This window comes from Cricetulus griseus, unplaced genomic scaffold (genome assembly GCF_003668045.3).
Source record: "Cricetulus griseus strain 17A/GY unplaced genomic scaffold, alternate assembly CriGri-PICRH-1.0 unplaced_scaffold_2, whole genome shotgun sequence".
NCBI classification, from domain to species: domain Eukaryota; kingdom Metazoa; phylum Chordata; class Mammalia; order Rodentia; family Cricetidae; genus Cricetulus; species Cricetulus griseus.
Window position 1 is genome coordinate 1,155,787 of NW_023276919.1, and position 72,089 is coordinate 1,227,875.

The window sequence follows — 72,089 nt, forward strand, 5'->3', positions numbered from 1 at the left end:
TTACTATGAGGCAATGTCTGTATTTGGAGTTGAGGTGTGTTTCTTTTATGAAGAGGAAGGATGGATTCTGTCTTTTTATCCAATCTGATAGCCTGTCACTTTTTATAGTCGAGTTAAGACCATTGATATTGACAGATATTAGTGATCATGATTGCTGATTCTTGTTTATTATTTATTTGTGTTTGTTGGTGGAATTGTGTGTGGATTTCCATTTTTTGGCTTTTGGTAATGTGCTATTACATATTGTCTTTGTATTTGGGAGTGTAGTTAACTTCCTTGGGTTGGAGTTTTCCTTCCAGTACTTTCTGTTGGGTTGGACATGTTGATGTCTACTGTTTAAATCTAGTTTTGTTATGTAATATCTTGTTTTCCATCAGTAGTGATTGAAGGCTTTGATGGGTACAGTATTCTCAGGTGGCATCAATGGTCTCTTAATATTTGTAAAATATCTATCCAGGACCTTCTGGCATTCAAAGCATCCATTAACTTGTCAGGTGTAATTCTGATAGGTCTGCATTTACATGTTACTTGGGATTTTACTTTGCTGCCCTTAGTAATCTTTCTGTATTTTGGAAGTTTGTTGTTTTGATTTTTACATGGAAGGCAGACTGCTTTTGTACATAATATTTGTTGTTCTATAGGCTTCTTGCACTTTCACAGGCATGTCCTTCTTTTGGTTGGGAAAGTTTCTTTTATGATTTTCTTGAATATGATTTCTGTACCTATGAGCTGGGCTTCTTTACCTTCTTCTATTCCTACTATTATTCTGTTTGGTGTTTTTGTGGTGTCCCATATTTCCAGTATATTTTTTATTAAGGATATTTTGGACATAGGATTTTCTTTGGTTGATGAACTATTTCCTCTAGTTTATCTTCAGAACCCAGGATCTCTCTTCCTTCTCTTTTATTTTGTTTATTATGCTTGCATCTGTAGTTCCTGTTCATTTACCCAGATTTTTTTTATTTCTGGCATTCCTCAGTTTGTGTTTTCTGTATTGTGTCTTTTTCTCTTTTCATGTTTTCAAGTGGTTGAATTTTCCCTAACCTCTTTGTTTATTTATTTGCTTTACTTGCTTCCTTTAATTGATTCCTTATATTTTTGTTTCATATTTTCTTTGATTTCTCAAATATTTTTCTTCCCTTTCTTTAGGGATTTTTCTCATTTACTCTTTGAGTGCCTCTACCTTCTTCATTAAGGTTTTTAAGGCCCTTCTATTCTGCTTTATCTAGGTTGGGATGTTCAGGTCTTGCTGGTGTAAAATCTCTAACCTCTGTTAGTGTTATGCTAGTCATTTTTGCCTGAAAGTGATCTTACACTGTCATCTGTCCATCCCTTCTTCCAGTGTGTGCATGTGGGGTCTCTCCCTCTCTTGTTGGTCCAAGGCTCCATCTTAGTGGATATAGATAGGTCCAAGACTCTAATGGCAGCAGACGCTAAGTGAATTGATGTGCCTCCAGGTCTCTCTGTAGTCTCATAAATTGTATGTATTCATCTGTGGAATATTTACTTATTAATATTTTCTAAGAGGGTATTCTTTTAACTCAAGGGCCAATATACTGCTGTATTTTAATGCTGAATGTCTGTCAGATGAGATTTGTCTGACAAAAGCTTTTATATGTCATCTGATTCGGGGTCATCAGTTTGTCCCTACCTAAACTAGAGATACCAGTCATTCCATTCACCACAATTGACATCCTGACCACTCTACCATAATGTACTGGGGCTCAGGATTATCAAGTAGAGCACAGAGCTGAATTTCTTTGCATTATGGTGGAAACTGTTGTGGACCTCGTTCTTCAGACATCTTTCTAAACATCTGAATAAACTTAAGGAAGTGATCCATCTTTCACTGGAGTCTGTGAGATTTTTCTATATTCTAACCAGGCATGAACGATTGTTGAATTCTCTATGAATTCTCATGATATTTCTTCTGTGATTTTTGGTTCCCAAGACCTCCCTCACGGAACGTGAGATATATTGAACTACTACATATGGGAATTCCATTCTGCCTCCTCCAATCAAATAATCATCTTCAGTCTAATTGGCCCCCATATGACAACCTTAGGCCAAGAGTCTTAGATCTCTCTCACAGAATGGTCTCTACCCTCAATCTATATCCAGGTTGACCTCTGTTTTCTTCTCATCAAGGAGATCTCAGACCTTTTTCTCAGTCTGCTGTGACCAATGGAGACTGAGACATTCTACTTCCCTTCAATATAGCATTGTTTTGCTCTAATTTGTGCCACCAGAACCTAATATGACCGCCTAGGGTCTGGATCCCAAATCTAAAGCTTTCAATCATGAATGATGACTGACATGCAACTTTGGACTTTGTTCTCTGCATGTTTCAAACTTCAGGAAAGACTTAATATTTGTAAAACTTAGTAATATTGGATTGATGATATATTTATGTCTTCTCCCAGCAGGACTGCTTCTAAGCTTCCCAAGGAAACTCCAGAGCATGCTACCTCTCCTTCTTTCAGGGAGATATCATTATCTACTTGAAGGTCTCCCTGAAACAATGGAGGTTGTGACACATAAAGATGCCAGAGGTAAATTTCTGTCACTCTGACATATTCTTAAAATATCTGCCCCTGTACTTACCTCAGGAACAAGATGATCATAACAATGTAATCTCAAAAAAGTAAACAATATTTGGTTGGCTAGAAAGGTTGGCCACATGTCAGATTAGAAGTCTCTTCCTACTATAAACTCAGGAAAATATTTTGCATATGCAGCAACAAAGTTAGATTAGCTGAAGATACATCTGTCTTATATTGATGGGGAAATAATTGTATGGAAGAATGATAAAAGAAGATGTCAGAATCTCCCTTTCTTAGAAAAGTTAGTGCATACAGAGCCACTGTGGTATCATATGATCAAGGAGCAAAATAATAACAGAAATAGCCATATCAACAAATTCAATAAAGATAAAAATATTATTATCCCAAAATTTAATTAATAATTTCAAAAGCTTTGGTCTGAGGATTTTCTTGGAAACTCTGACCATTAAGAGTTAACAGTACACTGCCTGAGACAGGGTAAACTGCCTTGGATGTTGAGGAGGGTTTTTTTTTCTGCTTGGCATCATTTAAACATAAGAACTGCCAGCCTGAGAGCAAGATGTCATATGCCTTTATAGTATTAAAGAAATGGGATATACGGTTGATTAGTGAAAATGTTTGGAAAAGATTACTCTGTTGACTTAACTTGCATGAAAATGGTTGCAAAAGTTAACTTGGTTTTGTCACTGTTTATCAATGATTACTAAACTTATGACCCCAGATGTGCAAGAAACATGTCTTTAAGAAACACATGTCGCCAAAAATCTTCTATGATTTATGTTTTGGAATGATATGAATCTATTACTGCTAACTGAATTCTTTATATGTAAAGAAGAATTCTTATTGCTACTTAGTCAATTTGCAGCCAACACCACGTTCTGGGCCACTCTTTCTCTCAACTGCTCTTTGTCCCCATGTGGAACCTGATAAAAAATCTTCAGTAGCACTGGGTAGTTAGGTAAGCTTTTATCACTCTAGCTCTATAAATTATCTTGTACACTAAAATGGCAATAGCTCAACATTTAACTTTAAGCTCAAAATTGCTCTTAGTATTCAGAAATATTGCTGGTAGCACATGAAAATAAGGATGTTTTTCTATTTCTATAAATAATATTTTTCTCGATTGCATAGTATCATTAAGTTGCTTATTGTATGGTGTTTATTTCCCAAATATGAATTCTACCAGTATAGGTTTAATGTCTTTCCTCTTTGTAGGAATTTTTCTTAAAATTTTCCCCTGAGATTAGAGTTTACTTTCTTCTTGGTTATATTTATGCTTATACATTTTCTCTGTTGTGTTATTCTGATTATATCTTTCTCAGTTGGTTTGTTGTTTGCTTATAAAAAGGATGTTGATTTTTATAAGGTGACTTTTGTCATTTTCCTGAAATTGTTGCCTGTACGTCATGTGTCCTGGTATAATATGGGGATGTCCTATGTATAATACCATTTTATCTGAAAATAGGAATTAATTAAATTTGTCTATTCATATTTGCGTGCTTTAAATTTGTTTCACTTCATATATTAGTGCCATTCCTCTGTTACAACACTGTAAAGGAGTAGGAATAGTGGGTATCTAGGCTTCTTCAAGATTGTCTTAAGTTCTCTTGTAGTTTTTCTACACATAGTATTGCTTTGACCATATTTTTTTTGTGAGAGACAGAAGTTAGTATTTTGAAATAATATTCCTCCATTCCTACTTTCTGTGTGAATTTTACCTTGAAGACATGGTGTATTTTTTCACAGGCTTTGTCTTGATCAATTGAGTTTATCATCTGCTTTGTGAATTTAATTACATGTTATGAATTTTATATTCATATAATAGAGTTTGTTGAACAATTCCTGTACCCCTGACCTAAAGCCACCTTAATTACAATGTTGATTATCTTCAAATGGGCATGTATTCATTTTATGTTATATTGTTAAATACCTGTTGCCTCTAAGATTGTGATGTTCCTTTTGTGAATGCCGTTCTTTAGAACTTCCATGGCATCAGAATACTTAGCAGCTTAGATAGCAAAGTTTGATAATAAAATAAGTAGTCCTATAAGTTTTGCCTCTACAATTGTACCATTTCTAAGTAATTGAAGACTGAGAGCCATTACTAAACATGAATACATTTTAGAAACACTAAAATAATGCAGTTGGGCTTTGTATTTCTCTCTCTATCTCCTCTCACTCAATACACAAAGAAACACATACAGACACAATCACTTACAAATTCCAATAAATCTATGAAGTCATATTTGCAGGGCTTCTTAGGTATACAATATCGTTTTCATGAATTGATTCTATTCTATTCTTCAAAGATGAATGATTCTTATGTTTAAAATTTAAAAATATCCTGATTCGTTTGATAATCTCAGATGAACTTTTGCAAACAGATGTCTGCCTGTCTCTTAAATAATATGGAACATGGAGGCAGAATCAAAGAGTTGGTTATCCAGAAGCTGTTAGTGTGTTAGAACTATTAACCACAAAAAAATGTAAAGAGGAAAGTAAATTTGAAGCACAACCTAAAATTCTTTTCTGTTGTGCACTTATCAATGGATCTCCACTATTCCTAACTTTTTCAGTTATTACATTAAGTTTGTGTTAAAACATAAATCATTTGTTTCATGAGTCAGTGATGTTTCTAATTCTCTTAGTGAATATCTGTGTGCTTTTAAATGAGTTCCATTTCAAGAGGTCTTTATTGCATCTTGAATCAATTTATTTAATCATTAAAAATGGAAGTGTGGCTCATAGATAATAAGAAGTGGAAGAAAATGCAAGCCAGAAAATTGAGGTCTAGTATCTTGACATTTCAGGAGTGAGGAAAATACATTTATACAGAAAAGATGGATTACAGGCAATACTGATTCCATGGTCAAGAGGATATGGTGCATATTTCTCAATCTGTTGTTAACTGTGCAAACAGGAAAGAGAAAAATTTACACATGTTTGAGCTGACAGGAAAGATTTCGCCATTTGGTGTATATGAATACAAAATTAAATGTAGTGATAAATTGTATAGAGAAGTGATTGTGCAAAAACAGTTCCTTTCCTAGAAATAACAATTTCTTATACTTTGCATTCTACAAGAAATAATGACATTGTGTGCCCCTACATGAATAATTAGATTGAGATGTCTCAAAGTATACATAGAAAATAACTAAATGCTTATATCATATTTGTGACAAGCAATGCTCTTCAACCAGAAGAGGTAAAGCAAAAATTTCAAAACATGCGACACATTTTCTTAATGAAATAATTTGCAATATAAAATTAATAGCAATTCTGAATGACATGAAAGTCCTCCATACTGCATTATAAATAAAAATATTCTGTCTTTCATTTTGTCACTGTAAGATTTTCAGCTTTAAAGACAAATAATATTTTTGCTTAAAATTGCCTAATTTTAAGCTCATTAATTCTTTATCACATAATTGTTTTTATGTAATTTGCACAAATCCAGTCCCATATCAAGATGGATGGGCATGGCTTCTGTTTTTACTTACTGACAGTAGTAGGTCATAGGACAAATATCTGTAAAAGAACATGAATGAGATGGATAAGAAGAGATAGATTTGTTATGAGAATATAAGAACAGGCCTGCAATGTTTATTGCTAGAAATAACTGAAACATAAAATATGAATAGACATAATCATCTACTCGAGGACCTTATTGTATATCAATTGAGATATGGACACACACACACACACACACACACACACACACACACAACACACACACACATATATATATTATATATATATATATATATATATATATATGCTATAGCTCAAAAATATCATTGAGGTTACCTGTAGCCACAACTTCTCGAATGTTTTCTGGAGGAATTTTCTGTTGTTTAGCAAGTTCTTCAAGTTTTATATATTGTTCATTTGTCAATGTGTGACCTTTTCCTACAGTGCATGAATGACAATGGCAGGGACATGTTCATTAGAATTTTTCATATTTTATATTGATTCCTTAGTGTCTTACCCTGATACACAATGAAAAATACCAAATTCTCCAAATTGGTTTTTCAATACTGTCAATAATTATTTTCACCAAGATCCATGAACACATTTAATGAAGTCTAAATAGTGGTATGCCATTACTTTCCAGTGTTTCATGGTGAATCAGAATACAAGAATTCTTTCTAGAGAATTTACTCATCTGCGTCCTATCCACTTTCATAAACAGAACACTGTATGAATGCTTGTCAATGTAACTTTCCCATTTCTCTTGATTGTATACTCTAGAATTTATGTTTCAGTTTTCTACATATGTGATCATATGACATTCAAACTGGTCTGAACATTGAAAAAATTATATTTAATCCTTTATTGCAGTAATGAAACATGACCATGGATATTTTTAATATCCTCTACCATCACTTTCAGTTTTCAAAGTCTGTGCTACTTAATTTACAATGCAATATAAGAGTTTGTCTATACAACCAACAATTGGATTGTCAGCTAATGGACAGCAGTGTGTAAATCCAATGATACAGTATTTGGAGTTGAATCTGGTCTAATCATCATTTTCAGAGTGATAATTTCATTACTATTTTAGAGAAATCACTATCATACTTACCAAGAGAAAAAAGCAAGTGTGTTTCCATTCCATCTCTATCCACATTCTTACTGCTAAATACGAGGAAATCTTTGGTTATAATCACAGCTTTAAATATATTGTCTCCTTCATCTGTAATAATAAAGGAAATATTTCAAAACTCGGTGTCATTCATATTTCACTTTGTTTAAGAGCTGCTTGCTAAATATTAATATTGTCCCTGCCTCTAGAAGTCTTCTCTTTTAAACTATGATATGAGATATATGTGCGAAGATATTCCTGTACACATAAGTTTAACCCTTCAAATATGATTATGAATACTAAGTATAGATATTTCCCTTTTATCAGAATTCTTTTTAGTCAAGACTTGTGGGAGCACTCTGTGGGACATTCCTCCTCTTTTCAACTAGATCCAAATTCTACTTGTCATTTCCAAAAAACATAAAACTTTCATATCATACCATGGTGATATTTGGTGTGTAATTGTATACGTGTGCAAAAAATAGTCCATACCAATTAGTATTATGCATGAGCATTATCATCTTGTGATATTCAATATAGAAAAAGAGGTTATGATGAATAATTTCAATTTACAAAACATTCATCATGTCTCTGTGAGTCTCTCTCTGTGTATTTCTGTTTATCTCAGTGCGTGTACATATGTGTGTGCTTGTGTGTGTGCATTTGTGACATATTTACACTTACTGCCATTTATTGAATAATACATTTGGTCACAGCAAATAAACAGATTTAAGGATATGGTCACATTCGATTACTGGACTTTTTTAATGTAATGTTAAGCAAGAATAAGAATTACCAGAAGACTGTCCCCAGTTCACTTAATATCAAACTAAATGTCAAACTGTACATAATTTAGTTGAATAGTGTGGCAATTATTCTAGAAATTCTCACAAAATTGAAGTAGTCAATCTCACATTCTTAAACACATTTTTCCACTTACTGCTTTTCAAAATTGATATTTATCATTCAAAAGTCTAAATATTATGATCTCTAGTAACTATGAGGAAAGGAAACACTGAAATAACACAGATAATTTGTATTTTGCATGAAACAAGGATGACAGATAATGTCTGTAATATTAGTACTTTATACCCTGAGGCATGAAATTTGCAAATATGATTGAGGCCACTGAGACCTATTAGAAAGTCGCAGTCCTGTCCAGTAACAAACAGACACTATATAAAATATAACTAAATATTAAGTAGAAATAAATTTGCATACAGGAAATTTTTGGAGACTTTTTGTTAGAATTATTCACATCTTTACATAATAGTGTTCTTTTCTATGTAAACTTCAGAAGACCTACAATGTACTTTGCCCTGGTCTTGTACTTACGTTGGGTCCTGTAGCTGCCATCTTCTTGCTTGTACCCAATAACTGTTGTCTCTGAGCATTGTCCATTTAAACTAAAAATAAGAGACATGATGGTTTATTCTTTATAACCTCAAAATTCATATTAAAGATCTCCAAATGTTATAGTGAAGTGGGGAGTAATACAGTCAATGAACTGTTCATAGAGCTAGGGCCTAATTCCTAGGCCTACCTTACTTTTTGTAATTTTTCTTTAGAATATATCATCATGTTCATAATCACAAACATGACTTTCTTAATTTGTTTTAATTTTTCCAAGTGCCATGAATACTCTTATTCCTTCCTTATTCAAATGCCATTATTAACTGATTATGATTTGCTACATGATAATTCTCACTTTAGTCTAGTGATAATATACACACAGTTTTATATGCATGTGTTTTGTATGCTTTTGTTTGTAAACTTCAGTTTATTATTGTTGCTGAAAGATCAAAATGCTCTAATCACTTTTCTTCATATGGTGTTATGCCCTATTTCCTTAAACATTTTCATCCCAATGTCAAAGGGAATCTGAGAAAGGAGTTAGCAAACTGCATTTATCTGACCTGTTTGTGGAATCTTTGTGATCACACCACAGATTGAATAATACAACATGTATGGTTTTGACTCAAATGCTCATATATTCCTTCCGGCTTACTAGAAATGATATATGTAGTGTCTCCTGAATCTAATATCAGAGCATAAAATTCAAACATGGGCTTCCAATTACAAAGATTTCTAAGAAACACCCATGGAATTGGAGACAGTGACTAACCTATGTGTGGTGTTTAAAAGTAACCATATCATGAAATAATATAATCACATTCCTAAAGATGAGGCCTTAAAGATTTTGATCAGAAACAGAACATTTTCCTGTAAATTTCTAATCATAAATACTGAGAAATGCAAATATTCTGCTCAGGTTACATGGTTGACAATTTGCTTACTTTACATAAAATGTGATTTCCAATTTATCACATTCCTCATGACAAGTAAGTTGACGAGCATAAATTCTCATAGTTCCCTGGTTCTCTATCTACTCAACATTGTCAGCAGCTATGGCAATGCTAACCCAGTCTCCTTGATGCTGTAAATCAACAAAGACAAAGAGAAGATAAGCGCAGGCATTGGGATGGGAAGTGGTATTTGCTTCTCTGATCCCAGTCCTTGGAAATAAGTAAAATTACTGGAAATATGAGTCAATAATATTTTCATCAGTGCATGATTATAATTTTAGGTAAGTAGAATAACACAGGGTACTATGATGACTCAATTAACAAAGCATTTTAGACCTGGGACCTTGGGGAATTGCTCATGGTTTGGCCTCATTTGCTATTGACGAACCTCAGACATGCTAGACCAAATTTATTTATCTCATTAAGAGCTTGAGCCAGACCAACTGCCAAAGCCAAAAGCAGTATCTTTGCCATGGTGGTGCCTGCCTTGATCTTCTGCAGAAAGTAAAATCAGGTTATTAGTTTTGAAGGAACTGAATTGACACACTGTTTTATAAAGCTAATTATAGGGAGTGTCTTGGAATCAACCAATTGTTTTGCATTACATGAACTTACATCTTTCGATTATTTTTTATTTGTCCCTGCTGAATGCTGTATGATCTCCTACCCTAAACAAATAAGCTTATTCTTAAGGTCAGGTTATTTTGGAATGATGGAATATTCCTTCAAAAGGAAAGGATTTCCCAGATAGAGATCATTTGTAAGTAATAATTTTGCATCCAGGAGTATACCACTATTTAAAGGTCACACAATGTATATGCATATGTAATATATGATTCACTAACAAATGGGACATGCATGTTGAAACCAGTTTCAAGCCTCAGCATAATATAAGTGCAGTTAAAGGAATTTAAATCTGTGCAATGAATAATCATTCTCTTGGAAGATAAGACGTTAAAACTTAAGATTTCCTATAAGGATGTGGATATGTCTTCACATATTTTTAAACCTTTCCATTTATTGACTACATTATTCTTCCAGTACCTTGAATTTACTATCAATGTCACAGACATATAAGAGATATCATTAAAAATAACTGTATACGTAATAGAAAATGCTATTAGTTGTCCACTGGTAATACATACAGATACCATTGACTAAAAAATCAAATGAAACACTCTATAAAATACTGATGGTCAGAAATACTGTGCACTTGTACAAATGAGATCTATATTCAAGCTGTAAGTAATCCTTTACTTTTCATAGAACAAGGACTATCCTTGCCTTAATGACTTCTTCACAAGTAAAACCCAGGTATATGTTGTTCGTAGACATAGGAACTTGTCATAGAGTTTTGGGAAAAAACAAGGTTAATATCAGGGCTCTGCAGTACTTGTTTATTCTATGGTTCTTTCTAATTTAACATGTGGAATAACCAACACATAGCACTGTTGTATTTTTTTTTGGTTGGCGGATCCTTAGTTTTATTGTCCTCACCTGACTCCTTGCCAGTATTTACTTGGGGCCCAGCTCTTAGAAGCAGCCCTGCACTCGCCTCCACTGATCCTGGAACCAGCACATTGGCAAGTGTGATGGCTACTGAGCAGGGGGAGCCTGTGCTGGAATGCGGAGCCAGTGTAGGCCCTGGCTCTCTATGGTCATCATCCACTTAAATCTCCTAGGCCTGTATCCTTTGCACACAACCCAGGCACACTACCAGGAAGGGGGTTCTCCTATTTGGGGTGCTCTGCAGTGGGAGCTGTCCTGAACCCTGCCTTTCATGGAGATGACAGTGCTTCATGTCCATCAAAACTGGCAAGGACCCTGACTGTAACTGCCCCAGTTTAGCACTGTAGTCTCACAGCTCAAATGCCTATATTCCTGGAGCAGCCTCCAAGTCCCCAGGCTGCTGGGAAGAGGGTTGTCTCTGAGCCACTTGGAGGCAGTCAGATATGGGATTCTCCTGATTGGAAAGACAATATCTCACCACCTGCCCCTTTCTCCAGAGGTTCCAGTATGTGGAAATCCCAGGCAATGTACGTCTTCATTAACATCCACCACCTTGTGGCGGGAATTGTCAGCCTCTTCCTCAAGAGCTAACCCAGGACTGCTTCGAGGCTGTAGCTCTGGCCTTCGAGCTTGTTCACAGTTCCTATCCAGCACCCTCAGCCCACTAAATGTGGGGTGGGTCTCACTGGTATCGAACACCATGAGAGGTAGCAGAGACTTCTGTGGCAGAGCTAGGGGCATGGGGATATGTTTCTGACCTTTAATATCTGACTTCAAGAAGGGGACAGGGGAGCTCATGGAGATGGGGGAGCAGGACTGGGAAAGGGTCTGGAGCTGCTCCTGGTACCAGCCTGTGTGGCAATAAAATCGTCTCCCATCTTCACTGCATTGCAAAAATGACTCTGTTGTGGGCAGGGGCTTCATAGAGGGCAAAGGGTGGGAGCAGACAGTCAGGTTTCCCAGTTGTCTTTACAGGCTGGAGAAGGAAAAGCCAGCTCTCTGAAGGCCACATCCTCCTATGGCCTTGCACTTTCAGCCAGTGGGTACAGAGATGGAGCTGGAGACAGAGCAGCAGCTTCTTGGCCTGGTGTCTGCTTCCCAAATCACAGTCCCTGAGGGAGCAGTCCTGTTGGTCCTGTGTTTTCAAAGCCTGCTCTCCAGGGACCAGAACAGCTCAGTAGGTTCGGAATTTGCATTGGGCACGCATCAGTTCAATCCTCTACTTGTCCTCCTCAAACTTCTTGTGCAGCTGTGCCAGATGCTCCATCTTGGTCTCTCGGTGCTGCCAGGCATAGAAGTTGAGCAGCTCCTTGCTTGCACGTTTCCTTTTCTCCCTCTTGAGAACACGCAGGCTGGCTGCTTCTGTTTGAGGGAGCACAGGCCTGTGGCCCCTGCGGGTCACCTTCACCCAGCCCTCCTCATCAGGACACCTTCCTCCTTGGCCTTGGTCTCCTCCTCAGCTATCTTTTTGTCCTAAGCCTCCATGAATGTGTCTACATCGACCCTCAGGGCCTATGGGTCTAATACCGACTCTTCATACTCACTGATCCACTTATGAATCCCGCTCCTCACAGAGTGGTTCTCCGTAGAAACCAGCAATGGGCCCTTCAGATTCAAGGCAGCTGACACTCCACTTGGCTTCTGGAATATCACATAAGCTACCTGAAAGCCGGGAATGGGCTTCGGGTGAAAAATCTCTGGCTTTGCCTCTTTAGCGCTCTCAGCATGGTCAGGCTTCTCTTTCAAGTCGACTGTGTTGAAGGTGCCACAGGAGGACAGGAGTCGGGACAGGCACTCCTCTGTGCAGTACGGGGTCACATTTAGCACAAAAATGGGAGGCCACGTGGACTGAGTGTCTCCTCGAACTCTGTGCTGTCTCAAATACAGGTAATGGGAAGCCTGCTGCTGTTTGCTGAACTTGACAGGAATAGCTGAATAACTCGGTGGGCTGGGTGTGCTCCCCTCGTGGCCGCAAGCTCCAGCTTTCCTCTTGCTCGCCACCAACTTGTGGACCCATGCGCAGGCTGTTGTATGTTTTTAAAACCCATGGTTAATAACTGCACAATTGTAAAGCATTAGTCTGTCCTTCATGACAATTTTTACAAGTTTTATCTAATTATTGTGTCTATTTTTATATATAACATAATTGCATTATTCCCCACATCTATTTCTTCCCTCTTAACCCTCCAATATTCACCCCCTTCATTTTGTTGAATTTTGTATGTTCATTATGTTTACTGTTGTTAAGTGCATATGAGTTATAAGCTTTCAAGTGAGTCCTAAACTTTCATCTGAATATTCAGAGCTAGGAATATCAGAAGAGATATATCATGTCACATTTGTCTTTTTGATCCTTAAGGGCTTGGTTATAATACTCAGTTGGATCTTCTAATAGTGCCTTTCATTTACCTGCAAATATCATGACTTCATTTTTCTTTACCATATAATAACATTTTATAGATTTCCTACTATCTTAGTATTCATTAAAAAGGCATAGAATATTAATATTTTGCCTTTCCCAGCTTTTGTGAATAGAGCATCAAGGAACATGGAAGACAAAATATCTATGAAATAGTATATTAAATCATTAAGGCATATTCCAAGGAGCTGTTTAGAGTCGCAATATACATATATAATTTTCAAAATTAAGAAATCTCAACAGGCTTTTCCAGAATTGCAATCAAATTCAGTGATTCCCAGAAAAAGATGTCTCTGCACTTCTTGTTCAATCTTCATGTGTCTTTCTCTGTCTCTGGTTTTGCCTCTGCTGCTGTCTCTATGTCTCTGTCTCTGCCTCTTTCTCAGTGTGTGTGTGTGTGTGTGTGTGTGTGTGTGTGTGTGTGTGTGTGTGTTATTTTCAAGTGACGCACTACGCACTTCAGGCACCAGAGCAATTTTGAATCGACTGTGTTTTTCCAATACCTTGTGTTTTAAAAATCTTAAGTTTCTTTGGATAGTTATTCACAAGTAGCATATTTTCTTGTACTGGCATAAAGTAACAACTTTGTTTCTGCTGGATGTTACTGAAGAGCATGTTTCTCATGAGATTGTACACTTCATTTATGAACTAGAGACTACTGATGGGTTAGGGGTAGGAATAACATAGGTCAGCCCTATTCTTTCTACAGGTGGGTTCAACAGGGCCTAATAATAAGTTCAAAAGCTAAAGGCACACAAATAGGGCCACAAGTAAAAATTAAAATAAATGATGCATGAAAGGAACTTGTTTGTGTGGATGGAGGTTGACAACATTGTGATGAAGAATTTAGTAATCACAGAAGAATTACCCAAATATTTTCTCTATGTGGGAAATTGAATGCTAACATTACTTTTTTAAAAAGGCATGTTACTGGACACAATAGTGACAAACTACCTTTTTGAAAAATGAAAAATAAAATTGCAAAGGGCCATGGGCCCAAAACTCTACGGATTAAAGCACACCTTTTGTAAGCCTTTTTATGACCTTTAAGTTTGCAGCTTAAAGCCAGCTCTGTGAGCCTCCTGTAACCTGTAATTAGATGGTTTGGCCAAGCGGACCTGCTAACTGCTTCTGTTCTGAGAAAGGGCCGTGGAGCTTTCCTGTTTGGTATTCCGGAGAAGACCACAAGATGTTCTGGCTGATAAGAAGAATGCTCCGGCCCCAGCATACACCAGATGTTCCTTCCTGTTATTCCCCCCCCTTCTGCTTATCCACTTTCCTTGTTGCAGGGCTATATAAGCCCACTCTATAGCCCCAATAAACGGAGGCCTTGACACTGCACAGATGGACTCTGGTCCTTTTCTTGCGCTGCTTGATCTTCTTCCCTTCTCTCACCCATGACTCTTTCAGGTACCCTGAATAACTGGACCCACGGGATGGGTCATAAAATATTTGTGGAGTCTGGAATAAAATTTTAAATACTGAAGCATGCTGTGCATTCAGGGTGACAGAGCTGAGTCCACAAGATACATATATTCTTTCTTCCATGAAATCCCTTCACCTTGTCCCAAGACCCAATCTAGTTCTTTGTGATGTCTGTGTGCTATTACAAATTGTATGATTTTTAAAATAACAGTCTAAGCTACACTAGCTTTTATTCTTCTTTCATGTGATTTTGTTTTCTGCTAACTGTAAGTAACAATGAGTGGAGAATCAACTTTATAATCCAATAACAGATTGATGATATGCCTCTTTGTTCATTGACCTTTTGGAACAAAGTGGAGTATTCACTGACTTCTGTTTATCAAGAACTAAACTGCTGTATTTTTGGCTTGATGCTCAGGACTAGTATGAATAGAGGCAGGCTTCAGAATGATTTCACAGTTCCCTAACTCCTGTGTGAGAATTTAATTGCCTCCACCATTTTGTGAATACTCAGTCATTGAACACAGACAAATTGTAATATATTTGTTATGCTTTTCAGTGAGAGTTTTATTTGTATTATCCAAAGGAATAAAGTGACATGTTACTTCATTACTCCATTACATTATTTTCTATAGACCACTCTTCAAGTCCTTATTCATTTATGTTAGTTGTGTTCATTTTCATTAATAAATTAGAGACTTCTTTATACATTCTCAATTCTTGTGATGTTAAATGAGTTTATTTCAATGTCTTGCCAATAAATGAAATTTCTGTAAACAATGTCTCAGTATCTCAAAACCTCAAATATCTAAATTTTAATAAAGTTCACCTCTGTCCTTCTGCATCTTTCTATAATTAATAGTAAAATATAGAAATTCAATGGTGATTTACATAAAAGAGTTCTCCTCTATTCTATATCTATAATTTAAATGTTTAAAATGATAAGTTGTCCGAACTATTTTCAAGATTGCCTCTTAAATATATGGATGTCACATTTTCCTTGATGTATCTAAATGTACTGTGGAAAATGATTCAGGATGTTTTAATTGAACATGTTCATTTTTCTGAAGTGTAAATCATGTAAGTTATAAGTAAATATACTCAAATAATAACCAGAATCCTTCATCATGTAATATCTACCAGAAATATACTGCTTGACATTTTCAATAATAAGATAGTTTTTTTTTTTTTTTTTACTGTTCCCAAATTTATACCTATGTTTGGAACCTGGCACATAATAAAAGTGCTTGTTTTTGTTTACTACACATTATGATTCTAATATCACATGAAGAAAGTCACCAAATTAATTTATAAAGTCAATACACTTCAAGAATTACATGAGTGGCAACTCATCTCCAAATCCCCAACAGTGCCTTTGGCTTAGGATTTATGTAACATCAAATTGAATTTTCACAATTCATTCCAGATGATGTTAGTTGCAAGAGTTTATTTTATTATTTTCTCTTCCCACACTATTGCCTTTTCTGTATGGCTGGAAAATGCACTGGTTATTCCCACTGTCCTTTCAGGGCTAAAACCGTATACATTCTTCTTTTTTGCTACTTCACTACTTGTTCTCATTTTCCCAAATATATAAAGGTTAACAAAGTTTACCTCTCTTCTCCATTTCTTTGTATATCCCACAATAAGTTGTTCATCCATTGATGTTTTCCATAAAGGAATTCCTATGTCCAATATCCAAGCTGTTAGATTTTAACATGATATAATTAATTCAAAATAAAATTTAAAAATAAATATAAATATAATCCTTGATTCTTAATCAAGTGATTATTTATTTCCTGAACCAGGGTTCCATTATTGTATTAAACTATCATCCTCAACCCCACTTGGAACCTTAGCTCTATGATTTTGATTACATCTTCATAGCAGCATTATCATGCACTAATCTCCCAATCCTCAGCTCCATACTACACATTTTCTGATATATATGTTCACTGAGGATCATCAACTCAGAACTGAGGAGGGAGTAACTACATATAAGAAATAAAATTGATGCTTTATATCATGGTCTGGATTAACTACTTCATATCATTTACTTGAAAACTTCAAGATTTCATTTTTAATTAGATCTGTATTGTGTTGCACAGTTGACAGGGAACCCATTATTATTATCGATTCCTGAATTGAAGACTTTTTAGGTGGTTACCATTTCCTAGCTATTGTGAATGTAACATCTACAAATATGACTGAGAAAGTATCCATGTTATAGGAAGTCAAGAACTTTGGACATATGACATATGTTGGTGTAGTTGTTTCACATGGTAGATTTAATATCAACCTCTTGGCAAATTTCCACATAAGCTTCATAGTTGTAAAAACCAGGAGTGATTGGGTGCTACATTTTATCTGAACCCCCTCTGAGGATTGTTATTTTTTGTTATTTTGATCATTGTCCTTCTGCTTGGGTAAGCAGAAATCTTGACAGTGCTATGATTTTCATTTCCCAAAAGACTAGTGCTCATTGACATTTTATGAGATGCTTTTAGGCAATTTCTCTCTTTAAATAATACTCTTCTCATGGAAAAGGACCATTTTGTGTGGAATATTTATTTTCTGATTCTGGTTTTTAGTCTTTGATGTATTCTCAATGTTAATGCTGTCAGAAGTAGAGCTGGCAAATATTCCCTTTAATTCTGTGGGTTTACTCTTCAACCTGATTATTGTTCTTTTACCTATACAATTTTCTTTTTTGTGAAGTGCTACTTGTAAATTGTTTTATTTTAATTCATGTCTTAGATGTGTCTCTGCACCGAGCCTGTACTAGACTTTTTCTATATGTTGGGAGTTCTGGATGAGGAGCAGATTTATGTGATTTTAAAATTTGTTTTGAACTATGGGCCATTGACATATTTTTCTACATTGAGAGACATTGCCTTCACTATTGAGCCTATTGTTGAAAACAATGAAGTTACACCGTTTTTTCAAAGCTATTAGTATTCACATTGATGATACACTTAAAGATTGAGAAAAGAAAATTAAATAGAAAATTTGGATCCCTAAATGGGATATATTGGCTGTTTAATCAGTGATAAGGTTGGTATGGAGATGTGAGAATTGTGAGAGCAAACAGAATCAAACTGTTCTTTGTCAGTTTGTGAGTATGTGTGTCTGTGTGTGGATGAAATTGTCAAAAACAATTTTATTTAATTCAATAAATATTAGCTGGGGATAAACCAGACAAAACTCCTATTTTATTAAATAAGAAATAATTGTTGGTTTCTAAGTGAAATATGCAGCATTGAGACATTATATGATTTGAGATTCATGGAAATGGCACATTACCGACATAGAGTCCATGAAATCCCTCCATCCTGCCTGAAAAACATACTTAGGTTTGTGACACTCTTGCTATCTGTGTCTCTCAAATTGTACAGTTCTTATTGGAAGAGGGATTGATTACAATCTTCATCATGTAGAATAATTTTTTGCATTTTTCTCTGATGGTCTTTAAATGGCTGATTTCCTTTATTGAATGAGTAATAATGAGAGATTCAGCTACCAGTTTAACATTAGATTTATATTTGATTGAAGTATTTTTAAGTTTATTGACCTTTTCAAAGTCACTGGAAGAATGTATCACTCTTTGTTCTCCAGAACTGTGTGAATGTATTTTTTGTCTTGATACTGTCATAAGAGGGCAGCCTTAATGCATTAAGTCAATATGTTAATTCATCAGTATTTTCCTTTTCTACACTTTTTAAATTCTTAGAGTCTAATGTTACCAGTTCCAGTAAAGATTTTCCAGATTTATTCTTAAATATTCAGGTCTATGCCATGCCTCTAGTCGGGGAAGTGCCTTTTCTTACAAGTTTTAATTAATCAGAAAAAAACACCCCTAAAAAAACTGCTTTTGTAAATGTAATGTTTTTGAGCACATACATAGCAAAAATCATTTTTTTCATAGAAGATCCACTACAACATAATTTCTTAGATTTCCATTAAAGCAAAGTACTTTTATTATTCACAGATATATATCTATACTTTGAGCACTGTAATATTTTCATGGAGAAATGAAGTCTGTTTTACAAAAATGAGGATTAAACAAGTCAAGATTGTAAGTACACTTTTACTTCATTTGAGTGACATTTATCACTCAGCGTCTCCAAATTTCATCTGTGCCTTTGACTTTGCTTTTCTACTGTCCAATGCAAATTGTTTAATCCATTTGATTGAAGTTCAATCAGAACAGAATTATTTGGTCATTCCCTTCATCCTCTTCTTATATCTCCTGAATGACAGAAGCCCATCATGTTTGTGGGCTGCACCAAGCAACTGGACCAGGAATAGTTTGAGATATATGACACACAATGCTGTGTTTAAGGAAAGGTTGCATGCTCATAAACTCCTTTTACTATGATGACTGATCTTAAATTAAAACTTGGCAAGATGAAGAAAGCCTAGGCTAGCATATTACAAGGGAAATATGAGTTATATAAAAGAAGAAACTATGATAATGCCCCTAGTTAGCATGGGTTGAGGTTAGATTTGCAAGTTCCATACTTTACTCAAGATGCTTCTCAATATCTACTTCTATTTATGCCTGGCTATGTGTTTCTCTTTTATTTTATGTATTTAAATTAGACGCAAGCTTCTTTTACATGTCAAGACTCGTTTCCTCTCCCTACCCTCCTCCTCTGCAACCATTAACACCCTTTCCCATTCGTTTCTGACCCCAGGGAGGTTGAGGCCTTCTATGGGGTATCTTTAAAGTCTGTCATATCATTTGGGTCCTGGCCTAGGCCTTCCCCAGGGGGTCATGGCTGAAAGAATACCCCTCTATGTGAAATAGGTTACAAAGTCCATTCTTTTGCTAGCGATAAATACTGATCTACTAACAGAGGCCCCATAGACATCCTTGTTGACACCCATGTTAAGGGATTCTGGATCAGTACTATGCTTGTTTCCCAGATAACAGTTTGGGGTACATGATCTCCTACTTTTTCCGTTCACCTGTTTCTGTGTGTCTCTCCAGCATAGTCTTGACCCCTTTGCTCATCATTCCTCCCGCTCTTAAACTGGATTCCAGGTGATCAGTTGAGTGTTTTGCTGAGGATGTCTTCGCTTCCATCAGCTACTAGGTGAAAGTTCCAGGGTGGCATATAAGGTAGTCATCAATCTCATTATCGAGGAAGGGCAGTTAAGGTAGCCTCTCGACTATTACTTAGATTGTTTGTTGGTGTCATGCTTGTAGACGTCTGAAAATTTCCCTAGTTACAGATTTTTCTGCAAACCTATATTGGCTCCACCTTTGATGGTAACTTTTATATTGCTCTCCTCTATTATGCTCTTGACTCAATCTTCTTGCTCACTCATGTCCTCTCCCTTCCTCTTCTTCCCTTCTCTTTCTCCTAGCTTGTGCTCCCCTCTTCCCTTGCTGTCAATGTGCTCAGGAGACCTTGTTCCTTTTCCCTTCAATGGGAGAACATGTATGTCTCTCTTGTTTCCTAGCTTCTAGAGCAGTTTGGATTGTAGGCTGATAATACTTTGAGGTATGTCTAAAATCCATATGTGAGTGTTCACAAACCATGTTTGTCTGTTTTAGACTGGGTTACCTCACACAGGATGATTTTTTCTTGTTCAATTCATTGGGTTGCAAATTTCAAGATTCCATTTTTTTTCTCACTGAATAGTACACCATTCAGTAAATATACCTTTGTTTCACAGATACTTCCAATTTTCTCTTCTAAGAGCTTCAGTATGGCTGGATTTATGTTGAGGTCTTTGATCCATTTGGACATAAATTTTATGCAGGTTGATAGATATGGATCTATCTGCAATCATCTACTCACCACCAACCAGTTGTTCCCCCAACATTTGTTGAATATTCTTTCTTTATTGCATCGTAAAATTGTTGCTTTTTTTAAAAAAATCAGGTGTTCATAGATGTGTGGGTTAATATCAGAGTTTTCAATTCGATTCCATTGGTCTTCCTGTCTATTTTGTGCCAATATGAAGCTGTTATCAGGACTATAGGTCTATAATAGAGCTTGAAGTCAGGAGTGTTGAAGCCTCCAGAAGTTCCTTTATTGTACAGGGTTGTTTTGCCTGGGTCTATTGATTATCCACATAAAGTTGAGAATTGTTCTTCTATGGTTTGTGTAGAATTGTGCTGGGAATATGATTGCGAATGCATTCAATCTGTAGAGTGCTTTTGGCAAGATTGCCATTTTTACTATGTTGATCTTACTTTTCCAAGAGCATGGGATATCTTTCCATTTTCTGGTATTTTCTTTAATTTCTTTCTTAAAAGACTAAAATTTCTTCTATGCAGGATTTCACTTTTTTGTTTAGCATTACTCCAAGTTATTTTATGTTGTTTTTGACTATTATAAAGGAATATGTTTCTCTGATTTCTTTCTCAGCCCATTTATCATAAGTGTATAATAGAACTATTAATTTTTTGAGTTAATCTTGTATCCTGCCATTTCTTGAAGGTGTGCATCAGCTGTGCGAAATCCCTTGGTAGAGTTTTTTTGGGTGACTTATGTAAACTACAATATCATCTGCAAATAATGAAAGTTTAAATGTCGTCATTTAAAATTTTGTATTCCCTTGATCTCCTGTTGTCTTATTGGTCTAGCTAGAAATTCAAGTACAATATTGAAGAGATATGTAGAGAGTGCACAGCCATATCTTTTTCCTGATTTTAGAGAAATCTTGTTTACTTTCTCTCCATTTAGTTTGATGTTGGAGGTTGGTTTATTCTTTTTTGTTTTGTTTTGTTTTTCTCTTTGTTTTTTTTAAATATTTTCCAACTTTTTTATTTGAATTAGAAACAGGATTGTTTTACATGACAATCCCAGTTCCCTTCTCCCATACATCCTCCCCTACTACTCCCATAACTAAAACCCTATGTGTCACATAGCCTTTCTGCTCCCCTTGGATGGTGAGGCCTTCCATAGGGTGTCATCAGTGTCTATTGTATCCTTTGGGATAAGGCCTAGAACCACCCTGTGTGTCTTCCCTCAGGGAGTATTCCTCTATATGAAATTGGCTCCCAAAGTCCACACTTATGCTAAGGATAAGCACTGGACTTCTACAGGAGGTCCCAAAGATTTCTGAGGTTTCCTAACAGAAACCCATGTTCCTGGAGTCTGGATCAGTCCCATGCTCATATTCCAGCTATCAGTCTGGGAAGCAAGAGTTCCCGGATGTTTAGGTCAGCTGTTTCTGTGGGTTTCATCAGCCTGGTCTGGACCTCTGTGCTCTTCACTGGTCCTTCTCTGCATCTGAGTTCCAATTCAGTTCAGTGATTAGTTATGGGTGTATGCTTCAATTTCCACCAGCTGCTGGATGAAGGCTGTAGGATGGCATATGTCAGTCATCAATTTCATAATCAGGGGAAGGCATTTAAGGTAGCCTCTCCTCCATTGCTTAGATTGTTAGCTGGTGTCATCTTTGTGGATCTCCAAACATTTCCCTAGTGCCTGATTTCTCTGTAAACCAGAAATGTCTGCCTCTATTATATCTCCATTCTTCTTATCTATTCTTCCCGTGACTCAAACTTTCTGCTCTCTCATGTCCTCTGCATCACTCTTCTTCTCCCATTCTCATTCTCCTAGCTCCCTCCCCCCTCTTCCTCTGCTCCCAATTAGATCAGCAGATCTTGACCCTCTCTCTTCTTTAGGAGACCATGTATGTTTCTCTTAGGGTCCTCCTTGTTTCTTAGCTTCTTGGGCAGTGTGGATTGTAGGCTGGTAATCACTACTCTATGTCTAAAATCCACATACCATGTTTGTCTTTTTGCGATTAGGTCACCTCGCTCAGAATGGTTTCTTCTAGATTCATCCATTTTCCAGCAAAGTTCAAGATTCCATTGTGTAAATATAGCACATTTTCTCTATCCATTCTTCAGTTGAGCAGCATCTAGGCTACTTCCACTTTCTGGCTATTACAAATAGTGCTGCTATGAACATCGAGGAACTGATGTACTTGTTGTATGAATGTGCTTCTTTTGGGTATATGCCTAAGAGTGGAATTGCTGCATCTTGTGGTAGACTGATTCCCATTTTTTGAGGAGTCGCCATACTGATTTCCAAAGTGGCTGTACAAGTTGGCACTCCCACCAACAGTGGAGAAGTGATCCCCTTTCACCACATCCTCTCCAACATGAACTGTCATTGGTGTTTTTCATTTTGGCCATTCTGACAGGAGTAAGATGGTACCTCAGAGTTGTTTTGATTTGAATTTCCCAGATGGCTAAGGATGTTGAACACTTTCTTATGTGTCTTTTACCCAATTTAGATTCCTCTAATGAGAACTGTCTATTTAGTTCTGTACCCCACTTTTTAATTGCATTGTTTGGTGTTTTGGAGATCAGCTTCTTGAGTTCGTTGTATATTTTGGAGATATGCCCTCTGTAAGATGTGGAGTTGGTTAAAATTTTTTCCAGTCTGTGGGCTACCGATTTGTATTGCTGACTGTCTACTTTGCCTTACAGAAGCTTCTCAGTTTCAGGAGGTCCCATTTATCAATTGTTGACCTCAGTGTCTTTGCTACTGGTGTAATGTTCAGGAAGCAGTCTCCTGTACCAATTAATTCAAGGGTATTTCCCACTTTGTATTATAATAGTTTCAGTGTAGCTAGATTTATGTTGAGATTTGTGATCCATTTTGACTTCAGTTTTGTGCAAGGCGATAGACTTGGGTCTAACTAAATCTTCTACATCTTTGCAACCAGTTATGCCAGCACCATTTGTTGAAGATGTTCTCTTTGTTCCATTTTATAAATTGGGATTGTTTATCAAAAATTAGGTGTTCATAGGTGTGTGGATTAATATCAGTGTTTTCAACTCTATTCCATTGGTCTACCTGTCTTTTTGTGACAATACGATGCTGTTTTCAAGACTATAGCTCTGTAATAGAGCTTGAAGTCATGGTGATGACTCCAGAACTTCCTTTATTGTTCAGGGATGTTTTGGCTATCTGGGGTCTTTTTTTCTACATATAATGTTGATAATTGTTCTTTCATGTTCTGTGAAGAATTGTGTTGGGATTTTGATGGGAATTGCATTAAATCTCTAGATTGCTTTTGGCAAGATTTCCATTTTAACCATGTTGATCCTACCTCTATAAGAGCATGGGAGCTCTTTCCATTTTCTGTTATCTACTTCAATTTCTTTCTTTAGAGACTCAATATTCTTATGGTACAGGAGTTTCACGTTTTTGATTAGTTACCCCAAGGTATTTTATGTTGATTGTGGCAATTGTAAAAGGTGATGTTTCTTTGATTTCTTTCTCCAACAATGTGTCATTGGTATATAGTAGGGCTATGGATATTTTTGAGTTAATCATGTATCCTGACACTTTGCTGAAGGTGTGAATCAATTGTAGGGGTCCCCTGGTAGAGTTTTTCAGGTCACTAATGGAGACCTTCATATCGTCTGCAAATAATGAGAGTTTGACTTCTTCCTTTCCGATTTCTCTTCCCTTAATCTGTTTTTGTTGTCTTTTTGCTCTAGCTAGAACTTCAAGGACAATATAGAACAGGTAAGGAGAGAGTGGACAGCCTTGTCTTGTTCCTGATTTTAGAGGAATTGAATCGAGATTCTCTCCTTTTAATTTGATGTTGGCTGTTGGCTTGCTGTATATTGCTTTTATTATGTTGAGGTATGTTCCTGTTATCACTGATTTCTCCAAACCATTATCATGAAGGGGTGTTGGATTTTTCAAATGCTTTTTCAGCATCTAGTGAGGTGATCTTGTGTTGTTTTTCCTCAGTTGGTTTGTATGGTGGATTACATTGATGGATTTTTTTATGTTGAACCACTCTTGCATCCCTGGGATGAAGCCTACTTTATCATGGTGGATGATTTCTCTGATGTGTTCCTGTATTCCATTTGCCAGTATTTTATTGTGAATTTTTGCATCAATGTTCATGAGGGATATTGGTCTGTAGTTCTCTGTGTCTCTGTGTGGCTTGGGTATAAAGGTATTTGTAGCCTTGTAAAAAGTGTTTGACATTCTTTTATTATGTTCAGGTTTGTTCCTGTTTTCCCTGATTCATCTAGAACATTTATCATGAAGCAGTGCTGTATTTTTTTAAAGGCATATTCAGCATCTCCTCAGATGATCATGTGCTTTTTCTTTGTCAGTTTGTATATATGTTGTTTTACATTAACGCATAATACATTATGTTGAACCATCCCTTCATCCCTTGGCTTAAGCCTAGTTGACCATGGTGCATGACATCTCTGATTTGTTCTTGCATTCGATTTGCCATTAGTTTATTGAGTATTTTTGCAACAGTGATCATGAAGATTATTGGTCTGTGGTTCCCTTGCTTAGATGTGACTTTATGTGGCTTGGTACCCAGGTAATTGTAGCCTCAGAAAAAGATTTTGGCAATGGCAGTTCTACTTCTATTTTTGTGGAACATTTTTGGGAGTATTGGTATTAGCTCTTCTTTGAATTTCTGGTAGAATTCTACAGTGAAGAAATTTGGCCCTGGGCTTCATTCTGGTTGGGAGATATTGTATGAATGCTTTTATTTCATTAGGCGCTATAGGTCTATTTTAATTGCTTATCTGTTATTGATTTAATTTTGATAAGTGATATCTATCCCAGAAATTGTCCATTTCTTTCAAATTTTCGATTCTGGGAAGTGCAGCTTTTCCATGTATGACCTTATGATTCTCTGTGTTTGCTCAGTGTCCATTTTATGTCCCCATTTTCATTTTTGATTATTTTAATTGGCAGATTCCCTCTCTACCTTTTGGTTATTTTGGATAAAGGTTTGTCTATCTTATTGATTTTCTCAGAACCAACTCTTTGTTACACTGATTCTTTGAATTGTTTTCTTTGTTTCTACTTTATTGATTTTATGACTCAATTTGATTATTTACTGCCATCCTGTGTGACTTTGATTCCTTTTGTTCCAGAGATTTCTGCTGTGGTGTTAATTCTCTTGTGTGACTGTTCTCCTGTTTCTTCATGTGAGCACCTATTGTTGTGAACTTTCCTCTCAACATTGCTTTCAAAGTGACCCATATGTTTGGTTATGTTGTATCTTCTTTCTCTTTGAATTCTAGGAATTCTTTAATTTTTTAAAACTTCTTCCTTGAACAGTGCAATTGCACATTTTTCTATATACATGTGTTTGTATGGTTTCTGCAATTTGTGTTTTTGAATTATAACTTTATGCCATGGTGATCCGATTGGATATGGAGAATTATTCCAATTATTTTCTATCTATGGAGGTTTACTTGTTGTCAACTATGTGGCCAATTTTAGAGAAGGTTCCATGTGGCGCTGAGATGACGGCATATTCTTTGTGTTTGGATGGAATGTTCTGTAGATGTCTGTTAATAAAAATTGGGCCATAACATCTGTTAATTCTTTGTTATTTGTTAAGTTTCTGTCTGGTGGTCATATCTAGTGGTGAGTGGGGGTTGAAGTCGCCTACTACAAGTGTGTGAGTTTTTATGTTTGATTTGAGGTTTAAAAATATTTTGGGAATAAATGTTCAGAATTGATACTTCATATTGATGGACTTCCCCTGTGTTGAATATGAAATTAACTTCTTCATCTCTTTTGATTGATTTTTAGGCAAAAATCTAATTTGTTAGACATTAGGATTGGAACACCAGCTTATTTCTTGTTTCTATTGGATTATCCCTTCCTTTTCCCAACACCTACAATATATGTTCATTCTATGTACTCACATATACGACCTGATCTCAAGTGTTTATCCTCTATTTATTTGAATATTATTGCCACGAGATACAACACATGGGTGTATGTGTTTCTATAAATATATGTGAAAACATAACAACAAACTGAGAGAACTTTTGCTCTGTATGTGTGTATGGATCCTAGCCTTAACTTTCTTTGACAACAAATCATTTGCTCATATTAGGGAGAGACTATTTCTTTATTTCCTAGCCTCTTTAGTTGACTGTTTTATACCTAGGAATGGGAAGCTCAACATTTCCCTTTTCCATGTTAATTTGTCCATTTTTATTGTCATTGTTCAAGCCTTTATTATGAAGCTGTCTTAGGAGACATTGTTTCATGAACATCATCCTCATTTTCTAGTTCTAAGAAACTTTCTGTACCCCTCTTCTGCTGTGTTCTTTGAAACATTGGTACAGGTGTTGTAGCATAGTTGAATCCATTGAAGCTTGTCAAGGACTGCCTAAGTATCTTCAATGATGAAATAGTGACACTTTTAGTAGTTGATGATGAACAACAATCTTTTGAATTTCTATGTCCCAATTGCCGATAGGAAATATTTTCTGATCATTTACACATAGCCAGCTTCCAATGGCTTGAAGAGGGTCTTCATGGACATTAATATGATGTCTCCTATTCTTAAAGCAATAAAAACCATCAGTAATTCCTTAATCGATATTTTCAGGGGAGGTTTGGATAGTGGGGTAATTTGGAAGAACTCTCTCAATGGCCTGCATTGACCGAGTATCCATAAGATTGTTTTCAAATTTAATTTTGTCAGCAAAAACATAATATATGACATTTTAATTTATCAGACAATGAGTTTTAGAGAAGCAAAGATAATTGAAATTGTTGTCTCTTCTTTTTCCTATGACCTACACGTTGTTTTTCCGTGTCAATTTTGTGTTTGTGTGGCATAAATTTGCAATTTCTCTAAAATCGGGGACAAAACAAGGCTGTCCATTCTCAACATAACTCTTCATATTTTCCTTGAAGTTATAGCTAGAGAAATAAGACAAAAAAGGAGATCAAGAGAATACAAATCAGAAAGGAAGAAGTCAAACACTCACTATTTGCAGATGATATGATTGTCTACATAAGTGACCAAAAAAAATCTACCAGGGAACACTTATAGAAGATAAACAGCTTCAGCAAAGTGGCTGGATAAAAGATTAACTCAAAAATTCTGTAGCTCTACTGTAAACCGATGACAAATTGGTGGAAAAATAAATCAGAGAAATATCATCCTTTACAATTGCCAAAAACCATAAAAAAATACCTTTGGGTAACACTAACTGAAAAGCTGAAAGATATGTACTATAAGAATTTTGAGTCTCTAAAGAAAGAAATTAAATAAGATACCAGAAAATGGAAAGATCTCCCATGTTCTTGGATAGGTAGGCTCAACATAGTTAAAATGTAATCTTGCCAAAAGCAATCTACAGAGTCAATGCAATCCCCATCAAAATCCCAACATACTTCTTCACAAAAAACTAGAAAGAACAATTTTCAACTTTATATGGAGAAAGAAAAGACCCAGGATACCCAAAACATCCCTGTACAATAATGGAACTTTTGGAGGCATCACCATCCCTGATTTCAACCTCTATTCCAGAGCTATAATCCAGAAAACAGCTTGGTATTGGCACAAAAATAGAAAGGTAGACCAATGGAATCAAATTGAAAACCCTTATATTAACCCACACAACTACGAACACCTGATTTTTTGATAAATAATCCAAATGTATACGATGGAACAAAAAGAACATCTTCAACAAATGGTGCTGGCATAACTGGATGCAGAAATGTAGAATACTGCAGATAGAACCAAGCCTATCGCCATATAAAAAACATAAGTCAAAATGGATCAAAGACCTCAACATATACCCAGCCACACTGAACTTATTAGAAGACAAAGTGGGAAATGCCCTTGAATTAATTGGTACAGGAGACCTCTTACTGAACATCACACCAGTAGCAAAGACACTGAAGTCAACAATTGATAAATGGGACCTCCTGCAACTGAGAAGCTTCTGTAAGGCAAAGGAGATGGTCTGAAAGACAAAATGGCAGCCCACAGACTGGGAAAAAATACTCACCAACCCCACATCTGACAGAGGGCTTATCTCCAAAATATACAAAGAACTCAAGAAGCTAGTCTCCAAAACACCAAACAATCCAATTAAAATGTGGGGTACAAAACTAAATAGACAATTCTCAATAGAGGAATCTAAAATGGATGAAAGACACATAAGAAAGTCTTCATCATCCTTAGCCATCAGGGAAATGCAAATCAAAACAACACTGAGATACAAACTTATTCTTTTCAGAATGGCGAAAATAAAAAACACCAATGACAGTTTATGCTGGAGAGGATGTGGAGAAAGAGGAACACTTCTCCACTGCTGGTATGAGTGCCAACTTGTACAGTCACTTTGGAAATCATTATGGCGACTCCTCAAAAAATAGCAATCAGTCTACCACAAGATCTAGCAATTCCAATCTTAGGCATATTTCCAAAAGAAGCACATTCATACAAGTACATCTCTTCAACAATGTTCATAGCAGCACTATTTTTAATAGCCAAAACCTGGAAGCAACCTAGGTGCCCCTCAACTGAAAACTGCATAGAGAAAATGTTGTACATTTGCACACTGGAGAACTATTCAGTGGGACAAACAATGGAATATTGAAATTTCCCAAAAAATTGATGGAACTAGAAGAAACATTTCTGAGCAAGGTAACCCAATCGCAAAAAGAGAAACATGGTATGTACTCACACATATGCAGATTTTAGACATAGAGTAAGGGTTACCAGCCTAGAAACCACACTGCCAGAGAAGCTAGTAAACAAGGAGGACTCTAAGAGAGACATACATGCTAGCCTGGAGAAGGGTAAAGCATTACGACCCCCTTAGCTAATTTGGAGCCTATAACGAGGGGGGAGGGAGCTAGGAGATTGAAAAGGGGAGAAGAGGAAGGATGCAGAGGACATGAGGGAGCTGAAAGTTTGTGTCAGGTGGAGAATAGAAGATAACAAGAATGGAGACACCATAATAGAGGGAGACATTTTAGGTTTAAATAGAAACCAGGCATTAAGGAAATGTCTGGAGATCTACAAAGATGACACTAGCTAACAATCTAAGCAACAGAGGAGAGGCTACCTTAAATGTCCTCTCCTGAAAATGAGATTCATGACTGAATTTAATGCCACCCAATAGCCCACATCCAGCAGCTGGTGGAAGTAGAAGCAGACACCCACAACTAATCACTGAAGTGTACTATAATCCTGATGCAGAGAAGGATGAGTGAAGAGCAAATGAGTCCAGATCAGACTGGTGAAACCCACAGAAATTGCTGACATCAACATTGGGGAACTCTTGCTCCCTAGATTGATAGCTAGGATATCAGCATGTGACTGATCTAGAACCCAGGAATATTGGTTTCAGTGAGGAAACCTCATAAATCTACTACTACCTCCTGTAGTAGTCCAGTACTTATCCCTAGCATAGGTGTGGACTTTGGGAGCCCATTCCACATACAGGAATGCTACCTGAGCCAAGATAGATACATGGGTCTGGGCCTAGCCCCTATCCTTAAAAATATTGTGGACTCTGGTGACACACTATGGATGGCCTCACCCTCCCTGGGAAGCAGAAAGGATATGTGATATATACGTTTTTTAGTTGGGGGTGGTAGGGGAGGATGGGAGGGAGAAGGGAACTGGGATTGTCATGTAAAACAAACTTGTTTCTAATTCAAATTATAAAAAGTCTGAGAAAAAAAAGAAAGAGGAATAACATTAAGTCTGTTGAAAAGCCATGGGGTAATATATGGTTTTATAGGCCTACTTTAAGATACGTAGAATATGTGTGTTTAAAAATAAACTTAACTCTCTGATGTTGGCAACAAAAGAAAAATACACACAACTTTAGGGTCTCCACATCTTCTTTTCTCATCTCTATTTCTCTTCTTACCTCTGTCCAGAAATATCCCTTCTGTACTTCTCTTGTTGTCTTCCTTCCAAATTTCACTCTACATTTTCCTAGTGTTTCCCTTCTCCGGTGTCTTTATTTTTTCCTAATGTTTTATATACACCAGGAAATTATTTCAAGCAATATAAAAATTACAATGTGGTTATATACTATTTTAAGTCAATACAAGTAAAATAAATGTTTTCCATTTCCCTCACATGATTAAATATTGTAAATATTATAGGTGAAAGCCAAATCATTCCCATTTTACAGAGAGGGATATTCTTTCAGCCTAGACACGTGGGCGAGGGCCTAGGCCCTATCCCAAAAGATATGACAGACTTTGAAGATCCCCCATGGATTTCCTCCCCTCTCTGTGGAGCGGAAGGGATGGATAGGGTTTCGGTGTGGGACACTGGAGGAAGGGAGGGATAGGGAACTAGAATTGACATGTAAAACAAGCTTCTTTCTAATTTAAATAAACAAAGAAAAAAAAACATCATCCGAAGAACCTACATACTTCTATATCACGTCCAAGCTACTTGATATAAATTAAGTGAGTATAAGCAAATAAAGTATTTTTCCCATTTGGGTATTTTTTTCTGGCAGGTTGCATTTTTCACTTAAAGCAAGGATCACTTTGTTATTTATCTCAAAGGGATAATCTTCTAAAAATTCTTAAAATAATCACATTCTAAACATGTATATATGAAAACCAATCAGTAAGCTCTTATTTCAATCTTCAGGGTTCATACACATACATCAACAGTTTTGTTTTTCAGAAAGCTGAGGGCAGACATGGGTACAAGGAATTAATAATCATCCTTAAGCATCAATGCAACCTAGAAGGAAGGTACATCAGCCAGCAATTAGCCAGGCCACCATTGTTCCTGCTACTTGACCTCAGTGAGTTCCTTGATAAACAATTAAAGTCTCTACAAATTTTACATGGTTCTCCAATGTTTTCTACTTCAAATGCATTAATAAAAACACTTTAGCTAACATTAAGTTATTATTTAAAGCTATTAATTAGCTACGATGAACACTGACACATATGAAAACATCTTTCAATGCTCGGATTAAAAAACTTGAGATATCTTCGATCCTCGGACTCAATTCTTTTTCTGAATCGTTTTTCTTAATCAAACCTAAGCCACAGTCTACAGGGTTCCTCAATAGAAACAAATATGCACTAGCTGTGTGACACTTTCTTATTCTTAATTTCTATCATCATCAAGCCAGGGTCATAGGCAACACCCTATCCTATTTTTACTCATGTTTATTTTCCCACTAAACCAACCTCTATCATAATCTCATAGTGTAACTATTAATAACCCACATTTATCAAAATTCTACTAAAGCTAACAATATTTTTGTACAAATTTATTGTTTTGGTTGAACAGTAAACCTAAAGATAATATCATATTCCTAATTATTCACAGGTAAAAATGCCTAGTAGTACAGGTTATTTCCACGAAATAATCAAGCTACATTAAAAGCATTGGGGATCACTCATTCAGTAACACCATGCAAGATACTAGAGAAAAATGGCAAACACAAGCTTTCTTAGTATTCAAGCACCTATACTGACTTGTCTTTGGTGTTGGGACAGAACACGTCATCAGTTGCAGCCCCTAAGAGCATCACCTCCACATATTTACAGTGGTCCCTTTTAAATGGTCCTGCCAACCTCTCACCCTCCTTTTGCTCTCTGTCTGTTTGTTTCCCGCCTCCCTGTTTCCTTTCTCCTATTGCTCCTGTCCATGGAGGCTCATCCCCCCCCCTTTCCTGTCCCATTTTCATGAGACCTTTCCATAACAAAATGTTCTCTGCATGAATTCTATCACCTGTCAATGATTTTCTTAACTTTCAACAAACATGCAAAGACATAGCATTATCAATGGACATTCTGGAGCCAATTCCTTTGGTCCTTATTTAACTGAGATTCATCCATCAGTTCCCAGGCTGGTGAGCTGAGTTTTGGAATTCAATTGTCAACTGATACTCCTCTAATATGGCCACCTGACGCAAGCAACCTGCTTAGAAGACCAGTTCGGTGGCGGGTTCCAAACTCCAAACACCCAGAGGCAGCCCAGCCCCCATCTGCTGGTCCAGGTAGTCTAGGAACTGTTACCGGTTCCAATTTGTTGTCACTGCTCACAGTCACCTGACCCCAGTGAAATGTGTACCAGACAAGTTTGACGGGTTCTGAACTCCTAACACCCAGGGGCAGCCCACCCTATCTGCCGGCCCAAGACCTTGCTCGCCCAAACACTGCCAACACCCGTGGAACAGTGACAGCTCCATTTATGAGAAGAGGACTGACATCAGAGTAATGGATATGATTGCATCTACCAGAAGAGGACCTTGGTACCACACCCATCAGGAGAACAAGAAACTCTTGCTACACTCACCAGAAGAAAGGATGAGAAGGGGACAATGTAAAAACACAACCAACAAAAGAAAACCGGAGACTAGGAACCATACACCAGTAAGACCTGAACATCACAATGCAGATGAAACAGAAGAGACTGTCCTTAAAAACATCTTCAGGAAAATGATAAAGGATCTCAAAGAGGACATGAGAAAATCCCTTAAAGAAATGGAAGAAAAAACTAACCAAAAAATACAAGATATCAATCTTAAAGTCAATCAATATCAATCTCTCAAGGAAACAGTTCAAGACCCTAAATCTGAAATAGAGACAATAAAGAAAGCACAGTCTGAGGGAATGCTGGAAATAGAAAAGCTGGGTAAACAATCAGGAACTACAGATGTAAGCATAACCAACAGAATACAAGAGATGGAAGAGGGAAACTCAGGGGTTGAAGACACACTAGCAGAAATAGATTCATCAACCAAAAAAGACTTAAGTCCAACAAATCCCTATCACAAAATATCCAGGAAATATGGGATACTGTGAAAAGACCAAACCTAAAAATAATAGGTATAGAAGAAGGTGAAGAAACCCAACTCAAAGGTGCAGAAAGCATATTCAACAAAATCATACAAGAAAACTTTCACAACCTAAAGAAAGACATACCAATGAAAATACAAGAAGCCTACAGAACACCAAATAGACTGAACCAAAAAAAAAGGTCACCTCGCCACATAATAATCAAAACACCAAACATACACAACAAAGAGAAAATATTAAGAGCAGCAAAGGGAAAAGGTCAAGTAACATATAAAGACAAACCTATCAGAATAACACCTGACTTTTCCTTTGAAACTCTGAAAGCCAGAAGGTCCTGGATAGATATTCTACCTACACCAAGAGACCATGGATGCCAGTCCAGACTACTATATCCAGCAAAGCTTTCAATCATTATAGATGGAAAAAGAAGATATTCCATGAGAAAATAAGATTCAAATAATGCATATCCACCAATCTAGTCCTACACAAAGTATTGGAAAGAAAACTCCAACCCAGGGAAGGTAACTACAACCAGAAAAACATAGGCAATAGGTAATCCCAAATTACCAACAACCAAAAGGAATAAGGGACAGAATCTCACACATAATCTCACCACCATCACCATATCAAAAAGAAACAATAATGAGCAATAATCAATGGTCATTAGTATCCATCAATATTAATGGTCTCAATTACCCTATAAAAAGACACAGATTAGCAGAATGGATAAGAAGAAAGAATCCTTCCTTCTGCTGAATACAAGAAACTCACCTCAACCACAAAGACAGATTGGACCTATGAATTAAAGGTTGGGGAAAGATCTTCCAATCAAATGGCCCAAAGAAATAAGCAGTAGTAACAATCCTAATATCCAATAAATTGGACTTTAAATTAAATCAGTCAAAAGAGATGAAGAAGGTCACTTTCTACTCATCACAGGAGAAATCCAACAGGATGAAGGCTCAATTCTGAACATTTATGCGCCAAACACAAAGGCATCCACATTTGTAAAAGAAATATTACTAAAACTCAAATCACACATAAAACCCGCACAAACATATAGTGGGAGATTTCAGCACCCCACTCTCAACACTGGACAGAAACTTATTAAAGAAACAAATGATCTACTAGAAGTTATGGCACAATTAGACTTGACAGATATCTATAGAATATTCCACTCAAAAAGTAAACAATTTACCTTCTTCTCTGCACGACATGGAACCTTCTCTAAACCCCACCACATTCTTGGCAACATAGCAAACCTCAATAGGTACAAAAAACTTGAAATAAAGCCCTGTGTCTTATCAGACCACCATGATTTGAAATTAGAATTAAAAGACAACACGAACTACAGAAAACCTACAAACTCATGGAAATTAAGTAAAACCAATTACATAATTCATGGGTCCAGGAAGTAATAAAAGAAAATTAAAGTTTTCCTAGAATTCAATGAGAATGCAGATACAACATACCCAAACCTATGGGATACTTTGAAGGCAGTGCTAAGAGGAAAGTTCAAAGTGCTAAATGCCCACATGAAGAAGCAGGAGAATAATGACACTAGAGAATTAACAGCACGGCTTTAGAAAACAAAGAAGACAATCCACCCTGGAGGAGCTGATGCCAGGAAATAATCAAATTGGGGGCTGAAATCAATAAATGGAAACTAGGAGAAGAATACAAAGAATCAACATAACAAAAAGTTGTTTCTTCGAGAAAATCAACAATATAGACAAACCTTTATCCAAACTTACCAAACAACAAAGAGTGAACATGCAAATTAATAAAATCAGGAATGAAAAGGGGGACATAACAGAAACATCAGGTCATAGTTTAAAAACCTATATTCCTCAAAATTTGAAAATCTAAAGTAAATGTACAATTTTCAGTAGAGATTTCACTTACCAAAATTAAATCAAGAACATGTGATCAATTTAAATAGGCCTATAAATCCTAATGAAATTGAAGCATGCATTAGAAGTCTCCCAAACAAAAAAAGCCCAGGGCCAGATGGCTTCAGTGCAGAATTCCACCAGAAATTCAAAGTACAGCTAACACCAATTCGCCTCAAATAATCCACACAATACAAGCAGAAGGGCCATTATCATGAGGCCACGATAATCTTGATGCCCAAGCCACAAAAAGACACAACTAAGAAAGAGAACTACAGACCAATAACCCTTATGAATATTCATGCAAAAATTCTCAATAAAATATTGGCAAATCGAATCCAAGAACACATCGGAGAAATCATCCATCCCAATCAAATAGGCTTCATCCAAGGAATGCAAGGATGGTTCAACATAAAAAAATCCAACAATGTAATCGACCATATAAACAGACTGAGGAAAAAAATCACATGATCATCTCACTAGATGCTGAAAAAGCCTTTGACAAAATCCAACACCACTTCATGATAAAGGTCCTAGAGAAACCAGGGATAACAAGAACATAACTCAACATGATAAAAGCAATATACAGCAAGCCAATAGCCAACATCAAATTAAATGGTGAGAAACTCAATGCAATTCCTCTAAAATCAGGAGCAAGGCAAGGCTGCCACTCTCTCCATAACTCTTCAATATTGTCCTTGAAGTTCTAGCTAGAGCAACAAGACAACAAAAGGAGATTAAAAGAATACAAATCAGAAAGGAAGAAGTCAAACTCTCACTATTTGCAGATGATATGATAGTCTATATGAGTGACCCCAAAAACTCAACAATGGAACTCCTACAGCTGATAAACACCTTCAGCAAAGTGCCAGGATACAAAATTAACTGAAAAAATTCTATAGCCCTACCATATACAGATGACACATTGGTGGAGAAAGAAATCAGAGAGGCATCACCCTTTACAATTGCCACAAACATAAAATACCTTGGAGCAACACTAACCAAAAAAGTGAAAGACTTGTACCATAAGAATTTTGGGTCACTAAAGAAAGAAATTTAAGAAGATACCCGAAAATGGAAAGATCTACCATGCTCTTCAATAGGCACAATCAACATTGTAAAAATAGCAATCTTACCAAAAGCAATCTACAGATTCAATACAATCCCCATCAAAATCTCAACACAATTCTTCACAAAAAAACTTGAAATAAGAATTTTCAACTTCATATGGAGAAACAAAAACCCAGGATAGCCAAAACTACCCTGTACAATAGAGGAAATCCTGGAGGCATCACCATCCCTAACTTTAAGCTCTATTACAGAGCTATAGTCATGAAAACAGCTTGGTATTGCCACAAAAATAGACAGGTAGACCAATGGAATAGAATTGCAAACCCTGATATTAACCCACACACCTTTGAATACCTGATTTTGACAAACAATCCAAATATATACGCTGGAACAAAGAGATCATCTTCAACAAATGGGGCTGGCATAACTGGATGCAAACATGTAGAAGGACTACAGATAGCCCCAAGCCTTTCACCCTGCACAAAACTTAAGTCAAAATGGGTCAAAGACCTCAAAATAAATCCAGCGACACTAAACCTACTAGAAGATAAAGTGCGAAATACCCTTGAATTAATCAGTAGTGGAGACCTCTTCCTTAACATAACACCAGTAGCACAACACTGAGATCAACAATTAATAAATGGGACCTCCTGAAACTGAGTAGCTTCTGTAAGTCAAAGGACGTAGTTATCAAGACAAAACAACAGCCCACAGACTGGGAAAATTTATTCACCAACCCCACATCTGATGGAGGGCTGATCTCCAAAATATACAAAGAAATTATGAAGCTATTCTCCAAAACACCAAACAATCCATTTTAAAAATCAGGTACAGAAGTAAATAGACAATTCGCCATAGAGGAATCTAAAATGGCCGAAAGACACATGAGAAAGTGTTCAAAATCCTTAGTCAGCAGGGAAATGGAAATCAAAACAACTTTGAGATACCATCTTACTCCTGTCAGGAGGCTAAAATCAAAAAATACCAAAGACAGTTTATGCTGGATAGGATTCGGAGAAAGAGGAACACTACACTACTGCTGGTGGGAGTGCCAACTTGTACAGCCACTGTGGCAATCAGTATGGCTACGCCTCAAGAAAATGGGAATGAGTATACCACAAGATCCAGCAATCCCACTCCTAGGCATATACCCAAAAGAATTACATTCACATAACAAGGACATATGTTCAATCATGTTCATAGCAGCATTATGTGTAATAGCCAGAAACTGGAAGCAGCCTTGATGCCCCTCACCTGAATAATGGATAGAGAAATTGTGGTACATTTATACAATGGAGTACTCCTCAGCACAAAAAAAGAATGGAATCTTGAAATTTGCAGGAAAATGGATGGAACTCAAAGAAACCATCCTGAGCGATTATATATATATATATATATATATATATATATATATATATATAATTGAAACTCAAATATGTGATGAATCCATGAATCCAAGGTGTTTCAATGAGTGCTCACCTGTTCATGCAAATTTGATTTCATCTTTAGTAAGTAGTAAAGTTATACGCTTGCCAAAAAAAGAATAAAAAGTGACACACAGGAAGACAAATGACACAAAATTTCAATTTCATGTGTAACCTAGAAATGATGAACTAATGGAAACAGAGAGTAGAATTGTGGCTATTAGACTTCAATGTGGGTCTTTTAACAATGGGGAAATGATTGGTTTAATGACATAAAACTGCAGTTAGACAAGAGGCATGGACTCTGTGATGCCTTGTGGTGTACTGAGAGGTGTGATAAATATGGCTGATAACAATATGCTATAGTTTAAATGTTGTGAGATAGTATATTTTAAGTGTTCTCAAAACAAAAATGATGAATATGTGTGATATAACATGTTATTTGGTTTAATTTAGCCATGCCATCGTGAACATAATGTATTATGTACCATAATTGTGCATGACTTTATTTATGAGCTAAATAAATGAATGGAGAAATAAAGATTATTTTATTTTTGTAAATTTTATTTTAAATACAATCAATCTTATTTTACATATCCATCCTTGTTCCCATGCCCTACTATACTCCCATGCATCCTACTGAAACCCCCATCGCAGCACCCATTCACTCCCCAGGGAGGGTGTGTCCTTCCATGAGGGGTCATCAAATCTCTCAAGTCATGTGGGCCAAGGCCTAGGTACTACCGTGTATATCTAAACTAAGAGAGTATCCCTGTTTGGGAAATGGGCCTCTGAAGTCTGTGTGAGTGCTAGGGATACTTCCTGTTACCACTACAAGAGGCCCGACAGACTCCCTAGTCCTCCTAACTGACACCCACATTCAGGGATCCTTGATAGTACCTATGCTGGTTCCCCAGATGTCTGACTGGGATTCATGTGCTCTCAGTTGCTCAGGTCAGCTGTTTCTGTGGGTTTGCCCATCATGGACTTCACCACTTTGCTCATCACTCCTCCCTCTCTACAACTGGATACTAGGAGTCTGGCTCAGTGTTTAGCTGTGGTTCTCTGCTTCTGCTTCCATCAGCTGCTTGATGAAGGCTCTAGGATGTCAAACAATGTAGACATCAATCTCACTATTTGGGAAGGTCATTTAAGGTAGCCTCTCCACTATTGCTTATGTTCTTAGTTGGGGTCAACCTTGTAGATCTCTGGACATTTCCCTACTGCCAGATTTCCCTTTAAACCTATAATTGCTTCCTCTATTAAGGCATCATTTTCCTTCCTTTCTTTCTCTGTTCTTACTGCAAATCTTTCTACCTATCAATCACCCATCCTCTTTTTATAACTACCTCCCCACTCCCATTTTCTCCCAATTGACTCAAGAGGACGTTTCCCTTTCTTCTTCTCTTTGGAACCATATATGTCTCTCTTAGCATCCTCCTTGTTTCCTAGGTTTTCTGGTGGTGTGGACTGTAGTATGGTTAACATTTGCTCTATGTCTAACAGCCTTTTATGAGAGAGCACATACCATTTTTGTCTTTCAGTGTCTTGGTTATCACACTAGATGACATCTTTAGTTCCATCCACTTGGCTGCAGATTTCATGATGTCTTCTTTTGATGGAAGTTATCCTTCTATATATTTTTTATCTTAGGGTTAATGCATAAAACACTCTATGGTCAATGAGGCAGGAAGATAGGAAGGACTAGGAGACATGGAAAATTCAGAGAAAATTAGGCAGATGGAGCCCACCATAAACTGACATTAAAGACCTGGAAGAAAGGACACATCAGTCATTCTCTGGTAAGATAAGACCATGTGGAAATGCTTAGATTAATAGAAATAGATTAATAATTGAGACAGAGCTAACAGTTTTGACATAATTATAGCATCAGAGTGTGTGTTTGGGGGGCTGAGAAAGGCAGCAGTACATAGGTTGTACAAGAAAATTCAGTAACAATCATTTTTCCCCACAGAGTAGTACTACATTGTGAAAATGTGCCACATTTTCTTTATTCTTTATTCAGTTGGGTGGCATCTGTGTTGGTTCCAGGTTCTGGTTATTACAAATAAAGTTGCTATGAACATAGCTGAACCAATTGCTTTGTGGTAGAAATGTGTATACTTTGGGTATATGCCTAAGAGTGGAATGGATGGATATTGAGAGTTAATGATTGCCATTTTCTTGAGAAAATGCCATACTGGTTTCCAAAGTGTCTGTACAAGTTTGCACTGCCACCATCAATGGAGGGGTGCTCCCCTGTTTACACATCCTCTGCAGCATAAACTTCCATTGGTGTATTTGATTTTAGTCATTCTGACAGGTACAAGATGATATCTCAGAGTTTTTTGACCTGCATTTTCCTGATGGCTAAGGTTGATGAACACTTTCTTAACTGTCTTTTAACCATTTTAGATTCCTCTATTGAGAATTCTCTAGTTAGTTCTGTACCCCACTTGATTATTTTGTGTTGTGATGACCAGCTTCTTGAGTACTTTGTATATTTTGGAAATCAGCCCTCTTTAAGAAGTGGGGTTGTTGAATATATTTTCCTGTTCTGCGGTCTGCCATTTTGTCATGTTGACTAAGTCTTTTGCCTTATAGAAGCTTCTCATTTTCAGGAGGTACCATTTATTAATTGTCAATTTCAGTGTCTGTGCTCCTGGTGTTATGTTTATGAATCACTCTCCCGTATCAATTTATTCAAGGGTACCTACCACTTTATTTTATAATAGTGTGGTTGAATTTATGTTGATGTTTTTGATACATTCAGACTTAAGTCCAATATTCTACATGTCCATATCCAGTTATAACAGCACCATCTGTTGAAGACGTTTTCGTTTTTCCATTGTAAAACTTTAGTTTCTTTGTCTCAAATCAGGTGTTCATGGGTATGTGGGTAATATCAGGGCCTTCAATTAAATTCAATTGGTCTACTTGTCTATTTCCCTTCCAATACCAACCGTTTTCTTTACCATAGCTTTATAATTAAGCTTGAAGTCAGGGATGGTGTTGCCGCCAGAAGTTCCTTTATTGTAAAGGCTTGTTTTGCCTATCCTGCGTCTTTTGTTTTTCCATATAAATTTGATTATTATTCTTTCAAGGTTTGTGAAGAATTGTGCTGTGATTTTGATGAGCAGTGCAATGAACATGTAGACTGCTTTTGTCAAGGTTAGCCATGGGCTTTTTTTTGGATGGGAAATTTTTGGTGAGTGCTTCCTTTCCGTTAAAGGTTATAGGTCTATTAACATTGCTTATCTGTTGCTGATTTAAATTTTCTAGGTGATACCTATCCAGAAAATTGTCCATTTCCCATAATTTTCCAATTTTGTGGATTACAGACTTTTAAACTATGACCTCATAATCCTCTGGGTTTTCAAATTGTTAACTGGATGTTTTTTCAAATAGATTTTATTTGGTTTATATTTTAAGGCAGGATTAGTCTCTGTAGCCATGACTCTCCTGGGGCTCATTCTGTAGTTCAGGCTGGCTCCCATGTCAAAAAGATCAGCTTGCTTCTGACTGCAAAATAGTGGGATTAATGACTTGTTCCAAAATATACCAAGAAAGACAGATTTTTATATAAAACATAAAATTGTTCCTCCTCCCTGGCCCTCATCATTTTCAACCAAACAACTCCACATACTTCATTCCTTTCAATATGAGAATTCATTTTGAGCAATCAAGTAAAATAATTTTTTGTCATTTATATCTCAGCCCTTTATACTGAAGTGACTTGCTCCTCAGATTGTCCTTGAAGGAGATGTCTTCACATATGCACCCTAAACCAAGTTCAAGCTGATTGCAGATAACATAAAGTGGTTTACCAATTTTATATGATTACTTTCTTGTGATTTTTCTAACCTTAAATTTCTTAAAAACCCAAAATTTTACCTGTCATCTTACTATCTGTGTATGCATATCCATTACTACTCTCAATTTGCTACATTTGGGTGATTTTATCATTCTTTAATCTTTGTGTAATTACCACTATGGTACAATTTTTGAAGACATGAGAATGATCCCTTAAGTCTCGAAGTGTGTCCCAATGTTAATCAATCACATAATGAGCAGTTAAGAGGATAAGCAACTCTTTCTTTAATGGAATACATGCTTAAAATATGGTTTTTGTTTTGTGTGTTCTATTTTACTGTGAATCCTAAATAGGAGAACAGTCACAAATGATTTGCAAGGGGTAAGAATCTAAGAGGATTTGGAAGAAGAAAAAGCAAACAATTGAAATATATTGTGTGAAAACAAGAAAAATACAAAATACAAATTTCAAAAGTTTGCATTATTAAACATAATTTTATAAAATACACTTTTGCTTAGTCTGGAAGTTGGGAAGAGGCTCACAAAGTTGAATTTGGCTTCTTTCTATGTTTTCCATTATAAGTCAGGATTGACATTTATCTTAGCATATTTCCTTGTGAGTGACCTAGATATGCTTGTTTATAGACTTCTGCCTTTAACCCTGACAAACTTATTGACTTAGCATTTTATTTGCCTGTCAAGTCACTATGATCTCCAAGTGCTGAACATACTCATAAAAATAGATGAGCCTCTTATGGACTATACAAAGCCACTAATTTACCAGATGATCCTAAAAATTACTTGTCACTTAATGTTTTTTAGTTAATTCTCCTGAAAACACAGTTCATCAAATGAAAAATATGGTAGTCATTAATTGTTGCTTGACTTACTTCTATTTGTATTAGTTACAAGGGTTGATCCTATATTGTCTTTTAGGCCATGATAAGTATGGAAGACATATATGACTACAAAGAAGTGTAATTTTTGATTCTCATGGCTTAGGCCATATCTGTCAACTAATGATAAACTGGCTACCATGTTTTCCCTTTGAGGATTTCAAATTTATGTAAGTAAAAAATGTTTCCATTGCTGAGTGTATTATTTTCATAGCATTGAGCGTGAACATACCACATGCCACTTCTCATATTTTAACACTGAGCATTCATTTAAAAAAATCTTCTTAAATTCTTTCATGTCCAAGGCCACATTCTCTAATTATGGGTTATGTTTTTACAAGGTATTAAGGCCCCATGAAGTTCCACAAAATATCGGGATTTTACCTTTCTTTATTATTATTTTTTAAATTATTTTATTAGATCAAGTTTGGGAATAAGCTTCTTTCACATGTAAGTCCCTTCTCCCTCTCCTACCCTCATCCCCATCCCTCCTTCCCTACCCCCAACCTAACCCCCACCCTATCCACCTACCACTCCCCAGGCAGGGTAGGGCCTTCAAAGGGGGCTCTGCCAAGTCCACCAGATATTCCTGTGATGGGCCTGGGCTCTTTCCCATTTGTCCAGGGCCAGAGTGTATACCTTCACGTGGGATGGGTTCTCAAAGTCCCTTCTTACATGCGGGAAAAATACTAATCCACTACCAGAGGCTCCCAGGAGTGCAGAGGCCTCCTTATTGACATCCATGTTCAGGGGTCTGGATGAGTCTTGTACTGGCCTCCCAGACAGCATCTGGGGTCGATGTGTTCTCCCTTCTTCAGAGCAACTGTTTCTGTGAGTTTCTCCAACCTGGTACAGACCCCTTAGATCTTCATTCCTCCCTCTCTTCAACTAAATTCCAGATTTAAGTTCAGTGTATATCTGTGGATGACTATCTTTGCTTCCATCAGCCACTGGATGAGGGCTCTAGGATGACATAAAGAGTAGTCATCAATCTCATTTTAGGGGAAGGGCTTCTAGGTTATAATCTCCATCATTATCTGGATTGTAAGATCGTGTCTTCATTGTAGGTCTCTGGAGATCTCCCTACTTCCAGATCTCTTCTAGGACCTATGGTGGCTCCAGCTAATATCGTATCTCTCGTACTGCTCTCTCTCCTCTATTATTGCCCCAACTCAATATTTCTGCTCCTCCATTTCCTCTCCTCTACTCCTCTTCTCCTGCTCTTATCGTGGCAGCTCCCTCTCCTCTACCCACATGCTCCCGATTAGCTCAGCAGTTCATGCCACTTCCCATTCCTGGGGTCCATTTATCCCTTAGAGTCCTTCATGTTTCCTAGTTTCTTTAGTGAACAGGATTATAGGCTGGTAATCCTTTGCTCTATGTCTAAAATTCATATAAGAGTGAGTACATAACATGTTTGTCTTTTTGTAACATGGTTACCACACTCAGGATGGTTTCTTCTAGTTCCATCCATTTGGCTGCGAATTTCTCGATTCTATTGCTTTTTTCTGTTGAGTTTTACTCCATTGTATAAATGTACCACATGTTCTCTATCCATTCTTCAGTTGAGTGGCATCTAGGTTGCTTCCAGGTTCTGGCTATTACAAACAATGCTGCTATGAACATGGTTGAACATATGTCCTTGTTGTATGAGCATGCATTTTTGGGTATATAACCAAGAGAGGAATGGCTAGATCTTGAGGTAGAGTGATTCCCATTTTACTGAGCAACCGCCATACTGATTTCCAGAGTGGTCTTACAAGTTCACACTCCCAACAGGAATGGAGGAGTGTTCTCTTTTTTCCACATCCACTCAAGCATTGATTGTCATTGGTATTTTTGATTTTAGCCATTCTGACAGTTGTGAGGTGGTATCTCAGAGTTGTTTTGAGTTGCATTTTTCTGATGGCCAAGGATTTTGAGCACTTTCTTAAGTGTCTTTCAGCCATTTCAGATTGCTCTGTTGAGAATTCTCTATTTAGTTCTGCACCCCACTTTTTAATTTCATTGTTTGGTGTTTTGATGGCTAGCTTTTTGGGCTTCTTATATATAAGGAAATCAGTCCTCTGTCAGATGTGGGATGGGTGAAGATCTTTTCCCATTTTGTGGGCGGTCGTTTTGCCTTACTGACTGTGTCCTTTAACTTGCAGAAGCTTCTCAGTTTCAGGAGGTTCCAATTATTAATTACAGACCTCAACTTCTGTGCTACTGGCGTAATGTTCAGGAAGCTGTCTCCTGTGCCAATTTGTTCAAGGGTAATTCCCACTTTCTCTTCTAGAAGATTCAGTGTGGCTGGATTTATGGTTAGATCTTTGATCCATTTGCACTTAAGTTTTGTGCATGGTGACAGGTATGGATCTATCTGCAATCTTCTGCATTTCCGAATCCAATTGTGCCAGCACCATTTGTTGAAGATGCTGTATTTTTTCCATTGTATAGATTCATCATCTTTGTCAAAAATAAGGTTTTCGTAGGTATGTGGGTTAATATCAGGGTTTTCAATTCGATTCCATTGGTCTATCTGTTTATTTTTTGGCAATACCAAGCTGTTTTCAGATCTATGGCTCTATAGTAGAGCTTGAAGTCAGGGATGGTGATGCCTCCAGAAGATCCTTTATTTTAAAGAGTTGTTTTGGCTATCCTGTGTTTTTCATTTTTCCATATAAAGTTGAGTATTGTTCTTTCAATGTCTGTGAAAACCTGTGTTGGGATTTTGGTGGGGATTGTGTTGAATGTGTAGATTGCTTTCAGCAGGATTGCTATTTTTACTATATTGATTCTACCTATCCAACAGCATGGGAGATATTTCCATTTTCTGGTATCTACTTTAATTTATTTCTTTAAAGTCTGAAAGTTCTTATTGTAAAAGACTTTCACTTTTTTGGTTACTGTTACCCCAAGATATTTTATGTTATTTGTGGATATTGTGAAAGTTGATGTTTCCCTGATTTCTTTCTCATTGGATTTATCATCTTTATATAGTAGGGCTACTGACTTTTTGAGTTAGTTTTGTAACCTGCTACCTTGCTGAAGGTGTTTGTTAGCTGTAGGAGTTCTCTGGTAGAGTGTTTTGGGTCACTAATGTAGACTATCATGTCATTTGTAAACAGTGAAGTTTGACTTCTTCCTTTCCAATTTGTATCCCTTTGATCCCCTTTTCTTGTCGTATTGCTCTAGCTAGAACTTCAAGTACAATATTGGGGAGATATGGAGAGAATGCACAGCATTGTCTTGTTCCTGATTTTAGAGAAAACGCTTTGAGTTACTCCCCATTTAGTTTTATGTTGGCTATTAGTTTGTTGTATATTGCGCTCATCATGTTTACATATGTTCATATTATTCCTGTTCTCTCCAAGATCTTTATAATAAAGGGATGTTGGATTTTTTTCAAAGGCTTTTTCAGCATCAAGTGAAATGATCCTGTGGTTTTTCTTTTTCAGTTTGTTTATATGGTGGATTCCATTGATGGATTTTCACATGGTGAACCATCCTTGCATCACTCGGATGAAGGCTACTTGATCATGGTGGATGATTTTTCTGATATGTTCTTGCATTCAATTCGCCAATATTTTATTGAGTATTTTAACATCAATGTGCATGAAAGATATCGGTCTGAAGTTCTCTTTCTTAGTCATATCTTTGTGTGGCTTGGGTATCAAAGTGATTTTATCCTCGTAGAAATAGTTCGACAATATCCCATCTGCTTCTATTGTCCTGTCTAGTGGTGTAAGGGTGTGTTGAAGTCTCCTACTATAAGTGTGTGTGTGTGTTTTTATGTGTGGTTTGAGCTTTAGTAATGTTTCTATTTCAAATGTGGGTGCCTTAATATTTGGGGCACTGATGTTCAGGATTGAGACTACATCTTGATGAACTTTTCCTGTGATCAGTACGAAATGCCCTTCTTAATCTCTTTCGATTGACTTTAGTTTGAAGTCTAATTTGTTAGATTTTAGGATTGTTACACTAGCTTGTTCCTTGGGCACATCTGATTTGAAAAACATTTCCCATCCTTTTACTCTGGGGTAACACCTGTCTTTGAAGTTGAGGTGTGTTTCTTATAAACAACAGAAGGATAGATTCTGTCTTTGTATCCTTTCTGTAGCCTATATCTTTTTATATGTAAGTTATGATCATTGACATTTAAGGATATTAATGTCCATTGTTTGTTGGTTCTTGTTTGTTTTGGATTTATTGTTGGTGGTATCTTTGTGCGGATTTTGCCCTCCTGTTTCTTTTTGTGTTTGGTAAAATTAGATTATCTATTGCGTGTGTTTTGGTGAATGTAGTTAGGTCGTTGGGTTGGATTTTTCCTTCCAGAACCTTATGTAGTGCTGGATTTGTGGATAGGTATTGTTTAAATCTGTTTTTCTCATGGAATATCTTGTTTTCTCCATCTATAGTGATTGAAACTTTTGCTGTGTACAGTAGTCTGGGTTGACATCCATGCTCCCTTAGTGATTGTGAATCACACACGAGTTCTCAATGGAAACTCTGAAAGCCAGAAGGTCTTGGGTAGATACCCTACAAGCCTACCCAAGACCTACTGGCTTTCAGAGTTTCCATTGAGAAGTCGTGTGTAATTCTGATTAGTTTACCTTTATATGTTTCTTGGACTTTTTCCTTTGCTGCTCTTAATATTTTCTCTTTATTCTGTAGATTTGGTGTTTTTATTATTTGTCAGGGGGACTTCTTTTTGTGGTCCAGTCTGTTTGGTGTTCTGTAAGCTTCTTGTACTTTCATAAGCATATCCTTCTGTAGGTTGGGGAAGTATTCTTCTATGATTTTGTTGAATATGTTTTTTGTCCTTTGAGCAGTGTTTCTTCACCTTCTTCTATACCTAATATTCTTATGTTTGGACTTTTCATGGTGTGTTAGGAGCCTTTACAAGCTGCTGCATATGTAATGAGCCATTTCTAGCTGTGAGCATGCGCACTAGGTAACTTTGTAACTTTCCAGCCCTTAGTCTCTGTCCCTCCCGTGACGTTATATGGTTTGATCAGCTTACGTCATATGGTCCGACGGGCTTCACCCAGTCAAAAAGTAACAGTCTGAGGCGACGTTTGCCAGCCTATATAAGGAGGGGTTTTGGGGTGTTCAGAGTCTCCGCTCTGTAAGCTGATGCTCTTCCTCTCAAGAGGTATTAAACCTTTACCGCAGAAGGATCCTGAGGAGTGTCCCCGTGTAGTTTTTGCTGGCCAGGCGGTTAGCACGGGACATCTGGTGCCGAAACCCGGGAAATTGACCTCATCATCATCAGCACCATCGGAGACCCCTTGGCAACAAGGAGGATTCAGAACTGCAGGGAGGTAGGATTCAGAGAGGCATGTCTTTTCTGGACTTTGGTTTGGGATTGTTGTCATCTTGGGAGCGTAGTGTAGAGGCTTTTGTACTTTTCCTCGGAGCCATCTTGATCTTTTTCACTGTTGTAGCAATCTTGAAGCAGTCCAGAATTACATGTCAGAAACCGAACGTAGTGAGAGGTGGGGCGCGCCCGGTTATAAAAAAGGAAAAAGGACCTCCCGGGGTGTCTAATGACAAGGGAGTTTGTACAAAAAACAAAACGGCAACAAAAAGGAAAAAGGACCTCCCGGGGTGTCTAATGACAAGGGAGTGTGTAATTTGTTAGATGATTCTGTAAATGAGCTTGAAGCTTTAAATCTTGATAGCTTTGATGACTCTGAAAGCTCAGGAGATGAAGTCTTAGATATTGGGGAAACAGCTCAGGTAGGTGAAAAAGAAAGATACTATCTGAAAGACCATATACAAAGTAGCAAAAAACCTCAAAGACGGCAGCTTCAAACAGCTCTCTCACAGGTTACTCCCTGTGAGAAGGTAAAAAGAAAGCTGCGCCTTACTTTTCCTGTCTTTGAGGGCAGAAAAAAAAGAAAAAAGAAAAAAACCTTACTTTAGATGTGGAACAATTGGCTTTGGGGCACATAGAACCTCCCCTTGGAATATTAATGAGCAAATGTCTTCCCTTGGTGCAGTGCAACAAGGTCTTCCCGTGCTTTCTGCATTACCCAAAAATGCCCTCCATTTAGTGGAAGAAGCCATTAAAGAAGCACAACTATACCGCATTGATTTATTTCAGCCTTTCTCCCTTTGTGTATTTAAAACAAAAAGATTGCCCACTGCAGTATTGTGGCAAAATGGGCCCTTGTTATGGATCCACCCACATGCCTCTCCTCAGAAGATCATGGACTGGTACCCTGCTGCCATAGCTCAACTTGCCCTTAAGGGCCTGAAGGCTGCTGTCAGCCATTTTGTCAGACATCCTGTGGCCTTAATTGTTCCCTATAACTCTCTTCTAGTGCAGACTTTGGCCACCACCTCTGATGATTGGGCCATATTATTCACCACCTTTTAGGGAAAAATTGATAATCATTACCCTAGACACCCTTTGTTACACTTTGCTGCATCTCATCCTATTGTGTTTCCCCGAATCACCTCTCCTACTCCATTAAAAGACGGGTTGGTGGTATACACAGATGGCTCGAAGACTGGCCTTGGAGCCTATGTTGTGGGTACCCAGGTGTTCTCACGGCAATATGCTGAGACTTCCCCTCAGGTGGTAGAATGCTTGGTGGTATTAGATGTTCTTCAAAAATTCCCAGGTCCTCTTAACATTGTTTCTGACTCCTCCTATGTGGTCAATGCTGTAAATTTACTGGAGACAGCTGGAGTCATTAGATCCACTAGCAGAGTGGCATCTCTATTCCAAAAATTACAAGATTGTTTGTTAACCAGACAGGCGCCCATGTATATTACACATATTAGGGCTCATTCAGGACTTCCTGGCCCAATGAGCCAAGGAAATGATTTGGCAGATAAAGCCACAAGGCTGACTGCGGCAGTTTTTGTCACCCCGCTGCAAGCCGCTAAGGCGTTCCATGACAACTTTCATGTTACTTCTGAGACCCTACGCAAGCACTTCTCTCTTACTAGGAAAGAGGCACGTGATATTGTTACTCAATGTCACAATTGTTGTCAGGTTCTCCCTGTCCATCATACTGGAGTAAATCCAAGAGGGATTTTACCATTACAAGTATGGCAGATGGATGTCACTCATGTTTCTTTCTTTGGGAAACTCCAGTATGTGCATGTATCAATAGACACCTGCTCCGGTGTTCTCCATGCCACACCACTCACTGGAGAAAAGACCTCCCATGTAATTCAACACTGTCTTGAGGCATGGAGTGCCTGAGGAAAGCCTAAATACTTAAAAACTGACAATGGACCTGGTTATATTTCTCAGAAATTTAAACAATTTTGTGCACAAATGCAAGTCACATGTATTATGGGCTTGCCATATAACCCTCAAGGGCAAGGCATCATTGAGCGCGCACATCGCACACTCAAATCATACTTAATTAAACAAAGAGGGGGTATAATAAAGGATTTGCCCCCCATACCACAAGTTGCCATAACAGTGGCACTCTTCACCATAAATTTTTTAAACTCAGATGAGCATGATCAGACCGCAGCAGAGCGACATTGCTTAGACCCATATCGACCTAAAGAATTGGTGAAATGGAAAGATGTGTTAACCAATGAATGGAAAGGCCCGGATTCTATTTTAATAAGATCCAGGGGAGCTGTTTGTGTTTTCCCACAGAATGAAGAAAATCCTTTCTGGGTCCCTGAAAGACTTACCAGGACAGTCAGGGAGCAGAAGGATGCAGCAGACCAGAAACATGAAAGGGGGGAGCAAGCTGCTCCTCCTGATGTTACTGATGATGATCAAGACCCCAGATGTCCAGGGGAACTACGTTGGGGAATCACGTCAACGTTCCCACTTCCGATCCTGGTGATGTATAATGCACAGGTTTTTCCCTGATTCTTTGCCACCAATAAAGAGCTTGGCTTAGCTTTTCTACCTGAGGATGAACAGAGCTTTGTGAAAATAGGAGTATTTCCCTTAAGGGAAGTCTCTGTTTCTCAGTAGCTGACCAAGGCCTATGTGTCAATAACAATTGGACCTTTGAATTTGAGCAGAGGCTGTGAGCAGAAGCTCCCTGGCCTATGTGTTACCTCCATCCAATATGAGAATTTTACCAAAGCAGCTAATTTGTCTGAAAGCCTTTTTCGGTTTATGTTGCAGAATTGAACCTTTGAATTTGAGCAGACGCTGCGTGAATTGAGAGCCGCTATCGATCTGTCACTGACAGAGGGACTGTCGTCATGGGTCACCTCAGCTGTTTCCTACTTCTAAGAATGGGTGGGGGTGGGAATGTCTGGCACAGCCGTTTGCTGCGGATTGGAGTTGCTTCTCTGGCTGGTCTGTAGGCTCAGGGCTCAAACTAAGATCACTCAAGCGCTTGTAGCCTTGGAACAAGGGGCTTCCACTAAAATTTGGTTAACAATGTTTAAGCAATAGGCCGCCGGTCAGACAGCTCTTGCACACCCGGAGCCTAGGCTCATTGCACAGGGTAGAGTGTCTGGCTTGAGCAGCCAATGAGGGATGTCGAGCAAAGCATTGCACAGAGAGTTGCCTAATATGCAGGCTTCTCTGGGAGGCATGTTGTCCTGCATAAGGGTTGCCTGCCCCAGTTTCCCTTTCCCAGAAAAACGGTGGAGGACAGGTCGAGAGTGCTTCGGGTCAAGCTAACAGCCTAGGGGCGACTCTCGTACACAGTCTTATTGTATGATTTGGGAGGTACAACCTCTGCCTCTATCCCTCAATGTATGGGTGACCTACTTGCTTGTAAAAATATGAAGCCTTATCATTAATTAATAAAAAGGGGGGATATGTTAGGAGCTGTTACAAGCTGGTGCGTATGTAATGAGCCGTTACAAGCTGTGAGCATGCGCACTAGGTAACTCTGTAACTTTCCAGCCCTTAGTCTCTGCCCCTCCCATGACGTCATATGGTTCGATCAGCTGATGTCATATGGTCCGACGGGCTTCACCCAGTCAAAAAGTAACAGTCTGAGGCGACGGTTGCTAGCCTATATAAGGAGGAGGGGTTTTTGGGTGTTCAGAGTCTCCGCTCTGTAAGCTGATGCTCTTCCTCTCAAGAGGCATTAAAGCTTTACTGCAGAAGGATCCTGAGGAGTGTCCCCGTGTCGTTTTTGCTGGCGAGGCGGGTAGCGCGGGACAATGGTGTCCCATATTTCCTAGATATTTTGTGTTAGGGATTTGTTGGACTTGAGGTTTTCTTTGTTGATGAATGTGTATCTTCTAGCGGGTCTTCAACATCTGAGATTCTCTCTTCCATCTCTTGAATTCTTTTAGTTATACTCACATCTTTAGTTCCTGATCGTTTATCCAGCCTTTCCATTTCCAGCATCGCCTCATTCTGTGTTTTCTTTGTTTTGTCTATTTCAGCTTTCATGCTTAGAACTGTTTCAAGAGCTTCCTTCACTTGTTTGCTTCTTTTTTCTTGGGTTTCATTAGATTCTTTAAGAGATTTGTTTATTTCTTAATTTTTTTGGTTTGTCTTTTCCTCCATTTCGTGTAATTTTTTGCTTGCTTTTTCTTCTATTTCTTTAAGGGATTTTTCTTGTTTCCTCTTTAAAGGTCTCTATCATCTTGCCAAGATAATTTTTGAGGTCCATATCTTCTTCATGCTCTGTGTTGCAATTTTCAGATTTTGCTGGTGTGTTGTCACGAGATTCTGGTGGTGTCATATTGGTCTTTCTGTTGTTGAGTGCGTTCTTATTCTGTCTTCTTCCCATATCTTCTTCCAGTGGGTGCAGATGGGTTCTCTTTATCTCCTCTTGTGATCCAGTGGTGTTTGTGGGCCAGGGATTCAATGGCCACAGCTCTGGATGGTCTTGCCTCTCCTGTTAGTCTCCTCACTCTGAAGGAGTTAGGCCTCCGTAGGGGTCAGGTCAGTGGAATGAGAAGGAAGAGTAGGGTGTTTCCAGACACAGGGAGTTCCTCTCTGCCTGGGCAGGTCTACTCCAAGTTCGTGCAGGACCAGAGAGATCGGGGTGAATGGGGCTTTGGATAGGAGTTGGGTAAGAGTAGAGGGTCAGTCACCTCTTTCTGGATCAGGTCGGAGGAAAGGGAAGGAAGAGTAGGGTGTTTCAGATTCAGGGAGCACCTCTCTGCCTGTGTGTGTCTACCCCAAGCAGGTGCAGGCCTGGGGTGATCGGGGTGAATGGGGCTTTGGATGGGAGTTGGGTAAGAGTAGAGGGTCACACACCTCTTTATGGATCAGGTTGGCGAAAGGGAAGGAAGAGTGGGGTGTTTCCAGATTAAGGGAGCTCTTCCCTGCCTGGGCGTGTCTACCCCAAGCAGGCTCAGGCCCGATGTAATTGGGATAAATGGGGCTTTGGACGGTAGTTGGGTAAGACCAGAGGGTCACTCACCACGTTAAGGACCAGGTCAGCAGAAAGGGCTTTCTTTATTATTATTAAGTGTTTGCACCCCAACATTACCTTCTGTGAGTTTTGCTTCACACATTCTTTCCCATTTAAATTCTTTCTATAAAATTAGAAATAAGCATGGAGGAAATCTATTCCAGCAACTCTTTTTGCTTTATTATATTCTTACTTGGATGTGTTTTCCTTGAATGTGAAAATTGCATATGGAATCCTTGTGTTGATAAATGTATTGTTCATTATCAAACAGTCCTGCATTTACATATTTTATTCTACATATAAGTGAAAAGGAAAAATAGCAGAGTATATTTGTGGAATAAAAAATGTCTTTCATTTTCCAAAATTTAAAAATTATTTCATGAAATTTTGCTGCAATTTACATTTTAAAATCAGTGATGTGATTTGACATGACATTAACACCAGCATTTTCATTCCCTTCATGAAACAATAGAATTATCACAATTATGCCTTCAATTCCAATTGTTGGCAACAAACTCAGGACTTTGAATTTCTGAATAGGAGGCTAGCAATCAATGAAAAGATTATGATTCTTTTGTTTTCTTTTTATTTGAATTAGAAACAAGATTGTCTTACATGTGAATCCTAGTTCCCTCTCCCTCCTCTCCTTCCTTCCTCCCCTACCAGCTCCTAACTGAAACCCTAGCTATCACAAATCCTTTCTGCTCTCCAGGGAAAGTGAGTCGTTCCATCGGGGGTAATCATAGTCTATCATATACTTTGGGATAGGTCCTAGGCCCATCTCCATGAGTCTTGGCTGAGGGAATATCGCACTTTGTGGGATGGGCTCCAAAATCCACACCTATGCTAGTGATAATTACTTATCTACTATAGGATGTCCAGTAGATTTCCGAGGTCTCTTCATTCAAACCCACATTCCTGGGGTCTGGCCTAGTCTCATGCTGTAATTCCAGCTACCAGTCTGGGTACCAAGAGCTCCCTCTTGTTCAGGTCAGCTGTTTCTGTAGGTCTCACCAGCCTGGTCCAGACCCCTTTTTTCATTACTTGTCCTTCTCTGCAAGGATTCCAGTTCAGTGGTGTGATTAGCTGTGGGTGTCTGCTTCTACTTCCACTAGCTGCTGGATGAAGGCTATACACTGGCATAAAATTTCAGTCATCAGTCTCATTATCAGGGGAGGGCATTTAAGGTAGCCTCTCCTCTGTTGCTTACATTGTTAGCTGGTGTCATCTTTGTAGATCTCCAGACATTTCCCTACTGCCTGATTTTTCTGTCAACCTAAAATGTCTCCCTGTTTTATTGTATCTCCTTTCTTGTTTTCTTCTATTCTTTCCCTGACTCAAACTTTCTGCTCCCTCATGTCCTCCTCCCCCCTTCTTTTATCCCCTTCTTATTCTCCTAGCTCCCTCCCCATCCTCCTGTTCTCCCAGTTTGCTCAGGAGATCATATCTCTGTCCCCTTCTCCAGGCGACCATGTATTGCCTTAGGGTTATCCTTGTGTACTAGTTTCTCTGGCAGTGTGGATTATAGGGTGGTAATCCTTTAGTCTATGTCTAAAATCTGCATATGAGTGAATACATACCGTGTTTGTTGTTTGCTGATTGAGTTACCTCTCTCAGAATTGTTTCTTCTAGTTTCATTCATTTTCCTATAAATTTCAAGTTTCCTTTTTTTTCTGGTGACTGGTACTCCATTTTGTAAATGTACCATATTTTATCTATCCCTTCTTCAGTTGAGGGCATCTAGGTTGCTTTTATAAGTACTATAGCTCTATAATATAGCATGAAATCAGGGATGATGATGCCTCCTGAAGTTCTTTTATTGAACAGGGTTGTTTGGGCTAACCTGAGTCTTTTGTTTTTCCATATAAAGTTGAAAATTATTTTTTCAAGGTCTGAGAAGAATTGTGTTGGGATTTTGATGGGGATTGTAATGAATCTGTAGATGACCATTTTTAATATGTTGATCCTACCTATCCAAAACATGGGAGATCCTTCCATTTTATGGTATCTTCTTTAATATCTTTCTTAAAAGACTCAAAATTCTTATGATACACGTCTTTCATTTTTTTGGTTAGCATTACCCCAAGGTGTTTTATATTGTTTGTGGCAATTGTAAAAGGTGATGTTTATTTGATTTCTTTCTTAGCAGATTTATCATTGATACATAGTAGGGCTACTGATTTTTTTATTATTATTTACTCAAAATCAAGCCTACTTGCAACACCCTGTTATTGAAATAGAATTTCATTCTCATTTTAGTTTAATTTTTTCTGTGAAATCCAGAAAACTCTTTGAGCCTCATCAGCCAACACTCTCCCTTTGCCTGGAGGTTTGGTAGATTTTTCTGTAGTTAAGAGAAATAAAAATTAAACTCTTGATTTCTCCAGAGATTTATAATAAGCCCCTAGTCCTTAAGACACTATTATTCAAACCTAGGCCAAAAAACCTTGAGCTGTAACTGACCTGAATGCTTCATCTTGGGATCTGGTTTTCATGGTAGCAGAAGTTTGCATGCAAGATTTCAAAGGAAGGAGACAACCAACAATCAATCTTACCAGGCATTGATTACTAAGAAACACTTTAATGACCAAGATGGCATGAAAATCCTCATGGTCCTACACATGCATGCACACCCTGGTGGAAAGCAACTGTGTTTTTCTTTTGCTTTTTGTCACATTTATTCATTTATTTTATTTTAAATCATTTTTCTTTCACTGAAAATAGATGTTTTTCACTCAATATATCTGATTAAACTTTTCTCCACCTATTTTTTTCCTAATCCTTTTCCAGCTTTGTTGACATCCAGATGGATACACACACAATTTGTCTTATTAGAAAATAAACAAGCCTCCATTCTGCCTATTTAGGGAAACTTAACCCATGGGCATGGTACAGATAGGTGATAGATGTAGGTGAGTAAATGACTCAAGTACATACCCAGATACACACACACACACACACACACACACACACACACACACACACACATGCACGCATATGACCACACACATGCATACACATGCTCTATGAACAATGTTCTGAAACACCAATACTCAAAGAGTTTCCATGCCACCGGTTACTGGGGCAGTCAGTTTTCTCATCATTCCTAGTAAATTGTCCATTTAGCATGGGAAATGGTTTTCTTTTTATTAGGCAAGATTTTTTATTTTAAAACAATATATTCTCACTTTATGTACCAATTCCAGTTCCTCCTCCTGCTCAGCCTACTTTCTTCACAACAAAGCCTATCCTCAGAGAGTATAAGGTTCCCATGGGGAGTTAATGAAGTCTGGCACATCTCTTTAATGCAGGACCATTGCCTTCCCTCTATATAGGGTAAGCAAGGTATCCCTCCAAAGAGATGGACTACCAAAAAGCCAATACAAACGCTATGGATAAATCGTGGTCCAACTGTCAGTGACATTACAGACTGACCAAGGCATACAACTGCCACCCACATTCACAGGACCCAGTTCAATCCCATGCAGGCTCCCTAGATGTCATTCAGGAGTCAATGAGTTCCCACTAGTTCAGGTCAGATGTCTCTGTGTGTATCCCCCAAATAGTCTTGACCCCTTTGCTGATATTATTGATCATCCCTCTCTTTGACTGGACTCTGGGAGCTCAGCCCAGTTCTTACCTGTGGATCTCTGCACCTGCTTCCATCAATTGCAATAACAGATAAGTATAGAACATTAAACCCAATGGCTACGGACTACCCACTCTTCTTAACATCTCATAGAATTTTCTCAAAATTTAATTGTTTATGAGAACACACAAAAATGTCCATAGATACAGGAAAATTAAATTCACATCCTGCATTTTACCTGACACAGCTCAGTATATGTTTATATTCAGAGGATATTAATAAAGTCATGTCATTTAGACATCATGCTGCTATATGAACCAACTTGTAGAATTCCTGTCACTCCTATAAAACAAATCAGCAGCTAAATCAGAAAGGGCTTATCTCTGGGGAAAAATACATAGGGCACAGGATAAACAGATTTACATATGCATTTGTTGGAACAGATTAATTTATTTTTCCTCTACTTCAAAATCTTTTTTTCTTTAACTTCTTCGTTAAGTTGTTGTTCTGACCTTAAGACACTTTGGTTGCTTCATAGCACTGAATTTATCTTCTAAAAATTTGGCTCCACAGGAATATTACAGCTTGAAACTAACCTGAACACTTTGAATTTGAGTGGTGGACATAGTGCCTTTTGCAACTTTTTATCCTTGTGGTGAACTCATGAGTTCTTTCTCCCTTGAATAACCTGTTTAAGAAGTCAGGCTTAATTACTCTGAAACACCAGTCCTTTGCTTTGCTTCAAAGAACAAACATATGATGCTCATCAAAGTCACTATTTACACACATAAATTCACACAATAAAATTCATCCAACATAAAAAAGAACAGAAATGTGAATACGCAACCATAAGTTTTGTAGGAGAGCTCTGTTTGACGTTATTTGTACTTTCACAAAAACTGGACTACACATTCAGGAAAATATTTCTACTCATTTTCTATTCCCTGGCTCATTTTTTTTGATTATTGTCCTTAACAGAAAGCCATGCAAAGTAAATGAATATTTATAAAACATTAATTCATTATTTTTATGTGATAGTTTGTGGTATTTGGTTTTCTTGGAATGAATTACCTTGCTTTCTAGATTCATTATTTTGCTTTAAGAAAATATTCAGATCAAATTTACCTCAGCAGAGTCATTATTGAACATAAACTTCCTGATACAAGACCATAATTGGGGAAACTAAAAGCATGTAGGAATCTGAAACCAGCTCTCCTTTCTATTTCAAAGGTTATTCCCTCCTCCAAGGGAACTCAAGTTCTAAGGAAGAATACTGCTTGATGTCTAGCATTCCTTATTCTATCTTCTTTTTTTCTCATATCAAAATATTATTGCAGTCAAAATGTAGAATTGTGAATCCTAGTCCCAAATGACTAAAATATCTTGATTTTTTATAGAGCACAGGCCAACCTGCCTAGGGAATGGTACCTTATAAAACCTCAATGAAAAAGAACAATTCTTGCAGTCTGTCCCCTACCTTAATTACACACAGAAATATCATTCAGTGACATGACAGCAAAATAAGCAAATGAGGTTGAGAAATCAATTTAGAAACTTTCTGGGTGAAATTAAGTTTAAGAAGTTGAGAGTTCATGCTTTTGAGGGTGCATCATTAAAAATTTCAATGAACATACCCAATCATTTTTGTGAATTTTCACTACTTTCAGTTTACTAGGATGCTTAAATTAATCCATTTATATATTATATGAAGGAATTCATATGTCAAATACATCCCTGGCTCTGGGTTTGAGAGAAAAATATGAATACAGAAAAGAAAGAAACCTTATTTTTGTTGGCATATGTGTTTAAATGTACATAGTTTTCCAGTTTGGCCCAGTTTCAACTGAAATTCTGAGCAGGAATATCATATACCAACCACCTAAAATTGAAATAATCACTATAAATCTGGAATAGTTTCTTTATACCATTCAAATAAAATGTGGTGACATTTTCTTTGGGCATGCCTGTTCTTGATTTTCTCTTGTCTAACTAAAAGGCTATGAATGCCATGAAATTTGGCTATGATTTAAATACTTCTAGTTAATAAGATTCTTTCAAGTCTCCAATAGATATTTTCCAGATCACCTTAAGCTTCACTTCACCCTATTATTGTTATTCAATTAAATGGTTTTAAGCACAAGTTTACTTTGCAACCCTGGATGCCTAAATATTCTTTAAATTTTACTTGGATGAACAGTAATTGATTCATGTCAGCCAAACATACATTCACCAAGAAGCATGCTTAAGATAGATATGTGAAGATGAAGGTACAATGCTTACCCATGCTCCTGAAAAAACTTGAGAGTACCTCATTGTGAATATATAAGAAAATACCTAAATACCACTGTGATAAGTTTCAAATTTATAAATGTAAAATGTATAACTTTTCTTGTTCAGTACCAGAATAATTTTGTGACCACAGGATAATGTAGGAGGGGATGTTATCAGTGGTGTGTGTCTTATCAGTGAGAGTAAAAAATCCAAAATGATGCATTATTGGTATCCTTAAGAGGCCCATATGTAAATGTGTGACCTTCATTGTATACAGACTATCACCTTCTACTTACTAAATTTTTCTGCTCTGAGAAATTTTCTAAATCATTTCTGAATTTACCCACATGGCAAAATTGTCAGTTCTATTTATCCAGGTTAGTATCATACATTTTTGCTTAGGGCCTAATAATTGACTATGACCCACTAGAGAACACACATTAACAATTTAAAAATAAAATTTGAAACTTATTCTATATTACACAGCATAGGACATAAGGGGACAGCCTCAAAACCATCTTAAAGGTTATATATGTATTATCATGCACATGCCAACAATTCATAATGTTAACAATTATTAAATATAAAGCTCCTCGGTAAAATTCAACAAAGTCAATGTAAGTTCTGAATGGTCTGCCAAACAGGATGTAGGACAAAAGAGCAATAAAATTTCCAGAACATAAAAACTTTTTATTGCATTTGGTCTACTAAGAGGTATCCAGGAAATCCTCTGTAAAAACCAAACTACTGATAGTTTCTCAAGAGTGCTGAAACAAGCAAGTAGCAATATGAAGATACTGTTCCTAACCGTGGTCATCGGCTTTGTTGGCACTGAAGTGGTACCATATTCTGAAGTAGAACAGGTTGAGGTATAGTCTGCTTGTGTGTTTGCATTTGGGTCCTTGTGACATAATTGCATTGTGTTTGCATGTGGGTCCCTGTGATATAATTCCAATGTGATGAGAATATTAATTCACAATACCATACATATTATATACTCTTTCACATATGTTGGTATGTGTGGGTATGTATGTGTGAATATTTTAATGTATGTATGGTTGGGTGGATGGTCTTAAGAGTATTAATAATTTATGTGCACACAGAAATGAGATGGCATGGCCTATAGCTTTTAGCTGCAAATAAAAAGGAACATTTTGATATTTCAGACATTTCCATGAAACTTTCTGTACCACCTCCTTCCCTGGTGCTGAAATTCCACATACATTCTGGCATGCCTGGTTTGTACACATCAGTTTTGTGAAAGAAACTCAAATACCTATCCTTTCATTAACATGGATATTCTGACCAAAGTGTTTTCTTACATTAATATATGGTATATCAAAAATATATATTTCAATTATTTATATTGGTTAAATTATATATTTCATGATTTAAAGTTGCTTGCATTATTTTAACCAATCATACTAAAATCATTATCAATCCATTCACATCTGTAGACAGTATATTCATAGGAATCTCTTCTATCTGAGGAATCAGTATTTTTATCTATGTTTGACACTTTCAAGATTAAGTATAAAAAGATATTTTGTAAAATTCTATCTTTCTACATGGAAGACTCATTGATAGTATATTTTATATGTTTTATAAATTGAGCCAGTAGATATATATTGCCTTATTGAAATAAATATTAATTGGATTAATCGAGAAAACAATGACTATTTAATTTGTACCAGTGGCTGTCTATATTAATGACATGGGTTGTATTGACTGAAATCATTAACATAAATTTCAAAGACAAATCACGTTGTGAAAGACATGAATGTTAATTAGGGGAGGTATAAACATCCTATATAGGAGCCATATTTTATGTCTGAAAATGCTGTTAATAAAAGTTAATAGCTGGAGAAAAGCTAGTAATAAGAAATATGATTGGGTTGTTTTGTATCTATCATTTGCTATGATGGTGGCAATCTCTTTTGTTAAAAACATTTTTCAGTGATCCCACCACGTTCATAGGTGAAAGCATTTTAGTCCTATCCTTCTGTGAACCAAACACTGCTGAATGGATGCTTTCAATTACAGAATAATCATTAACTAGTTTTTACTTGTTTATTGCTTTGCTTACAGTGTAGACAAATGAGCGTACTTTTAGAGTTCATCGTCCCTATATTTATGGTTCTTTGCTTTTTTTAAGGAAAGAACATATTTAATCTTGTTGTTGGATTTTGGTGATAGGAAGAACAACTTCAAAGCTTTAACTTGGATGTTCGGAAGAACAAGTCAATAGAGTATGGTGTCCGCGGAGATGGCATAAATGAGTTTTACATTAAAAGTTGTACTACTTCATTAAAAAATGCAAAAAAATTCTGAGATGATTGTGTGATTTCAATTGTGACCTAAAAATTTTCAACATATAGTGATTATGCTTATGATAGCATGTCCATATTTATAATTATCATGGTCTGTAATGGATAACTATATGAATACTGGTATCACACAAAAGTCAATTATCTAGAACTATATATTTAAATAAATTTATATCGATCTTAGAAAAAGAAAATAGTTCAGTTAAAAAATTATGTCATTCATATAATGAACATTAAAAGTAGGAACTATGTTGCAAAATTTTGGATGCTAATTACTATATTCTCCACAGAATTGAATGAAGCACAATGTCCAACATACTGTGACATATTGAAAATTGTATAGAATTCTGTATAAAAATATATGTCTCATGATGCCTATGAATATGCAAACAATTTTCATATTCAAAAACCACTAAAAATTGCATATTGTGATAAATATGTGTGTGGTATATTTGATAGTAAAGTACTATGCCCTTATCAAAATGAATGTTCTCCAATGTTATGTATACTACCAACAACGAGAATATTAATTTACTTACACTTCTTAATTTTTCAATTATCTTGATTCTATATCTATTACTTTTAGTTTTTTGTAAATTTTCTTTAAGAACATAATAATTTTAAATGTGAATATTTGCAATCACTTATAATATCAGAAAAGCTCACTTTGTTGTATTACTTTTAATGTTGTATCTTAAGAAAGAAAATCTGCAGAAATACATTTTGTATATTGAAAATAAGTTCTATTCATTTATCCTCATCATAGTTTCTCCTGCAGCTAATCCTCTGAATTCTTCTGCATCTCCCTTTCCCTTTTGAATCCACTAATCTTCTGACTCTAGTTAAAATAAAACAGTCTTCTAAGAAATAACAAGCAGACATAACCAAAATAAAATGTAATAAGGTGAAGAAAAAGGTTTTTTTGTTTTTTTTAAATCAAAGTTGGAAAATGAGAAGCTAACAGAAAGTAAAGAGTCCCAAAAGCACTTTACTTGGGTTTTTCTTCAGATAGTTTACATCTTTTCCCACTAATTTTTTTCTTTTCCATTCATTTATATAGCTCATAAATAAAGTCATGCACAATTATGATACATAATACAGTATTTTCACAATGGCATGGCTAAATTAAAGCAATTAACATGTTATAACACACATATTCATCATTTTTATTTTGAGAACACTTAAAGTATAATATCTCACAATTTTTAATACATAGCATATTGTTATCAACCATATTTACCATGCTCTCAGGAGACCTCAAGACATCACAGAATCCATGCCTCTTATCCAACTGCAGGTTTTGTCCTTAAACCAATCATTTCCCCATAGTTAAAAGACCCACATTAAAGCCTAATATCCATAATTCTGCTCTGTGTTCCCATAACTTCACCATTTCTAGGTTACACATAAAATTGAAATTGTGTGACATTTGTCTTCAGTGTGTCACTTTATATTTGGCAAGCATATAACTTTACTACTTACTAAAGATGAAATCAAATTTGCATGCACAGGTGAGCACTCAATGAAACACCTTGGATTCATCACATAAATGAGATTCAATTGGCAATATATATATATATATATATATATATATATATATATATATATATCAACAATGGCAATAAGTTATGCATCAATAGCAGTAACATCTTTTCCATGTTCTGCAGTCATTTGAACAGAATTGTAGAGACATCCAGCACAATCCATTTAAAAAACAAACAAACAACAACAACAACAAAGTAAAAAACAAAATCCCAGAAAACTGCACAGTTCTGTTAACTCTTGTGGTACTTGGCACCATTTAATTTTAAATTAGCTTCACAATCATCATCTTGGAGGAAACCATTCTGAGCAACATCATTAAAAACAGCTCTGATAAAGCATGGTCACTACTATGTATCATGAAGCAGATACACATATGAGTGAGTACATATCACGTTTGTCTTTTTGTGATTGGGTTGCCTCACTCAGAATGGTTTCTTCAAGTTCCATCCATTTTTCTGCAAATTTCAAGTTTCCATTGTTTTTTCTGCTGAGGAGTTCCCAATTATGTAAAAGTACCACAATTTCTCTATCCATCCTTCGGTTGAGGGGCATCTAGGCTGCTTCCAGTTTCTGTCTATTACAAATAAGCTGAAATGAACATGGTTGAACATATGTCCTTGTTTTATGAATGTGCTTTTGGGGGTATATGCCTAGGAGTGGAATTGCTGGATCTTGTGGTACACTCATTCCCATTTTTCTTGAGGAGTCACCATACTGATTTCCACAGTGGCTGTACAAGTTGGCACTCCCACCAGCAGTGGAGGAGTGTTCCTCTTTCTCCACATCCTCTCCAGCATAAACTGTCATTGGTATATTTGATTTTAGCCATTCTGACAGGAGTAAGATGGTATCTCAGAGTTGTTTTGATTTGCATTTCCCTGATGCTTAAGGATGATGAACACTTTCTCATGTGTCTTTCAGCCATTTTAAAATCCTCCATTGAGAATTATCTATTTAGTTCTGTACCCCGTTTTTTATTTGGATTGTTTGGTGTTTTCGAGTCTAACTTCTTGAGTTCTTTGAATATTTTGGAGATCAGCTCTCTTTCAGATGTGGGGTTGGTGAATAAATTTTCCCAGTCTGTGGACTGTCGTTTTGTCTTGCAGACTATGTCCTTTGCCTTACAGAAGCTTCTCAGTTTCAGGAGGTCCCATTTATGAATTGTTGATCTCAGTGTCTGTGCTACTGGTGTTATGTTCAGGAAGCAGTCCCTTGTACCCATTAATTCAACAGTATTTCCCACTTTATCTTCTAGTAGGTTCAGTGTGACTGGGGTTACGTTGAGGTCTTTCATCCATTTTGACTTAAGTTTTGTGTAGGGCAAAATGCTTGGGGCTATCTGTAGTCTTCTACATGTTTGCATCCAATTATGCCAGCACCATTTGTTGAAGATGTTCTCTTTGTTCCATCGTATAAATTTGGATTGTTTGTCAAAAATCAGGTGTTCATAGGTGTGTGGGTTAATAACAGTGTTTTCAATTCTATTCTATTGGTCTACCTGTGTATTTTTGTGCCAATACCAAGCTGTTTCCAGGAATATAGCTCTGTAATAGAGCTTAAAGTTAGGGATGGTGATACCTCCAGAAGTTCCTCTATTGCACAGGGTTGTTTTGGCTATCCTGGGTATTTTGTTTCTCCATATAAACTTGAGAATTGTTTTTTCAAGATCAGTGAATAATTTTTGGGGATTTTGATGTGGATTGCATTGAATCTTTAGATTGCTTTTGGTAAGACTGCCATTTTAATTATGTTGATCCTGCCTACACATGAGCATGGTAGATCTTTCCATTTTCTGTTACCTTCTTTAATTTCTTTCTTTAGAGACTAAAAATTCTTATGGTGAAGGTATTTCACTTTTTTGGTTGGTGTTACTCCAAGTTATTTTATGTAGTTTGTGGATATTTTAAAAGATGATGTTTCTCTGATTTCTTTCTCCACCAATCTGTCATCTGCATATAGCAGGGCTACAGCATTTTTTGAGTTAATCTTGTATTCTGCCACTTTGCTGAAAGTGTTTATCAGCTGTAGGTTTTCCCTGGTTGAGTTTCTCGGGTCACTTATGTAGTCTATCTTATCATCTGCAAATAGTGAGGGTTTGACTTCTTCCTTTCTGATTTGTATTCCCTTGATCTCCTTTTGTTGTCTTATTGCTCTAGCTAGAACTTCAAGGACAATATTGAAGAGGTATGGAGAAAGTGGACAGCCTTGACTTGTACCTGATTTTAGAGGAATTATCATGTTGGATTTTGTCAAAGGCTTTTTCGGCATCTAGTGATATGATCATGTGATTTTTTCCTCAATCTGTTTATATGGTGGATTACAATGATGGATTTTCATATATTATACCATCCTTGCATCGCTGGGATGAAATCTACTTGATCGTGATGGATGATTTCTCATAAGTGTTCTTGGATTCGATTTGCCAATATTTTCTTGAGAAATTTTGTATCAATATTCATGAGTGATATTGGTCTGTAGATCTCTTTTTTAGTTGTTTTTGTTGGCTTGGGTATCAACGTAATTGTCGCCTCATAAAAAGATTTTGTTATTGACCCTTCTCCATCTAATGTGTGGAATACTTTGAGGAGAATTGCTAGTAGTTGTACTTTGAATTTCTGGTAGAATTCTGTACTGAAGCCATCTGTCCCTGGGCTTTTATTCGTTGGGAGACTTCTAATGACTGCTTAATTTTCATTACAGTACATAGGTCTATTTAAGTTGCTTATATGTTGTTGATTTAATTTTGGAAAGTGAAATCTCTACTGAAAAATTTGCATTTCCTTTAGATTTTCAAATTTTGAGGAATATAGGATTTCAAAATATGACATGATGATTCTCTGGATTTACCCTGTATCTGTTATGACCCCCTTTTCATTCCTGATTTTGTTAATTTGCAAGTTCACTCTTTGTTATTTGGTAAGTTTGGATAAAATTTTGTCTATCTTGTTGATTTTGTTCAAGAACCAACTTTTTGTTATATTGATTCCTTGTCTTGTTCTAGTAGTTTCCATATTATTGATTTCAGCCCTCAAATTGTTTATTTCCTGGTGTCTGTTCCTCCAGTGTGTATTGGCTTCTTTGTTTTCTAAATCTTTCAGTTGTGCTGTTAAATATCTACTGTGATTATTCTCCTGTTTCATCATGTGGGCATTTAGAGCTGTGAACTTTCCTCTTAGCACTGCTTTCAGAGTATCCCATAGGTTTGGTTTTGTCTGCTTTCTCATTGAATTCTAGGAAATTTTTAATTTCGTTTTTATTTATTCGTGCACCCATGAATTGTGCAATTGGGTGTTACTTAATTTCCATGTGTTTGTAGGTTTTCTGTAATTCTTGTTGTTGTTGAATTCTAATTTTAAAGCATGGTGGTCTGATAAGAAACAGGGCTTTATTTCAATTTTTTGTACTTGTTGAGGTTTGCTATGTTGCCAAGTATGTGGTCGATTTTAGAGAAGGTTGCATGTGGTGCTTAGGAGAAGGTAAATTGTTTTGAATTTGGGTGGGATGTTCTATAGATATCTGTTAAGTCCAATTGTGCCATAACTTCGATCAATTCTTTTGATTATTTGTTTAGTTTCTGTCTGGTGTTCCTGTCCAGTAGTGAGAGAGGGGTGTTGAAATCACCCACTATAAGTGTGTGTGTTTATATGTGTGATTTGAGTTTTAGTAAAGTTTCTTTTACAAACATGGATGCCTTTTATTTGGGGCATAAATGTTCAGAATTAAAATTTCATCCTGATGCATTTCTCTTGTGATGAGTAGGAAATTGCCTTCTTCATCTCTTTTGACTGATTTTAGTTTAAAGTCCAATATACTGGATATTAGGATTGCTACCCCCGCTTGTTTCTTGGGTCCATTTGATTGCAAGATCTTTCCCCAACATTTAATTCTTAGGCATCATCTGTGTTTGAGGTTGAGTTGAGTTTCTTTTATGCAGCAGAAGGAAGGATTGTCTTCATATCCATTCTGCTAATCTGAGTCTTTTTATAGGGGAGTTAAGACCATTAATGTTGATGGATATTAATGACCATTGATTGCTGATAATTCTTGTTTGTTTTTGATTTGGTATTGGTGGAAAGGTTATGTGTGGAATTCTATCCCTTTTTCTTTTGACTGTTGGTAAGTTGAGATTATCTATTGCATATGTTTTTCTAGTTGTAGTTAATTTCCCTGGGTTGCAGTTTATCTTACAGTACATTCTGTAGGGCAGGATTGGTGGATATGTATTGTTTGAATCTGGTTTTATCATGTTTTATCATATATATTACATGTTATCGTGGAATATCTTGTTTTATCCATCTATTATGATTGAAAGCTTTGCTGGGTATAGTAATCTGGGCTGGCATTCATGGTCTCTTAGTGTAGGTAGAATATTAGGTAGAATATCTATCCGGGACCTTCTGGCTTTCAGAGTTTCCAAGGAAAAATTAGGTGTGATTCTGATAGGTTTGCCTTTATATGTTACTTGACCTATTCCCTTTGTGGCTATTAATATTTTCTCTTTGTTGTGCATGTTTGGTGTTTTGATTATTATGTGGCAAGGTGTCCTTTTTTTGGTTAAGTCTATTGGGTGTTCTTTAGGCTTGTTGTATTTTCATTGACAGGTCTTTCTTTAGGTTGAGAAAGTTTTCTTCTATGATTTTGTTGAATATGTTTTCTGTGCCTTTGAGTTGGATTTCTTCACCTTCTTCTATCCCTACTATTCTTAGGTTTGTTATTTTCACAAAATCCCAAATTTCCTCGATATTTTGTGTTAGGGATTTGTTGGACTTATGATTTTCTTTGGATGATGAATCTATTTCCACATGTGTGCCTTCAACTCCTGAGATTCTCTCTTCCATGTCTTGTATTCTGTTGGTTATGCTTATATCTGTAGTTCCTAATCCTTTACCCAGCTTTTCTATTTCCAGCATTTCCTCAGATTGTGCTTTCTTTATTGTCTATATTTCAGTTTTTGGTCTTGAACTGTTTCCTTGAGAGATTTGTTGATATCTTGTATTTTTTGCTTTATTTTGTCTTCAATTTCTTTACGGGATTTTATCATGTCCTCTTTGAGGTTCTCTATGATTTTCCTGAAGATGTTAATTTTCTGGTTCATCTGGTTCATCTGCATCATGATGTTGAGGTCTTACTGGTGTATGGTTCCTAGTCTCTGGTGGTGTCATATTGGGTTGTCTGTTGTTGGATGTGCTTTTACCTTGTCCTCTTCTCATCCTTTCTTCTGGTGGGTGTAGCAAGTGTTCCTTGTTCTCCTGGTGGGTGTGGGACCAATGTACTCTTCTGGTAGTTGGAAACAGACCCAATACACTGATGTTGATCCATGTCTCGTGGATGGTGGTGCCACTGTTTCCTGGGTGTCAGCAGAGTACAGGCCTGACGGGTCCTCCCTAAATACTTTTTTCTAAACTTAACTTCATCTCCTAAATTGCTGACAGCTGACGAGGCTTAGGATGTCCCAGACAGTGTCATACATTTTGAAAATCTGTAGAGCAACCAGGTAATCCAGGATGTAGCAGTACCCCACTATTCCCAAACAGCCCCCCCCAAAGATGATCAATGTCACTTCATCAATAAGAAGTATTCTTGAGAACTGGATATCCTTATGCCATAAGTTGCAAATATAAGATCCCAAATTTCCATCATCAGTGATGTTGGGAATGAAAGGTTATGGTATTGGGTTAACACTCCATGTCACCTGAAAGGGTACACTCACTCAGTCATTATTGTGTTCAGTCCAGGGTTCTATGGGTCCTAAGTCTGCAGGCAGGGTTATAGAACCCCTTTAATAGACAAATCCCTACCAAGTTCTGATGACTTTTTCTCTGTTACCTTCCAATTCCTCTCTCTTATCTGCTATCTGGTATCTTCCTCGGTCCCTCTTCATCTCTTCTTCTGTCTCCCCCACTCACCATCTTCAACAATGTCAGAAAATCCAAAGTTAATGGACATTCTAAGATTCTTCTTTCCTTGCTCAAGGTTCTGGCTCCATAGCTAGCTTTCCCTTCCACATAAACAAATGACCAATTTAGGAGTTGTCAAAGCCATGGACGCTATTGCTCTGTGAACTCTCTCCATAACCAGGCTTGGTTGAGCATGACATCGCAGAGATCTTTTTCTGGGACTGACCAAACATTAAAACACCACTTCAGGTCGGTGTGTTTCCCACGCATGAGGTCCACCACCACATTCGCCGAATCACCTGTAGGTTTCATATTTATGCCTTTGGGAGTTTCTCCCCCTCCACTCTTCAGACTATTGTGTCATCTCAATTCTTTGGGCATTTTTTGTTCTACAATTGTCGATGAGTTAAGCCTGACTCCATATTCTGAGATGTTGAGTACCGAGCCTCCTTAAGCTACCTCCATTGTAATTACATCTTATGTTTAATGCAATCTAGCAGTTACTGTTACCGTGGAAAAACCATTTAATACCTTTATGGGGAGGAATGTCAAATACCTTAAGAAGTACATCAATGGAATAAGAAAATGAAAGTAATCATATTTCTTTAAAAAAGGTGAGTTTTCCATTGTTAATTTCTCCCAGGAATGCTTAAATTCCATTACTTAGATTAGATTGAAAAATCATTGGACTTCAGAAACTTGGGTGCATGAGATGATGTCAGCAGCAGATCCGAGTTCATTAGGCAGAGACAACATCGACCTTGAGTATGTTCAGAGCCTGCTCTGCATGTGATATGCATTTATCCTAGCCTACACTAAGCCCTGGCCTGTCTTTGTTTCAGTCTGTCTCTCATTTCATTTTCTAACTCTCTCTATCACACCCTGTCTCTGACTCTGTCTCTGTCTCTGTGTATCTCTATTTCTCACTTCTGTGTCTCTACGTATATGTCTCTACACACTGTGTGGGAGTCTTAATTCTACCTGCTTTACAATGAATTTGCCAGTTACACTAAGCCAAAGTCTATTTCTCTCTCACACACATATTCTCTCTCTCTCTCTCTCTCTCTCTCTCTCTCTCTCTCTCTCTCTCTCTCTCTCTTCTTTCTGTCTCTCTGTTCTAGTACTGAAGAGCATAATAAACCTCCCTTCAATGGCAAAATTAAGGTGCTTTTTTATTGGACGAAATATACGCTTCACATTCCAAAATGAGAATTCTTTCAGCCAAGTAGATTCTATCATAAAGAGGCACCTAATGTGTCTCCATTTTATGATTTTGGTAACCCCCAAATATTCCTGTAAGTTCCAGGGAGCTGAATGGGCCCCATGCAAAGAGTTCCAAAAATGAGGCTCTCCTGATAATTAGTATTCAGACTCTCAATGATCCAAGAGTCATTTCCTGTTCATCTGGGATCTGACAATTGGAGATCCTGCCCATGACACCTGGAAGCATCCACTCACTCAGCCACTACTCTGTTCAATCCAGGGTTCCATGGGTAATAAATATGCAGGCAGGTTTATAGGACCCCTATAACATACAGATCCCTACAAATCCCTGATGTTTTATTCTCTGTGTCACCTTCCAATTCCAATCTGCTATCTGCTATGTGATCTCTGGTATCTTCCTCTAACCCTCTTCAACTCGTCTACTGTCTATCTCACTCACCCTCTCCAACCATGTCGGAAAATCTAAAGTCATGGAAATTCTAAGATTTGTGTTCCATTGCTCAGGATTCTGTCTCCATAGTAAACTTGCCCTTCCACTTAAATCAATGACCAACTCTGAAGCTGTGAACACCATGGAGGCGCTCTCTCTGTGTAAAAACACTTTTCATACACATACACAGGCTCCGTTGAGCTGCACATCACAGAGATGTTTTTTTGGGATTGACGAAATGGTGAAACACCCATCAGATCGGTGTGTTTCCCAAGGATGAGGCCCATCACCACAGGTGCTGAATCACCTGTGAGTTTCAGATTTATGCCTTTGGGAATTTCGCCCCCTACACTGTTCGTACCTGCGTGTAGTCTCAACTCTTCAGGAATTTTTTGTTCCACAAATGTCGATGAGTTAAGCCTGAATCCACATTCTGAGATGTTGGGTACCCAGCCTCATTCAGCCACATCCATTGGAATTACATCTTATCTTTAAGGGAATCCAGCTGTTACTGTTACTGTGGAAAAACTGTTTAATGCATTTTTGTGGTAGAATGTCAAATACCCTAATAAATACATCAATGGAATGAGAAAAAGAAAGGATTTGTGATATGCACTTATCCTACCATACACTAACCCTTGGCCTGTCGCTGTATCTTTCTGTCTTTCATTTCACTCTCTAACTCTCTCTATCACTCACTGCCTCTGTTTCTGTCTGTTTTTTTCTGTCTCTCACTGTCTGTGTCTCTATTTATATGTGTCTACACCCTTGGTGGGAGTGTATAATTCTAACTGCTTTGTGATATGTTTGCCTGCTACCCTAAGCCAACTTCTCTGTCTCTCTTTCTGTCTGGTCCTCTATGTTTGCCTCTGCATCCTGGGTGAATGAATACCTGCAGCTATACTTGTTCTGGACTGGTGTCCACCAAAACTGATCTTTAATCTGTCCATTTTTATGTTACCCTCTCTCTCTCTCTCTCTCTCTCTCTCTCTATCTATCTATCTATCTCTTTCTCTCTCTCTCTGTCTTTGTTTGTGTGTGTGTGTGTGTGTGTGTGTGTGTCAGTCTGTCTGTCTCTCTGAGTACTGAAAAGCATGCTAAACCTCTCTACAGTGGCAAAATTAAGGTGCTTTTGTATTGTCCAAAAGATACCTTACCCAATCCAAAATGAGAATGCTATCTGCCAAGTCACATCTATCATAAAGAGGCAGCTGATGTGTCTCCAATTTAAGTTTTTGGTACATACAAAATATTCCTGTAAATCCCAGGGAGTTAGATGGGACCTATGAAAACATGTCCAAAGATGCACTCCTGATAAATAGTAGTCACCCTTTAATTATCCCAGATTCCTTTCCTCCTCTGGGATCCCACTCTCTGGAATCCTCCCTCATCTGACCACCCATCCGTCTGATATCAGGACATCAGAAATATTTCTTTTCTAACCTTAACTTCATCTCCTACACTGCTCACATCTGGCAACGTCGAGGAGGACAGTGTATGTGCTACATGTCCTGTACAAGGAAGGAGCAAACAGATAATTCAGGGTGTGGTAGGACCACAACATTCTCAGGTCCCCCAATTATGGTTATTGCCCCTACTTCAGCAGGATGAAGTCTTGAGTCCTTGAAATCCTTATTCCCTAAATTGGCAAGTCTTCCACCCCAACATTCCATATTCAGGGAAAATGGGAATGAAATGTCCAGGCATCAGGCTGGCATGTACAAGGCACCTGGCAAGATGCAATCACTCAGGCAGTACTCTGTTCAGTGCAGCCTTCCATGGTTACTAAGTCTGCAGTCAGGTATAAAGGACCCATTTAAAAGAAAGATCCAGACGCACTTATGCTCTCTTATTCTCTCTCTCTCTCTCTCTCTCTCTCTCTCTCTCTCTCTCTCTCTCTCTGTCTCTCTCTCTCTCTCTTATAGTTGGAAATTAGCAATATTGAGCCAAGTGGAAAAATAAGGGTATTTAATAGGGAAAGGCCTTACTTACAGAGCAACCTAGCCAGCCA

At 37.2% G+C, this 72,089-nt stretch overlaps 1 pseudogene; it reads right to left on the bottom strand.

Moving 5' to 3' along the window:
- Nucleotides 1-12,138: 12,138 nt before the first annotated feature.
- On the bottom strand, nucleotides 12,139-47,848 carry LOC100765114 (annotated as a pseudogene).
- Between the last annotated feature and the right edge of the window lie 24,241 nt (nucleotides 47,849-72,089).